At 51.8% G+C, this 68,522-nt stretch overlaps 7 protein-coding genes across 7 annotated transcripts in view; 4 read left to right on the top strand and 3 right to left on the bottom strand.

Annotated features, from left to right (window-relative positions):
• Positions 1-29,693: 29,693 nt before the first annotated feature.
• On the bottom strand, positions 29,694-30,695 carry LOC100906220 (enoyl-CoA hydratase domain-containing protein 3, mitochondrial). The gene has a single exon (XM_003744804.2). The coding sequence runs from the start codon at positions 30,611-30,613 to the stop codon at positions 29,849-29,851; it is 765 nt and encodes a 254-aa protein (XP_003744852.1). The 5' UTR covers positions 30,614-30,695; the 3' UTR covers positions 29,694-29,848.
• A 1,192-nt stretch (positions 30,696-31,887) lies between these two features.
• On the top strand, positions 31,888-36,466 carry LOC100905926 (nuclear transcription factor Y subunit gamma). The gene is made up of 9 exons (XM_003744802.2): positions 31,888-31,965; positions 33,982-34,167; positions 34,288-34,359; positions 34,476-34,697; positions 34,800-34,883; positions 34,992-35,168; positions 35,370-35,435; positions 35,550-35,813; positions 35,907-36,466. The coding sequence occupies exons 2-9, from the start codon at positions 34,018-34,020 to the stop codon at positions 35,982-35,984; spliced, it is 1,113 nt and encodes a 370-aa protein (XP_003744850.1). The 5' UTR covers positions 31,888-31,965; positions 33,982-34,017; the 3' UTR covers positions 35,985-36,466.
• Positions 32,183-33,727, top strand: LOC100906656 (lanC-like protein 2). Its single transcript, XM_018640157.1, has 2 exons — positions 32,183-32,818; positions 32,920-33,727. Exons 1-2 carry the CDS (start codon positions 32,392-32,394, stop codon positions 33,693-33,695), a joined length of 1,203 nt encoding a protein of 400 aa, XP_018495673.1. The 5' UTR covers positions 32,183-32,391; the 3' UTR covers positions 33,696-33,727.
• A 1,151-nt stretch (positions 36,467-37,617) lies between the features above and the next one.
• On the bottom strand, positions 37,618-43,735 carry LOC100906803 (uncharacterized). The gene is made up of 14 exons (XM_029111908.1): positions 43,649-43,735; positions 43,292-43,473; positions 41,211-41,366; positions 40,938-41,123; positions 40,709-40,829; positions 39,970-40,095; positions 39,693-39,813; positions 39,437-39,578; positions 39,192-39,317; positions 38,903-39,062; positions 38,671-38,761; positions 38,424-38,580; positions 38,130-38,329; positions 37,618-38,033 (listed from the first exon to the last, which is right to left on the bottom strand). The coding sequence occupies exons 2-14, from the start codon at positions 43,323-43,325 to the stop codon at positions 37,890-37,892; spliced, it is 1,764 nt and encodes a 587-aa protein (XP_028967741.1). The 5' UTR covers positions 43,326-43,473; positions 43,649-43,735; the 3' UTR covers positions 37,618-37,889.
• An 8,542-nt stretch (positions 43,736-52,277) lies between these two features.
• On the top strand, positions 52,278-53,936 carry LOC100906074 (probable N-acetyltransferase san). The gene is made up of 4 exons (XM_003744803.1): positions 52,278-52,608; positions 52,905-53,022; positions 53,102-53,310; positions 53,608-53,936. The coding sequence occupies exons 1-4, from the start codon at positions 52,586-52,588 to the stop codon at positions 53,777-53,779; spliced, it is 522 nt and encodes a 173-aa protein (XP_003744851.1). The 5' UTR covers positions 52,278-52,585; the 3' UTR covers positions 53,780-53,936.
• A 7,769-nt stretch (positions 53,937-61,705) lies between these two features.
• LOC100906363 (uncharacterized) lies at positions 61,706-62,910 on the top strand. The gene is made up of 6 exons (XM_003744805.1): positions 61,706-61,886; positions 61,976-62,041; positions 62,152-62,177; positions 62,319-62,367; positions 62,576-62,692; positions 62,811-62,910. Exons 1-6 carry the CDS (start codon positions 61,750-61,752, stop codon positions 62,857-62,859), a joined length of 444 nt encoding a protein of 147 aa, XP_003744853.1. The 5' UTR covers positions 61,706-61,749; the 3' UTR covers positions 62,860-62,910.
• Positions 62,911-67,222: 4,312 nt separating this feature from the next.
• The window catches only part of LOC100907097 (serpin B6), a 2,549-nt gene continuing 1,249 nt past the window's right edge, over positions 67,223-68,522 (bottom strand). The window contains exons 5-9 of the mRNA XM_003744892.1: positions 68,287-68,412; positions 68,037-68,213; positions 67,847-67,948; positions 67,508-67,744; positions 67,223-67,426 (exon numbers count right to left, since the gene is read on the bottom strand). Of these exons, the coding sequence (XP_003744940.1) occupies positions 67,223-67,426; positions 67,508-67,744; positions 67,847-67,948; positions 68,037-68,213; positions 68,287-68,412 (846 nt within the window). The remainder of the gene's footprint in view (positions 67,427-67,507; positions 67,745-67,846; positions 67,949-68,036; positions 68,214-68,286; positions 68,413-68,522) is intronic.

Raw genomic sequence — 68,522 nt, forward strand, 5'->3', positions numbered from 1 at the left:
GGAGCCCTGGTCCAGAGGATCTCCTGTCCGCGTCGGGACTTGGACAAGTGTATCTGAGCCGGCTAATGGAGATTGTCTGCGACGAAAATTGCACGAACGAGTTTCGTAGTGAATATTTATGCTCCGTGTGAAGTATGAATCAAGTTCCTGATGAATTAATTATCAGCCTCTGATCAATGAAGTGATGTGGTCTCACAATTTGTGGCGGGGCGAAAAATCACGATGCAGCCTAGTAGACATAGTGTGCGTTCTCGGATCCGCGGGAAGTTTCGTTGGACTCGGTCGAAGCTTTCGGCCGCCAAACGAGGAAAAGTGAGCTCGGTAGGCTCGCTTCGGTGATCTCTCGAAAGCGCTGAATATCTATCAAAAGTCGTTCTGACTGGAGTCGGAAGCCGACTCCTGGAGAAATTGGGATCCCGGGAAGCCGGCTTTGCAACTCATTAAAATGAAGGCAGGCATATCTGTGACGAATGAGACAGCCATATGTTTTGCTGTAGTAGACGTTCTCTCGGAACGAGGCGGCAAAGCGGGCAGCGACTCCAACCTCCAAAACGATCCTCTCCTCAACGGTGAGTTGGCCAATCTGAACTCACAGCAGTAGGGGAAAAACTGCTATGGAGCCGGATCGGCTGACATGGCGACCGAGTGACTGACTGAACTGTTGACAAGAGCTGAATCCAGCACGTCGACAGTGATCAGTGTGATCAGATATCAAGTCGCAGCGCCCCTTCCGAGCGGCTAGATCGTGAGTTCCCTCCGTCGTCTTCGCCCCTTTCTTCCTCGCGTTGCCACCGCTCGGATATTCGGGCTGATCCGTCGAAGCTGGGTCCTTCAGGGAGTTTCAGACGAATGGTTCCGAGCAGGCTGTCTGCACTCGCTGATGATCAGAGCCTACCGACTTTCGAATCTGTCGGTCGCGCAGCGTGAGGACGGTCGACGGAATGTGGCGCAGATATCAAAATCGGGGGCAGGGACACTGAAACCGCATGAGGAAGCTTCGGGATACGGTAGAGGAGCCGGAATAAAATAATTCTCTCAGTCAGACGGATGCACGGGGTGATCCCGGCGGGAATTGGCGAAGGTGCTCATCTTCGCAGCTTCGCCAAAGCTATCGATGATCGTGCTGATTCGACGACTTTTCCTGCCGTTCTATCCTCTCGAAGGTACTCCCGTGTCTGGAGCAAAGCCGGGTGATGGCTTTTCCACCTACCAGCCGAACGCTTACGCAGGCTCGTTCCTTTCGTATAGCCGAAGCATTCTCGGTCGACTTTATGATTTCTCTCTCGACGATGAGGGATGAGAGGAAGAGAGGAGCGAAACTTCGAGAACGATGAGGAATGGGGAAGGGGGAGCAAGGTGAAGGAGGAGATAAGGAGAAAAAGGATGGAAAAGATTGAGGAGAAAAAGGGGAGATCTTGCGGCTCATAAAGCTCTAGAAGCGTGACTACGTGAAGCATAGCCAGAGTACCAATGGTCGTTACTGCTACTAAAGTTGGACGTTGTTCTGTAGGTTCCCTCCGACTCCTCGCCGAGCCTCTTATTCTACTCCCGGTCTTTCCATGCCCCGGCGAATGATGGGGGAGCAATAGACCAGGAAGAAGTTATAGATACACGGGCAGCCGAGGAGAGTTTCCTCTCCGCTATTTCTTTCATCACCGACTCGAAGCCGAGTATTCGGAATTCCTTCTTTTTTTGGGATCGTAAAATTTGTCCGTGTTCCCGGTTGCTCTCTGAGAGCTCGGGCGTCAAAGCAGCGAAGCATCAAAGCATCATACTTCATGCCACGCTGACTCCATCCCAGCGAAGTAGTAACCGAACCGAAAGCATGAAGCCTTTCGCAACTCGAGCATACTGAGAAGGAGTATGAATATCACGATGAGCTCTTCAGACGGCCTTTTGGCTCTGATACTCGTTTCGCGCTACGGTTCGTGTTACCTGCGTCCGTCGTGTATATGCAGTTGCCGAAGCGGGCAACTCCATCTCATCACAGTGAGCGGCATCGATACGCAAGTAACTCTCCCTGCGGCTGAATGATGTCGCTCCGAGGTCAGGATGATTCTCCCGTCACGGAAGAATTAGGACGAGGCGAAGAACCCGATGCGGGATCCGGTACTTTGGTGAGCGTCTCGTGACCGCGGGCGAGGAGGGCACAGCTGAAGTGCGCTCCAACTTTCAGGGAAAGTTGAGGACTCACAACGGAACGTTTTTAGCTGAGTTCAAGTCTGGCTCTGCGAGCCGTCGCGGGTCGCAGAGGACCTGAAATCGCATGTGGGGGGCCACTACGTTCACTGGGGACTGGGCTCGGGCTTCGTAAGACAAAGTGAGTCCCGTCAAGAGAACACTACCTGAAGACAAATGATTCGATGGCTCTAAATGAGTGCTTTATGATAACAGACCCGCTCTCTCGACCGCGTCGACTGTGCGGCGCGTCGGCGACCGCCGAAGCTAACGACTCGAAATTTTCTAAGTCATCGATTCCGTCCACGGTTTAACGCAAAAATAAATTGCGCATATGCCGTTCAATTGGAAGGGTGCCCTTGGATGACGAATATCCGACGGAATCTGATAGGACGGGAGTATAACTCGAATCCCGCGAACCGAGGGCGTCAAAACACGACCTAAACGGATCGAGCAAGAGCGAGAGGTGGAACTCATGTAACTAAATATTTGGCAAACCCGCCAATAGAAAGCAAAACGTATCGTCAAACAGTCGGATGGGCGGCCAAAGACCGGAGAGCGAATGAGCGATCAAAGAAGCGAGCGAACCCCGGAGCAGACCGGCAAGCAAGCATGCTTGCCGACTTTTGATCAATGTTCCGTCATGATTTGATCAGGTGGAGGGGAACGGAGAGAGCAAGAGAACCAACACCGAGCGCTGCTTAACCCGCTTCAAGGCCTACAACGGTCTCGAGTCACGTTCTCAAAGCAATATACAAATAGGAATCGCGGTGTATGTGCTCACTCGCTTGTTCCTGTGCGTCCCCAGATACTCCTGGTGCCTGTCCGTTCCCGATGTACGCCATGATGGGACCGGCTTATTCCTCGGCGTATTACGAGTCCCCTGCCCATTCACTCACGCCTTAAATACTCGTATCGATATGAGACCATGTATCTATCACAATTGTTCTGCGTCGGAAGGAGCCAATCCATTAAGGGCTCGTCAATCCAATTGGCACGGACTATCTTGTTTGTGGCGAGCGGAATATTTGAACATAAGAGCCGACAAGGATTCACCGAGTTCCTTCCATCGGATATCCGCTTTCGATTAGACATTTCGTTCCCACGGGTCGGATAAATACGGGTCGGATTCGTCTCAGGAATCAGCCCGATGAGGAATGACTATTGACGTCTCTGTTAATAGTTAGTCAACAGTTAGTTAGTCTCTGTTAATATCTCGACGCTAAAAACTGCCCGACTGGATCGTGGATCGTGAGTAGCGCTGGAAATAATCGATCGCGGCCTCCATCGCTCCTCCATGTGAAACTGACTAGAAAAACGCGATGAGAATGCCGCTTGTGATTTTCCCGCAGTTCTGATCCAGACGTCCCTCTTCCCCCCCTTCTTCCCCCCCGAGGAGACTCGAGGTTTGATTGAACAGAATTTTCGTAACTCTAGTCTCATCGGAATCCAGTATGCCGCCCGGACATAAAGCGTCGCAGAGCGTCACAATCAAGAACGCGCGTCAATAAGCTGAACTTCCGCCTACCTGCGCTGCATCGGATGTTCTTCCGATGCAGTGCAGGTGCTCCGACTCCCTAAAACAAACTTCGTATGCATGCCAATAGTTTTATGATACCAAACATCGCAGCAGCGGAGCGCACCGTTCGGATGGTCGAGCGGCATGTGCGGATGAGTAGCCGACTGCTGGGCGAGCTGCCAGACCGACTGACAGACTGGTGAGGAGATTCCCCGTCGGCCGTGAGCAGGTTCCTTCGTTCGCTCGTTGTACTAATTGGTGGGCAGGTCGCTATTGGATTGCCTCCTGCTACACTGATCCTGTTCTGCATGCTAGTTTTATGACGATTCCGATGTGAATGATCTAAATTGAGAAGTTCCCTCGTCGGGCCTCGGCCGTAAGCTTTCGCTATTCTCTGTAAGAGCAGCCGCAGCTCACCGACCCAGGAGGTGACCGCCTGCTAGACCAATCTTAATGATGCCTCATGATGGCGGCTGGTAACGGTCAGAAGGACTCGATCAAACTGATGTCGGTTTTCAGCATTACGTAACACGGTGAGAACTCGATCGGGAGAACTAAACGTCACCCTTCACCGTAGACTCCTCCGCTTTCGACGCTGTCGAATGCGGCCCTTTGTCTTTATCGCGCGACGACTCCGAGAGCTTTTTGATCTCATCCGCGACTGATGCGACGATCGTCGGGTTCCTGTTCCAGTATTCCGTCTGGTTCTTCCTCCGGGTCCAGAACCCCTCATCGGGAATTTCCCTGGATTCCCTCTACCGGATGTCCTGAGGGAGTACTCTGCGGGAAAACTTTGGGGGTGGGGAGCCTGTGGGTTTCCCCTCATGAATCTGTCCCAAACCGGAAGAGCTAGTGCAGCAGTACTGCCATCAGCTTTGTTCCTTCTTGTTGCAGACCTCTTTACTGTGGCGCCGTGTCGCTCCACAGAGATGCACAACTTATTCCTGGTTGTTGACTGGAACGAAGAGCCTGGTCAACAATTCTCAGAAACAAATTTATGGCCTCCGAGAGTCGAAGACAACAGACTCTCGAGCAGTGTACCCGAACGAGACAGGGAGTCGTACGACAGATGCTGTTTCAACTTCTTGTGTTGTTTCCTCCCTTCTTCTCCTTTCGCCACGAAGGCTCCACCGGCCGATACGCTCCAGTCGCGGAGAAAAATGTCGACTTCTAACTCACTGCCTGAGGGGAATCGGTTGTCCCGTCTTCTCCGTGAGTGCATACGCATGAAGGATTCGATGAGCCTTCATTCACAAATCGGAGCTCATCGCATGAGAATAGTCCTGCTGCTCTACATTCTTGATCTCCTAACAAGCAATCGCCGCAGAGGGTCCAGAAGTCCATGAACTTCTTCACTGAGCTCGCGACTCACGAGCCTCCCAAGTCTGCTGGGAAAATGGGAGCGGCGCTAACGTTCCATTCCCTCCGTGATACTCAAGCCGCGCCACGGCTATGACTCCGCTGGACAAGCATTGCGGACACTCTGGACGCTTTTCAGTTAAGTGTGAGAGATTAGTCTCAGATGGAAGCTGCACATTGAACCTTATTCCGCTCATCCGGTCCTGCTCGGTCGCGTCTCCCCGGCGATGGCGCGAGAGTCCCGAATAGGAAGCCAGAGGGAAGTATCGTTTTCGGTCTCACTGACGGTGGACAATTTATCGGCGAATCCCTTCCTACGCGATCGAACCCTCCCCGAATTTCCATCAGGGGGTGGTTCCGAGGAAACATGCGATATACAGAGGATTCCATCCACCGCTGATCCCATCCTCCTTCCTACATGTCTCACTCTGAGCTTCTAAACGATTTCGCGCATAATTATTCTCTGTCCGAGGGGCCGCATTCTGAATCCTGAGCCGACTCGAGACGGAAGGCAAGGTCTCTTGTGCGTACTAATTCCCCCCGATTCACTGAACGCTCGACGAGGTCAATGCGTGGGAATGCAATATCCAGAGAACCTTCTTATCTCCCAATACTGATAGCAAGCTACAAGACATGTTCTCCTAACTCTGTCCACCGAAAACTATTTCGACATACATGCGTCGGTGTCTATCGAGGAGTTCTTCCCCTTACATGTGAACCTCCCGGAAGGAAAGTCCCGAAGGCTACGATGAGGGGAGCCTGGAAAAGCCCGTGAGCGATGTACGTTTGCTCACAATAGCCTTACCGCCTGCGAAGAGTGCAAGCATCCGGAAACCTGCCGAATACCGAGAACGCTCTGATGCCGCTCCAAAGCGGAGGTCGTTACTGCACTTCAAACTCTGACAACTCAACCCCAGGAATGTAAAAAGGAAAACGTTCCCCGCAACACGCATGATTGGTTCTTGATCTTTGTGTCCGCGCAACAATACGAACTCCCTCTCTTGTAGCTCGCTTCCTCAACTTTCAACTTCAGTTGGCGAGACGAACAAAAGCCAGGGAGGCAGAATGCGACATATTAAGACCAACTCGTCATTTACCCCTAACCTCTTGAGGTGTCTTATTTCGCAAGTGGTTCACTTTCACGTTTCTCGGACTCACCACCGTGAGCAGTGAGTGATTTGGGACAGAACCCTCAACCAGTGGGCGCTCAGGTGAAATCCGCAAATCGAACAACAGGAGGATCAGAAGGACGCATTTGTTAGGTATCCGGTGAGCGTATTCGGATGACCCGAGTTTCTCGAAAAAAGCTGCGCTATAAATTTGCACTCCAGGCGAAGGGTTCTCATTATTTTGAATTCTTCAATCGTCCGCCATTTTCGTGCGCATAGGACGGTTTCTCTAGCGCGATTACTCCTCCTATTTTTATAGGAAGAGTTTTTTTTTCCGGGTGACGGCGCGGCGGCCCCGTCGAATCGTTTTGTTTGTGAACACTGGGTAAACAAGTTTTGTCGGGCGGCGCAGTTTCCGTCTTCGGGGGTGTCACTGACGGCATCCAAAACGAGTGAGGAGTGACTGCTGCAGTGGAGTGAGAACCTCCTTATTGAAAGCTTCAGGGTTGAAATTTGCTGTGATCTAACTTGACTTAGCCTGGGAGATTTATCGATTCCCCGTGAAAAGGATTCATTATTCTTCTGGAAATATGTAATTGCGGGCATGGCGGATCTGTGATCGTGACTCTCCAATGATGGAATCTATTTGGCGAACGAGGGTGGAATCGTTGGAATTTGGAAAAACTTTTCATCGGCACTGCCGCCTGCGATAGAGGTTGATCTATGAGAGAATTAAGAGCGCTTTTCGTTTCATCGGTACGGCGGCGCTTCATGATGAGGTGCGGTGTCGATGCAGAGATCGTTCCTGGAAATCTTCGGTGAATCTTCCGCCGAGCGAGGTCAATGACAATCGATGGAATCGTTGTTGCAGACATTAGCGCATGCCATTCGTTTAATTGTTATGCAGAAGTGAAATCCACGTCGTCGTATCCTCCCCTCGATCCTTCGGGAGGCTTCTGCGACCTGACGCGGGGAATCGTCAGATAAAAAAGTTTTTGGGCATCGAGCATCGGCAGCGTTGGGGACCGTGCGGAATCTCGCGCTCGTATCCATAACCGGGCGCGAGCATACCGAGAAGTTGCAGAGGACACGGATTTCGAGTCCGCTCAGGAATCACATATTCAATCGTTCAAGTCCCACTTTAGGCGCAGTCCGGGCGTCGATGGTCCCCAACAACTCACTTGCAAAATCGAATTGCAGGGAGGCCGAGGGACCTGCCTCCATGGGGTGCGGGCTAATAGGGGATAGGGGGGAGACGGAGCCAGTACACGAAACACAACGTGAGTGGGAGTCTCGCTGTCAAGATAGAAGCCGAGTGTGACACATATTTCTGCCCTGGGTTTTGTCTGCCCTGGCTGAGTTGGATCTTCCTTTTTCCTGAGACGGCCAGCGAAAACGTTCAGGAGGTGACGCCCGTCACCGTTGATCCGCAGCTCATTCGTTTCGGGTCGACTGGCGTTCGTTACAGGTTCGATCTCCCTTATGCCTTGCGTGCGAATACGAAACGCGGCTCCCAGCATCTTCACGACAACCACGAATACCACTGTCAATGGCTTCACCGGCGACTGAATTAAGGTTTCTCCTAGAACCTTGGCCGCTCGAGCAGATACGAGAGCCGGGGGCGAGAGGATCTCGGGACATTCGTGGAGGTCTGAAGATACGATGCCGATCGTATCTTCCCCTCGACTCGGTGGCTTTTTTCATTACGACTCAGTCTGTGTCGGTAATGAGCGTAATAACGTCAGGCTTCTTGAGTAGGGGGAATTCTCGCCTATGTGGTGATGTCATAGCATCAGAGCGAAAATTCCGCCGGAATGGGCGATTCGTTCGGCTCTTGGTATCGCTTCTCACGAAGTGATGCGAAGATCATTCAAAATCACCAAGTTGATCGCTCGATCGATTCATCCGAGGACGTCGGCGCGGATCGACAATAATTTATGCCGTGAACTACTCCGCTGCGATCAGATATACATTGCTCGATAAGCAGATAGGAGATCGTCACGATTCCTCGCTGATTATACGTCGGCAAGCGCCACACCGACACCCCGCTCATTCCCTTCGCTGCTACCGTTCCGGAGCATTCTTCCATCGAGCAATCGCAGTCGCGAGACCTGCACCCGGCGGTGTACCAATAGCCTCAGTATATCCTCATATGCGGCTCGAGTAGCGAAAAAAAACAGAGAATGTGACTTCCTCGATTTTGCTGGATCTGGCCTCCTGTCGAACTCTCCACGAGTGTCAGGTCGCTGAGCCTCGTTGCCACGCCGAGGGGTCAACGATCCCCAAACTCGTATACTTGGTTTTTTCCCCGCTTCTTGTATTTTGGGTTATGTCCTTGAAGAGCAGCAACAGCTGAGACTGCTTCCCGAGTGGCTCGCGACAGAACAGACGGAACATATCCCCCCGGAGTCTCACCAGAATCTCAGACGCCTCGAGCGAAGAGAAGGAATGCACGGAAGGCGTCACTTCGGATGTGAGAGGTCGGCGGGCATCACTGGAAAGCCGAGACGGAATGTATAATTTACAACCGAAGAAAAACGAATGTACTCACGGATGTTTTCACTTCGAAGTTGACGTAATGGTATTCGGAACGCAGCTCTCTGCCTCGAGCGAAACCGGACCGAGATGGCGTGCGCCGTTTCACGTCGAAATCAGCTCCACAGGCCCCTATCAGTTCTCCGTCCAGTGCTTCAAGACTCACGACGGGACAAAAGAGTGATAGGGAATCGAGGAACAATTCTAAACGACGCACCAGGAACCCCTGAAAAAAAACTCCTCATTCAAATATCGTCAGCCGAAAGTTGTTCCCCCTCCCACTCCTGGTCGGCTCCCTCTGGCTTCCCCTCTATCTTTCCCCGACCGTTAGGAACTATGAGGGAACAAGCAGAGGGACGAAAGTTCAAAGCGAGCTCGCATCTGCTCCGAGCGAATGAGCGACATGGACCGGAGGGACACGAATCGAAGGAACATGAACGAAGGGACACGTAAAACGCTGGACGGAGCAAACATTCAGGGGGACGAGGCTATCGAGGCAATCATTCACTTTGGTAGGGGGCGAGGGAAGTTTGAGTGGCCCGGGGGAAGAGGGCTGGCTGAGGGTGGGAGCAATAAGCTTGGGTTCCGATTCGAGACGTGGTGCTAAAGTAGCGGTCGTCGAGAACGCAGGGCTCGCTTCAGAGCGGTGCAACTCGAGTTCCTTCTCTCCGGATCGGCGAGCACGCGAGCGGGTTTCCTTCCTATAGCACTCTGCTAATCAGCTCGTTGCGTCGTAAAAGCTGCGGAGACTTTTATGTTCGATCTACAGATTAGTGCGCTGTGCCGCCGCGTAGGCTCCGACGGAATTCCCCTTCTTCCGTTCCTTGCCACCTACTCACCGACCCAGCAAGGAACCCACCGACCGGCCGGTCGACCAAATAAACGAGAAGACACACGGACAGACGAACGAAGAAACGCAGAGGAAAACCGGTACGTCGGGAAGACCAGCCGTTACTCATGTGGGGGAGCAGTTCAGCTAAGCAACTTCCTGAGCGTCGTCAATTACGGGTCTCCTGAGGACAACAAACTCTCACTTAAACAAACGCAGCGACATGCGAGCGTGTCTTTGCCGTTTTCCTCATTTGCCCAGGTTTTCCGGTTCTCCAATCCCGACCCCATCTGAACTCAACAAGTATGGGCTCTCTTGCGCAAATGTTCCTTCTGTGGGCTGGGCAGGGATACCCGGCAGGTGGGTTGGAGTCCGCTTGGGTGGGTCGAGTAGGTCGGTCGAATAGTCTGGTGGTAGGTGTGAGTATAAATGTGACTTCGGTTTGGGCATAAAGAAAGAAAGGAAGAACTGCTTCTCGGAGCAGCGTGCCGACTCAGCGGGATCTCAATGGCTTTCGCCGCTGGTGCCGCTGTCACTCCGACGGGAAAAACGGCCGACCTCGTACCCGCTTAGGAGGATTTTAAATAAAAAAAAAACAAAAAAAGACAGCGGCTGCGAGCAGGAACTGTGGGAATGAAGTGACATGAAGCAAAAGTGAAATAGCTGCCATTGCGGCTGCTGGTAGCGCGGACTTAATATCATCAGCTAGTCCCCGGATCCCAAATAAGAAATAAGGAGGGTGACTCTCTGCAGGTTCCTGGGAGAAAGAGGGCGGCACAAGACATTGAGCTTCGCCGGAGCTTCCGTCGAACCTCTTTCCTGGAGAAACTGTTGACACCGTATTCCGAGCAGGACTCAATGCAGATTAGGTGGGCTCACCGAACTTGAAATGCAGGGAGCACCTGACATTTGACGGGGCCTTTGGCAAATCTGAGAAAAATAGAGACGGGAGAAGTTCAGGGGCGGATGAGCGCTCTCGAGCTATCGATGCGTTCAGCCGGAGATGCCCGAGAAAGGAACTCGTCCCAAAAGGGGCACGAAGAAATGTAAAAGGAAGACGGACGTGCCAACGCAATCCATTAGGCTAACAGGAGCTCGGCATCGACTTGAGAGACTCGATTGAGAGTCTCTCTCTTCCTGTTCCCTTTTTCTTCTAACTGGGGAAGCCGATTGAGACACCGTCAAGGGATTTGACACTCTGAGAGTTTTCGGTGTTGGTCGGTAGACGCTGAGTAAACAGGCGGTCGGTCCACCTTCCACCGCTCGGGCAGGAATGACCAGCACGTGAACCATTCGGTTTCATGCTCATCGATTCTCGACGCGTAGACAAGAGAGTATTTAGAAAGGGGGTGGAGAAAGGAGCTTGAACGATCACGCAATCCTTCCGCTTGCGAGCCTGGATGCCGCGATATTCGGACGGAATCACCGGGAGAGCGGGAGGGTGCTGCCGCCGCCGTGTTGCCGATGCGAACGATTCTTGAACATTCTCTCGGGCGCGATTGCGCGTCGCAAACGAGAAAAGAACGCATCTCGATTAACGAGCCGCCAATTGTCGAGAATCGCGTCACCAAACGAGCAATCGGTTCCGGCTGCTTTCCATTTCCTCGCTCCATCGCGACAGATTCCGAGGGGCGATCCTCCCAACTCGCGCGAACGAAGCTCGAACGAGTCGCAGCGATTGCAAATCACAAGGGAGAACGCAAAAATTATTCCTCCGATTGTTTGACCAAGCTTACTGGTTCGGGATCAGGGGCTGAGAAGGGGGAAACCCGGCAGAAGATTGTTGAGTCATCAGGAGCTTTCGAATGACAAAACCCGCAGCTTTTGCCGGATAGCTTGACGTCGTTCAACATTCACCATTCTTGTTCATCCCATGCATACAGTCTACGACTGACTATGAACTGGGCGAAGGGAGTCAATGAGCTGAGCTTGCCGGGGAGAGCCTAACGGCATCGATCCCATCGACTCGATCGCCAGCAGAAGGAAACGCGTATTAAAACTCGTCAGGAGGGGGGCTCTTTGCGACTAGACACTTTCAGCACTGGAAAGACTCACTCCGACATTAGGCGGCCCGCGGTTCTTTCAGAGAGGCCGTCATCGCGCCCACGGACGCCATTGTGTTCCGAGCTTCTTTTGTGAAAGGTGAGGAGGAGCACAGAAGAAATAACTGAGCTACAAACCTCCTGCCCATCTGGGCACACGCTTCAACTCTCTCAAATACTCCTCTCCTCCCTGAATATTGAAAAAAAAAATGAGGGTGGCCGCAGAGTATGAGTTTGAGCAAGAAAACACCGCGGGAAAAACATGGAGAGCTCCGAGATCAAGGCGCTCATTCGGGACCATGTAGATGGAGGGACGCACGGCCGGTCGCTCGGTCGGCCGCTGAGCCCGATTTTGCGGTTCACCACTGTAGAGCCATTCCGGAACGGACCAACCGAGGAACGGATGGAGATGTGAATGAATTCATTCGTCGCAATGATAAATAGCGGATCCAAAGAGTTGCGAAGGGAGCAGATGGTGGACTCACAGGCAAAACTGCCCATGGTCACTCTACAGAACCTCACTGGCTGTCAGTACGTTTTTAACGTTGCCTGCTCGCTGTTTGATCCGACCCATGGGAACCAACTCCCTAAGCACAATCAAATGGCATGGGTCAGTCGAGGGAAGGGTCCGTTGGTCGCAAGAATTGCGGGATCGAACGCTCCGGAAGAGGGTCCACCACCCCTCAAGACGGGGCTCTCGCTCAACCGCCTATTCGTTATTTCGGACAGGAGGGCACGATATTCTCCTTGCAAAGATCAGTCCGATTTTCTCACGGTATACAGCGCTTCGACTCGAATCATGGAGAACCGAGCAAACCGAAGTCTTCGAGCGTCCCTGGCGCCGACTTACCAGCTGTTTTCTGTAGGGTAGATCATTGTGTGCAAGCTCGCTGTCTCCGACAGATGTCGACATCTTCCGAAAAGCCGTCCGATCGCGGTCGTATTTAAAAAAAAATGGGGAGCAGGAAGAGGTATTGCTCATTTCTCTCGACTGAATAGAACTGGTTCCAGGGGAACCGGCAGGTGAAGTCGGAGTAAATTCAGTGTCGAGAAAAGACGGTGAGTTTCGGGGAAACGTGCCCGAATACCGGGGAGGCTCGCCAACTCAAGGTCTCCGAAAGCACACCAGCCCCACCTCGATCGCTTACAGCGGAATCATCGGGAAAGTCTCATGGGCGTCGACGAATCCCTTCCCTGGAGAAGTCTTGATGACGAGAAGGAAGCAAAGTTCAAGTTAAGCACGCAGATTCCCCTCAAGACCGCGACGAAGGAATCGTAAAGTCTGTTAGAAAGCGATAGCAAAATCGACCGGGAAGAGGAGCCGGACGCGTTTTTACACAGAGTTTTGAGATGGCCCATGTGGGCAAGCGAGCGACTTTTCCCGAGAGCGGCTGGCCCGCAAGCAGGCGGTCGGTCTTTCGGACGAGCAGACAAGTCATGCCGTCGTCGCTGCTGGTCTTGTCAGGCACAGAAGGAACGCTTTGATCATCGTTCAAAAAGCACGCACGCACGCACAGTTTGTGAACAGCGGCGATGGGGGAACTGCAGGTAATAAAAAGCAAATGGTAGTCGAAAACGCGCCACCGCTCAAACCAGTTTCCACAAGAACGAGCACCCTTCCGACAATGGGAAGGTATCATGAGGGAGTGAGCGGTCGGTCGGTCGAGCGCCGTCGTTGCGCGCGGGCTGACGAACGAGGGACCAAGAGAGAAAGAGGGAGCTCGATGCATTGGAGCCTCATTACTGCAAACTAGACTGTTCGTCTTTTTGTCCTCCGTCGGAAATTTGTCAGTTCATCCAATCATCTGCCGTTGCACTCATTGTACTCTCTCGAGCTCGTGGGCTTTCGTCAATTCATAATTCAGAAGAGAACTTCCGACCTTCCCCGATCGGGTCTGCGGACGTATGAGCGGGAGCAAGGTAGGTTTTCAGCTGTTCGGCCAGTAAAGAAAGCCTCGTTGCGCGACGGGCGAGCTGGCCGACCGGTGTACGCGCACGTTCCGAGCGTCGGGGGTGGCGCAATATCCCGAGCTGAACGTCTCGCAGAACGCGAGAGTCCCGAGAACGATTGGACGGAGCTTTTCGGTGTAACAGCGGGAGATTTCGCTTCCACTAACCTTTCCGAAAACCACTCGATGGCCTTCCCGCTGAAGTTTTTCCGTTTTCTTCCGGATCCTTTGCAGAGCGAGACTCGTTAATACCGGCTTCCGACAATCCCGGCCGTGCGGAATATAGCGGGAGCGAAGTTTCCACGGCTGAGAATCACACGTCGAACTGCACGGTCGCCCATGAAGGAACGCTCCGAGTAGTCGGGCGAATCGAACAAAGGAGGGTCGGAGCAAGAACAATTTGTCAACTCGCTCATTCGTGGGGGGTCCGGCGAGGGGTCCGGAGATCAGTAAAGTAATCGAACCTCATCGAAGGTGCACGAGTTCTCAGGAGGCGAAGGGACTTCATCGCCCCAACGGGTTGAACTTCGGCAACTCGACGAATCTTCGCGCACGCCGGAAGGAGTCGAGCGCTGTCAAGAGACACCGCTCGGAGCCCTCGACCGGAGCAGCCCGAGGAGCGCGCTGCTCTGGCCGGGAGTTGTACTCGAGGCCCGAAGTCACATTCGACTCGTCCATGAGAGAGGGAGCGTTGTCCTGGAAACTCCCTCACCCGAGTTCTCTCCATTTCGGTAGGTACCTCCCATTTGCACTAAGCTCTTAAGCATGTCATACGCACGTATCGAGGGGGAGGGTACTCACGCGAATCACATTCAATGTTCGATAGCCCCCGGCGTGAGAAAAGGAAACAAAAGTGAAAAAATTAAGGCAGCGACGATGTCTGCCTGCCAGCCTGCCCGCCCGCTTCCTCCCACACCGAGCCGCGTCCTCGCTCCCCATCGTTTAACTCTTGTCAAACATGGAGTTCGATCTCAATGGAATCTTCGAGCAACTACCTCCGCGCCCCCTCTTCATCCCCCTCTCCCGCGTAGGGCGCCGTCCAGAGTCGGGGAACGACAGACAAAGCAGCTAATGCGAGTGAACAAATGTCGAGAAAGGAGAAGGCAGAGGGGGTCAATGGAGGGTAGACGATCCGAAGAGGATAGCGGTCGGAGGGTCTGGCGTCGAGAGACTCGAGGTACGGGGGCGGGGGGCGGAACAAGGAGGACAAACCAACATCGGAACGGGATAACACGATTGCTATTCAATGGTGTTCCCCTATCTCGATGTGCCCCTGTTCGCTCTTCTACATCTCGTTTTCTCTCAACAACGGCCTCCTCATTGTCCGACTTGCCTTGACTTTCTTCTCTTACAAGGCTTGGATGTCTGGTAGAGTGGGTAACGGGCTAAGCGGCTTTCTTACTCCCGCCATAAAGCAGCGAGTCACGGATACGTCGTGGAGCACGGAGGCTCAAGTTACGAATTTTCGACAAGATAACTTCCTCCTTCTCCTCCATCCGTCCGTCTGGTCGCTCCCTCGCCCGCCCGCCCGCCCGCCGGTTCGTTCGTTCCTTCGACCGTCCCGTCGTCCATATAAGTCGGTGTGCCCCACCGCCGGTCGCGGCCCCTCCTCAGCATCGGTACCAGCCGACGAACGTACAGATGAAGTGTTCCTGGAGTGTTCCCGCCTTCCTGTTTTCTGCCGCTTTTGCTTATTATTCGTTCAAGTTTTCTTCCTTCCGTGCTCCCTAAAAGTCCATTGCACGCCTGCGACTCCTCTCCTCGTTGCTTCGGAACGCTTCCGTTCCGTGACTTGGAGCATCCTTGATTGACCTGCTCGTGCTTCGGGAGGAGGGAAATAAGCAGGGAAGGAACGACGCACTCCTTCCGATGGCACGGTCTAACTTTGTTTGATGATTTCATGATCGGAGACTTTCCTCTGAGTGACTTGTTATTGCTGAGACCAAGAAACGAGCTGAGCGCACCAAAGACAGCTGCCGACGAGCTAATCTCCTTGAGTGGAATTCCAGGGCTATTCCGGAACGCAGTATCAGTGTGCCGGACCCGTGAGATTTCGGATCACGAATCCCGAGAGCGATGTCACCCCGAGCAAACGGAATCCGGAGCTATAGATGCGGGCGGCCTATCGTAATATCACTGATCCTGATTTGTATTATAACTACGCTCCGGTGCTCGGGCTCGTCGTCAGGGATAGACGGTCTCGATTTCAAGCGCCATTCGCAGTGGGACGAGGCTGTCGCTCATTTCCATGCGAAGCGCTCGTTCTCGATGCGGACTTGGAAAACTTGGACAGCCATTCCGTTCCCGGGAACTATTGTCGGAACGATGTACCTTACATTCAGGTGTACCGTGCAGAGCGTCACCGATCCCATTGTCAACCAGTTGACACATCGAACAAAGGAATCTTTTGAACACGAATACCAACCGAAGATAACGCTGCCGACACGTGCTCCCGAAGTCTGCCTGTTCCGAGAGCTAGCTATGAAGTCTCATTTTTCTCGTGCTCGTCGGGCTCGAGAGTCGCAATCAAGAGATGTTCATACAGAGCCGCTTCACCGCGCATATGCATGACCGGACTGACTGTGCGGTGTTCCCAGTTGACGGAGCCCGGAACGCATGAAAGGACGAACGGACACTTGTGGGACGTAGCGCAGGGGAGGAGCACACCAGACACAAGAACACAGAAGCCAGGACAAACGGGGACTTTGGCTTGCTCACCCGCGGCAATTCTACCGCAGGTGGTTTGATGTCTGTGCTGGTCGCTATCAAGCACATCCGGCGACGTATTGGCTGACGCTGCGGCGTTCTGCGACAAGGCTATAGCCTGAGGCATGCAGCACGCCGTTATCTTGGTGGTCGCACGCGACGCCCGGCTGGACAACGCAGCAGAGTTTTTAGATTAGTGTTGTGGTGAGCGGCTTCATGGGCACAACGGCCCTTCGCGTTCTCTCTCTCCCTGTTTCCATGTAGTCGCCGCTGTCCACTTTCCCGCGATTCCTCGAACACGCCTTGCCAGTCGGTCCGCGAGCCCCCTCTGATTCCCCCGCAGTGGAGCACCGTTTCCTTTCTGACAACGATCCTCATCTTCAAATACGAGATCCCTTCCTCCCGTTCGACTTCTGCTGCCTTATCGTCCAGGGCTGATTTTTTCGGCTCCGGCGTCGAGGAGAAAACGGGCACTCGGAACTACCTACCATGTACAACGTATACATACACTACGCTCGCCAGAATGAGAAATAATTATTAGATCGAGGTCGTGCGACATTAATTCCATCCGTGAGTTTCCTCCAACGTGAAAAAAAACTTATGCTCTGCCCAAAGGATCGACATCACTTGTGTTCTTGTTCCGGCGGAGTCGGGAGCAAACGGTCCGTTTGAATCATCTGCACGGCCAACCTACGCATTCATTCAACATATGAGCGGTTTCCGGCGTTACGCTCCGCGGAAATCCTGTTCCGAAGGCAGACCATAAGCGGCACGGACCCAGAACTTTGTCCTTGATCCTCTTCCTGGTTCGTACCGGCGGTCCCCATCGTTTCCTTGGGCTTCCTTCAAGGAGAAAGACTTCTCCGACATCATATTATCCTCTCCGACTAGTGTAAGATCGGCGTGGACCGGCCATCAAAGTCAACTTGCAACAGATATACTCCATCCAGAACAACGGGAGAATGGATTGAGTTGCAGGGGTCGGTGTCGTGAAGAAAGCGTCGGGAGTCCCGCTTCGATGTGATCATGCACTGTTCTAGACCTGACGACCGGGAATCGTGCCGAGATAGCGGGGAGAAAGTTTTGATTCAAAAAGAACGCAGAAGCGAATGCCGGGCACGCGAGACTCGTTTGATCTCAAACTACGTTTCCTATGTCTCTCACCGCTGCTGGAGGAGGAAAGACTCCTAACCAGACTTTTGTGCCGAGATAAGATCGCCCCGGGCACTGGGTTGCCAGATAACAGATAAAGAGGAGGATCCCAGTGAGAAGAAACGCCGCACCGGAAATAAAGGAAAAACTTGCAAAAATTTGAACAGCCGCCTCCGCCTTCCGGTTGGCCGACGAGCATTTTCCCGGCCCCGATGTCATTCGTATTCTCCGCTTTCGCTCCCGACTCGGCTTAATCTCCGACTTCCGACCCCGTTGATAGAATTTAAGGAACTCGTTGCTCATATCTTCCTTATCTTCGGAGGACTAGTCCTTCTCGACTGCTTCTCCTTTCGCACTCCACATCTTGAACCCTGGACCGGAGAATTCCGGTGCTCCATATTGGATGCTGTTCCGAACTTTCGGAGTTTCAGATTCAACGTTGAGAACAATGAAGGCGCCTCGTCGAGTAAGACCGCGAGCTCGCTGTCCGGAAATCGCAAGGTTTGGGATCGGGAGAAAATGGATTTCACCCTCACGAAACGGAGGCTGCGAAATTCGCCCGGGGGCCTTGACCGGAGTTCGGTCGCGTTCCTCCTCCCACGGTGTCAACGATCGCGGATGCTGTCATCTGTTGCTGTTGTCACGCATTCACTCTCGACGGAGCTAGAGGCGATGATGCGATAAACGGAGCCAGGATACTTTGCGCGTTCGACATCGCTTCGTCATCGTTCCCCATCACATGGAGCAGCTGATCGGAGACGGTTGAATAATTGACACCAATTCTTTCATTCTCTCAATCGATCAGACCGACACTGGAGATCCGATGGCTTCCAAGTTAAGGAATAAACTGCAGAGAATGAATGTGCTCGATTTGAGGCTTGCTCCATCGATGAGCTTCTTGCCAGCAAGTTTCTCTATCTGAGACGGTCACGTCTCCGCAACTATCATTAGGAAGAATTTTCGCACTGGCCATCGCAGAAGTTTGCGCGGGAGGCAAGCACGCTGCAAGGTTCCTTGTTTCCGCATCCGCATTGAATTAAAATGAGGGGACGAGGAGGGCTGGCGGCGGTAAGAAACTGCTGCGGCGCCCACAACCTCATGGTGAATAAATGATCGTAGGCCATCGATGTGCATTGTGTCTCACAGAGCAATCGCTTGAGCTCCCCACCGAAGACAGAGTGAAGTTTTGGCTACCAATAATTGCTGTTTGTCTTGACGCTCTGCCGTCGTAACCCCAGTTCCCAACATGGAGAGAACAGTCCCAAGGCAAAAAACTTTTTCTTCCTCGATGCTCCGAGTGCATGAAGAAAAAATTCCGATTTCTTGAGTCTTGCTGCAAGTCGTGAGGAAATTCAAACGAATGGTAGCACCACAGGATACTCCATAGCAACGAAAGAGTTAGCGCTACCGAATCCCCCGATGGTATGTATCGAGGAGACATCGTTGGTTTTCTGGCGCAAAGATATTGCGAATTCGAGGAAGTGCCCAGAATCTTCGGATTTCTCGTTACAGATCAAGAATTCTGTGAATTGATTATTCCTCGAAATCGGACGTCGGCTCGGAAATGGTGTTCAGGGAAGCGCTACTGGGAGCCCAAACTTGGGAAGGAGCTGAAAACCGGGAAACGGAGCTTCTCATCTCACCTCCCGTGATGACTGGAGTTCGCAGCACAATGAAAAATCGGAGTTCGCAGAAACGAGAGTCCAAGGAGAGCGGGAATCTTACTTTCTATGCTTTCCTCCGAGCCTGTTCCTCCAAAATCCATCCGTGTTTAATGAGTGCGAACTAGAGTAGGTGGATGGCGCAGGAAGCCAAGCGGGTTCGCCTGCTTGCCTGCAAGCCGGGGAATTCCTTAATCAGTCGCACGGGAGTCATAGTTTCTCAGCTTTAATACCAAGAACATTTACATCTAGAATTGCGTTTTAATCCTCACTGAGCGCATGGAAAGCCGCTGCGTTGAACATTTTTAAGACCGCGGCTGAGCTAACGATCTCGCCCGACCAAGACTTTTTCTGTCTTTACGGAGCCGTCCACTGGCTCAACTCTTTTCGTTCGAGCTCCTCTCCCCCCTCCCTCCTGTCCCCTCTCGAAATAAATCCCGTTCCGCCTCTATCAACGTTCTCAGCTATGCCATCGTCGCTGAATTTGCGCTTCAGTTTCGCTGTTCCCTGATTCCTTTCACCCAGGTCGTTGTGGAGGCAGTCGTTCCCGACCTCGCTCACCTAAAATATCCCTCAGGGATCGTCAGAGTCAAAACTCAGCGAAAGTTACCGCTTGGCCACCCCTGGTCCGATACAGCGGGAGAAAGATTCCTGTTTAAACGAAATGTCAGTGACTCAAAGTGCGGTCGACTCGGATTTTGCTCCCCGCTCTCCACCACCACCCTCGGTGATCCGCCAGCTTGGAGCTGCGTTCCATCCTATTAGAGATCCCGAGTGACTAACAATTAGTGCAATTTTCAATCAGTTTCATACTTTGAGCTTACGGGCTGAGAATTCGACGGCCGCATAGATTCGTGGGAGGCCGCTCTTCTATACGGAAAGGCGACAAGGAACTTGTGTTTTCGCGGATCGGGAAATCATCGGGGAAATTCACGTCCCACGGTACACATCTTCCCTCGAAGACATTCTGTAGCTGATACGCGCCGGAATGCTCCGAAGTCGAACGGATGCTGAAGCTCTCCATTTTGTTTCGAGAGGTAATCACGGGCGGCTCTTCTTCAGAAACGACGGAGCATTCGGATTACATTTGTCGAGCGCACACGATGCTCAGCTGCGTTCGGGAGAATCTCAACCATCATGTCTTCGCTGCCGAACGACTTAGGACGTACAGAGAGCTGCTGTTCAATGCTATTTTCGGGAAGACATCTAGAGGGAGCAGCAATTGCCGATGGCGGAGCAGTTGGTAAGAAGACAAAGCCGATGGGTCTCAGCAACTTTGTAATCGTGATTCGCTGTATGTGATTGGATGCGAGCCTTGTCGGAAAACTGTCCGACCACGTTCTCGGAGCCAGCCATCAGTGGTGCAGCGGGGTCGGAGACCGGGCTGAGTCGCGTTCTTCCGCCTAGCAAACGAAAATTCCTCGATGGCCGCTCGCCAATGGACTACGGCTGCCGCACATTGCAACTTTGAAATGAAATCCCGCTAACAAGAGATGAAAATTCGGAAGAGGTCGTCTGCGGAGGAAGTAACATTAGAACTCATCGTACGGAAATCTTGTGGTATCCTCAGTGAAGATCGCCATGGGGAAAAATTCTCCGGTGACTCGGATCCTAGAATCCATCCCCTAGCTTGTGTCCGTCGCCTGAGAGACGCATCGTCGGACGAAAGATGAAAAACACAACTGGTTTTTCTGCAGAGCCCCGGCTTAACTTCCTTCAAGAATCGGAGAACGTCCGGCTAAGTCTCTCAGCTCGACCGCACCGACTTAATGATTATTTTCTTTATACTTTTCCAATTTTCCTTGAATCGCGCGCGAACGATCATCCAGTAATTTACTTTGGTTTCGTGAAATCATCTGGACGGAGAATTTCGCTCTGGGGGGGCAGCAGGGTGCAGCGCACATTCGGAAGACAATAAGTGGATCGGTAACCCATGCTCTATGCCGGTTAGAGGCTGACGGAATGTTCAACTTGTTCATTCGACTCCCTCTCCGCTAAGCGACCGCCACTGTGTCGTTCCCATCACACACGAGCACACTTCCGTTCTGTGTTGGCCGCTTCGAAAAAAGTGCCAACTGAGCGCTAAAGTTGCGCATTGCTCTCTGTTTGGTGGAGACCAACGAGCGCTTGGGTGTGCTCGTTGGCGACGGTCGCCAAGCCGGAAAAGGCCCAGGCGGGCGGCTGAAGAAACGAAGCCAGGAGCTCGCTGCGTGCTGCCTAACTGGCTGACTGGCAGGTGGGCACTAATATTCTCCAACTTTATTAAGCCACACGCGGCCGCACTCTCAGGACCGCAAGGTCCTGCGGAGCGAACTCGGAGGGGAAGCGGGTCGGGAATCGCAAGGGATCCGGTGTGGTTCTCCGTTCAAAATAAGCATGTTTTCCACATCGCTGAACGTTCTCCCTCCTCTTATGTTGTCGATATTTAAATTCGTCGCCAGAGAGCGCGGCTCCTTTATTCGGAGAGCCAGTTACCATTGGTGCGAAGTCTGCCGCTTCAGAACTCTTACTGGGAATACATACTGCTATGCTCGAACATCGGACCTGAGGCTGACCTCCGGTCTTCCGTCGCTCCGAACATTCAATGTTGGCCACTGAACTCTCCGGCGTCTTCTGAGTGAGAAGGATACGCCCCGAAAGTTTTCTCCATCGGTTCGAGCATGATTGAGAGAATGCCCACCGCCTGGCTTTTTTCTATAACGAAATAATACAACTTTCATCAGCAGACTCCTCAATCGATGCCTCCGAGCTGTTGAATTTCGCTCTCACTATCAGCCTGAGACATTGGCCCGAGAATCGTCAGCGTCGGTTTTTCCGAATCGATCGGCTTTCTGCATGCGACTCACACCTGGATGTTTGTCGGTTCATATGTTTAGCACGCAACCTTTGCGATTCCTTGACTTATGATGCCCCCCATCGACGGGAACAGGTTTCCATTGAGGGTCGTCTGATTGTGAGTGTTCTGAGAACGGAGAATCAGGCGACAGCGTGTTTCAAAACCAAGCAACCCCTAGCAAATCAAATAGGCCGTCAGAAAGTTTCGGAATGGCGTCCACGTACCTGATCCGGTGTCAGTCGCACGGAATCCTCAATGATCGCACGAAAGTCCATCGAAGAACATTCTCCTCAATTCAGAGCACTGGTATATATCTTCATCCATGGAATGAGAAAGGCTATGGAGCTAGTTTTTCCGATGTCCTTTCGGGATATCCCCCCCCTTTCCGCGAAGGGACGCGACAGCGAAATCCCTCTCTGGATTGAGACTCTATCTACTTTATCCTACTCGAGATTCTCTCGTCTCGCGCTCGAAGCTCCTCAGTTTCCCGCCAATAAGTTTCTTCGCTATACCCTCATATCGGAACGTGGAGAAGCTGGGCCATGCATAACGAGTGAGACTTCCAGTGAAATTGAAGGTGATGGAGGAGACCATATGACACTCCTCGAAATCCCTCCGTCATTCCTCCCTGTCCTCGATTCCCACCTCTTTTTCCTTCCCTTGGTCTGTAGTCGGTGTGGTTGTAGGACGATGATTTATGTCCTGCCTATAGCAACGTCCTCTGGGAACTTGCGGAGGGCTCAGCCAGTAATCTCTACCTGCTCCTCTCCAGCCCCTTAATCCAGGTTGTATATTTCAGCTAATGTTAAGCCGGTTTAATGTACCGACATATTTTATGTCGCCGGAGGAGCTCGTACGCTGACGTTGTCGCCCTGGTCGTTCTGCACGGAGAGTCACATCACGATGGAGAGCGACAGAGAAAGAGAGCTAGCGAGCGAGTGAGTGCGGGGAACATCAACTCCGCCGTCAGTCATTCCGTCTCGGCCCCTCGCGGAATTCCCCCGCAAACCCCCCGTACCCTCTGCGGCGGAATTCCCTTCAGCGTATGATTTTCCGTGAGTCCGCCCAAGGTCCTCGAAAGCCATATTCAGGCTTGAAGATGATCCCCGCAACTTCTTCGAAGCTCGTTCGGATTTCTCGAAATATCTTCGGCTTCTCGGTACAGCTCCCTTAACATTCCCTCGACATGTATGGGTTCCGACCTGGGCCCGCCAGAGGCTCACCGGGTCGAGAGGTGACATTAGCTATGCGCGGAGAGCTCAAATCCAAATTCCAGTCATCTTGCCAAAAACTCTCCGCCGACACTCGACATCTGGATTTAGGAAAAGTTCTCGGGTACCCACGTTATTATAACGGTCCGGCAGGGATAATCCAGGAAATTTTCTCTCTTCTGCCGGCAGTTCGCGGCGCCGCGCCGGCGACGACACTCCCAACTTCTACGGCAAGGGGGTCCTGTTGGCTGAGTAGTAACCTACTATTTCGGCTTACACGTGGACGAATTACTTTCCTTCCTTGTAGATCCGGACTCGAGAGCAGTTTCCGGGAGATGCTGCTCGGGCCGCCGACAAAACCAGACTTCTCGAGGTGTTATTGTGACGTGAGCGTGATGACGATTCCGTGGAGGACGGCAGATTTCTTGTCCTCCATGTCGCTTGATGAATGTGAGTACACCCACCGGCGGATCTCCGCGATAGCGCCGCCACATTACTCAGAGGAACGCATAAAATCGCAGCTGTCATCCGCACCGATACTCGCTTCTTTTGCGTCGCGCTCTCCACTTACAGTAATTCGACCTACTTACGACAAGCTCTAGTCGGGTGGAGAGTGGGGGGGGTACTCTGATCCTCCGCGAATCCCTCCGAGGCAGGCAGTAGGGGTTGCATCGATCCTTCGATGGAAAAACCGCAGGCAGGGTTTCTATAATATTCGATCGGTTCAAGGCGGAGTAGAGATGTGACGACGATTCATCGATTCGGCGCAAGGCGCTGAACGCCGTGAAAGCAGCGGAGACAGGACGATGTTGCAGAGACGAGTTAACGATTCTTCGGGAGAGTCTATCGCTCGAGCAATGCAGTAGGTTTCGGACCAATTGGCTGCCCGGAAGACTTCGGCCTTTCCGGAACGACTGCGTCGGTGACGGTGCTGTGATGCACCGCTTTACGCACCGATTTATTAATTCGTCACAGCCACCTAATCGCAGCGCTGCTAACAGGCGCTCGTCTATGATGAATGATGTCTAATCCCTCTATGCATCGGAGGAAACCATTAGCGAGAAGGAAATTCCGCCGAAGATGCCAATGTCGGGAGCAGTACCGGAGACGCTGAAGCATTCCAGCTCTGCGGTTCCGGTCAATGCGGCTCTCCGGACGAAAGACTTCACCAGACACGGCGTCTTTCGATGGGAACGACAATTCCTCGTACGCCGGAGGGGGAGCCTCGTGTATCCGAAAAACTGATGGTGAGCAGCACATCGAGAGAGCTACTAAGATACATCCGCTATAACCGCCAGCTTGTGCTCGGAATCAGACGGAAGCGCCTGGAGAAACGCGTTTGAGAAAAATGTTTTAAATTATTCCATTCGCTACAGACGTTCCCGTATCGGGTACCGGTGCGACTTCAGACGAAGTTTAGCCCGTGAGCCGGCGCGCCCCGTGTACAGTTCCTTTCCCGCGCCCCCGCCCTTGTTGTCATGCCACTCTGCTTCAAGTTATTCCGCTCTCAATTCTTTCTACGGCTGCCACGTCTGTCTAATTGGCCCATCGGCATCGTAGTACCATCTGCTTCCCACCGGCGTCGAAGAACGAGCGGCGCTTGCGGCTACGGCTACCCGAGCAAAGGCAGCCTCCGACCCGACGAGTTTTCATCAGTCTCGATCCACCGAGTAACTTATTCCATTGACTCTCATTGCTGCTTCCGCGCGTCTACCGGGGAGTCGAGCTCCCGTCACTCAGTCAGCGCCATTCAGTCGGCCTCATCCGACACAAACGCCGGCTACGGGTCCGTATACGGGACCAGCCGTCGAAGGCTAAAACGCGCGCTAACGCAAGATACGCTTTGGACGGGAGCGCGGATCCGGCTGCGCAACCGCGGTGATTTCAAAGAAGGGAATTTCAGGGGACTCTGGAGCGTTTGCGTCGGAGCGCTCGCATGCCATTGATGCGGTGACTTCCACGGCTACCTGGCCGAGAATGCACGGAATGCAAGGAATACACGGATTGAGTGTCATTCCGTCTGTCGATCCGACTGGATCCCACCGCTCCGGTCGTCCGTCGCACGACGCGGATCGGCGGCGGCGGACGAATATTACGCGGGGAACGAACGGATGAGTTGATCGGAGGGCTTTACGAGTGGCTATATATGTGTGTTCGCTTCGGGATGGAGCGTTGCTCGAGGCTATGCGACGACGACTACTACCGGAACCGCCAGCAACTTCTTCGGAATTACCGAATTAGCCAATGAAACTAGAGGCGGACGAAACCATATGTTGAGGGAGCCGGGCGAGAGATATGGCTGTCTTCAGGTGTGCGGCTATCAAATTTCGAGAAATTCAAATTATGCGCTCCACACAGTGCAAACGGACTTTCAAATTCAGCTTTGAGACAGGAGATTCCCTCGGAGGCGAGCGCTGCTCCGTCGCTGGTTGCTGTGCCGGGCTTCTTACTCTACACACACGCACACATACATACACAGATGTGTTCCTCTTACGCAGCGCATCTTGCCTGGATTCTCTGCTAGTGGAAGCCACATATCTTCCTAAGGGAGACTCGACTTTTCAGAGACCCGCCACGGGTCTGCTCTCGTTCTCAGACGCGTAAGTTTCTTACACCCTACACGTTTGAGGAAATTTCTATTTCGGCCGACTGCTCGCACGGCCAGCTGGTCAGCAAACTGATTTGCGTGCCGACTGAGGTGATGGGAATTAGGCGGCTCTCACGTTCTTCGCTCCGAGCGCCGGAATCACTAGCAGAAAAAAAGTCGAGGCGACATCTCCGTCGAGGAGACTTTGCATCCAGAGCACCGTCCACGGCAAGCATCGGGCAAGAGAGCGAGAGGTACAGCCGAAGCAAAAAAGCAGAGTCTCTTCGAGTTCACCTCAGGTATCCTGCGGGCTCAAGTCGGAGTGGGTAGTCTTCCGATGGATGAATTCCGGTGGAATATCTTCCGAACAGCTGAGCTCTCTGAACTCGTCTTGCGAGTCATCGCTGATCAATCGGATTATTATCATTGCTCACTGTGAGGGTCTGAATGAGAATTTTCACTTTGGGTGAATTCAACGTGTGTAGTGGGAGCCGAGTACATACCCAAAAAGGGGGGTACGAGCTCGAACGAAAAGTCGACGACGTGCGGTCTTGCAGCGACGGCAGCCGCAGCTCGTGAGAGCTGGCTTCTCAGCTATTTTTGAGAGTCTGCATCGGACAGCATCGTGCATTAATAAATGTCGTGCTCTTAAATTACTCGACTGCTGCTGATGGCTTCACTGGGGGAGTCGACAGGGGCTGAGGGGACCGGTAGCCGGGACGGGACAGCGGGAGAGAAAAGTCGGAGGGATGGGGTAGCAAGCTACGACGATTAAGCAAAGCGACGAACACCCAGAACCACGCGCTCGGCTCCTGCCTGCCTGCTTGCCGGGAGTGTTCTCTGACAGAAAGCTACTTTTAGCCACGGAGTTCCCTGTGGGGGCGAGGCTCGTTCAGGTAAATCTATCGAGCTCCTCTTTCCTCTAAATTATGACAGTGCGAACGGCTTTCACGCTGCACCCCGGTGCTCATTCCAATACGAAACTCCATACGAATTCGCGACAAACGAATGTCCGCCTGGAGTCACACATGTCTGTTAGCGGCTTGTTTCGCGGGTGGCTGCTCGGGTGAGTGGGAGTGCCGATAATGTTCTTCCAAAAAACTATTCCGATCCGTTACTTGCTCGGAGCTTGCCTGCGCAGTTAACGAACTCTAAATGAAGGAACTCCCGATTCCCCAAACTCCCAGTTGAGAACTCAAGCGGAAATCAGCCGCTCTCGAAGGCTGAACACACTCCTCGACTCGCGACCGATTTTTTACTCCGTACACCATCATTCGCATCGGGAGCGCCCTGTTAGGAGGCCGTGAGCTGCTCGCGGGGTCTGACGCGCAGTCCCATCAGCGACATCGGCGGTCGGGATCGAAAGTATTTTCTCTGCAATTCTCCATAAATGGTTTCATTTATACACACGTGTAAACATGCATATGTATCTCTCCGTCAGAAGGATCTCTCCTTCCTCTCCGACTCCAGAAGCTGTCGAATCTCGTGCTACTGAACACGATGATTTGGTCACATAATATAATCAGGAATTGGGTGGAGAGGTTATATCGCCTAAGCGAACGGATATAATCTCCGAATCGGACGTTTTCGCAACGATTTCACGGGGCGGAATCGGCGTAATGGATCGCTCCGGCATTCCGCCGCGATTTTGCGGCTGTTCTGTTGCAGCTGAAAGAGCTCGCCGACGCAAAAATCCGCTCCGGAAACATCTGGTCGCTAGATCCACCAGGGGAACAGCACCGTTTTGAAGCTTCGCCTTCCGGCGTGACCTCGGCCGGTGGTGTATTCCCTCCAGGGAGAAGAACTCTGCGCGGAGACGATTCTGTCTCGCACGACCCTCGAGGGGCGTCTCCGAAAGGATCGCCAAGCTAGAGGCTGACCGTACGGACGGTGTGCTCGCGAGGCTTCCAGAAAAGAAGCGTGGAATAGTCTTCCGCGCATCCTGGCTAATTGTTTTTTTTCCGCGCAGGTTTGAAATCTGCTCGCGAGCATCTTACGGAACATTTATTCTCGTCCGCGTCACAGAATGGCACAGCGCAAGGTGTGTCTCTTTGCACGATGTGTGTTCGGCAAACGATAAGCGCCCCCTCCCTGTCTGTTGTTCTCGTTGTTGCTCCCTCCCGCCCGGCTCCGTAGCGCCGTCGGGGCCACCTCTCTTGAGACCATCTTTGTTGTTTTGTAATTGCCCCCTCCTTGGCTGGCATTACATGCTCCTCTATGAGTAAGTCTGCTGTAAGTGTTGATGTGAAGGCGCTAGCGTGGTGGGTGTATTGTATTCGCCCTTGTGCTTTCCTCTTTGTCGGCTCTGCCAGACGGCGCGCCGAGTGAGAGAAGACGATGAGAGATTGGCCTGAGGGCCCGACTACCATTGTTGAGAACCAAAAACGGCGTCGAGAACGACAACCCCACCGGAAAAACGGAGGAAGTACGGCGAGTTCTACTGCATCTGTCCGCCGCCGTAGCCCCCTCCGAACCCTCCCATGAAGTTTGGGTGATCGTCGTCGGACATCTGCTTTATTTTTGAGGAGGCCGACCAAAAGCAAAAACTGCGACAATGAGTCCTCTTGAGCGAAGTCGTGTCTGGAGCAATAGAGAAACGGGGAAATTAGATGAGTGATGCCGCGGGGTACGGCAAAAGAATCGTCTGAATGCCTGCATTCAACCCGTTGTCTGCTCGAAGACGGTCCGAAGTGCAACATTCCTAATTGACTGGATGAAATAGCGCTTTCCGTTTCCTTCCTGAGGGACTGACTCCGGCCGTTCGCTCGCTCGTCTTCGCTTCTTGGGAAAACGACCGAATGCTTCTTTTCGATTCGGTACCCTCGTTCTGATTCAATAACAATTGGTCATATATGGCGGTCGATCCGGAGTCTCCTTGGAAGTACCTTAATCCGTTGGATTCGCTCGGGCTCGGACGTCACCACGGAGCTCGCGTCGTCGGCCGGGTAGATGCACGGCGCGAGAGATGCGTGATGATGACAGATGACTGATGCCAGGGGCATCAGCGGGAGCTGTATTGGCCGTAGCTCGGAACGTTGTTGCTCTGAGCCAGGAGGAGATAGAAAGAAGACGCTGCAGCAGTACGGGGAGAGTAATTCTCTGAGGACGACGAAATTCACTCCATGCGTGACGGACCCATTGAAACTTGTGGATGAATCTCCGTGACGATGCGGGATGAAATATACGGCAAGTTACGCACACATCTATTGGCTAGCTCGCGCGAAATATTTACCGCCCTCACACACGAACTCCGCTGGGATTTGACACGAGTTCCGTCGCTTCGACCTCCGACACAGCGAATCGGTCGAGTGTTTAAACGAGGGACAGGATGCTATGGTTCTTCGGGAAAGTTCAACGGAGAGGGATGGAGGACCCCGAGCGGCCTCACCTCGAGACGACGCTCGCCCTGGGTCTGCGCTTCTCGTCGGGAGGTGTTCTCCACGGTCGAAAAAAAACTGAAAGACAAATCCCTCCCCAACCTACGATTCCACCTAATATACGACGTTCCGCTCCGAAATCTCCAGCCTACAGTCTCTATTGTCGGTACGATCGCTAGAATACCCTAGAGCCGAGCGCGGGTGCTACCAGCGGAGGTGTCAGAGATGTATGGTACTTTTTTTGAATCATGTATATGTGAGAGTCATACAGAAAGGAGGATGGATCAAGGGGGGACGATATCTTTTCCCACAGAATCCACCGTGGCCGGAAACATCGGTGGCGACGGGATGTCTCCCGTCGGAATATGAAGGGAGAACCAGTACGGATTCAGCCTGACTCTCACGTGAAGGCTGAGTCTCTGAGGTCTCTCTGGCGACTTCGCAAGGTCGACCGAAGCATTTCGGGGCGAGATCTTTACATTCAAGCCACGAGCATCTTCGATGGAGATCCCGCGTAGCTTCACCTGCTCATTCCATCAATGAATCAAAGACCAATCATGTTAAAATTTTATTCTCAAACTCTTCATTCCTCCCCGTTTGTGAGGTTCCAGCAGCCGTTTGATATGCATGATGGGGAAAAAAGGCACACCGCAACGTGTACAAGGTCCACACGACCGAGCCCTCGAAACGACATCATCGACAAAGGAATTCGGTCGCTCTTCGTGAGCCTGGAAATGTTTCCCACGGAGGCCACGCCTGACGTCGGAAGATCGAGAGCGAGGCCAACCCACGACCGTATCACTGCCAATGGGGATGCCTCTTTTCCACGAACGATTCCAGGCCTTCCTTGCCATTTTTCAACTGGAGATTGTCCGCCATGACTCGAGCCGCATCTTCGTATGAACGCACTTCTTGCACTTTGGCCTCACGTTGCAGGAAGCGTTTGCCGAGCGAGATCACATCCTTAGGCTTCCTGGCGATGTCTTGCACTATGTCTTCAACCAGGGCCCCGAGCGCTTCGTTCGATTCTGCTCGATGAGAAATCAAGCCGAACCGCAGAGCTTGAATCGCATCGATGTTCGTCCCTGTGTATAGCATGAAGGCAGCGGCCTTCTGACCAACACAACGCACCACGGGGACTGAGGGCGCTGAACAGAATAAACCTACAGATGCACCCGGTAAAGAAAATCGAGCTTCGGGTCCTGCCACGGCCATGTCGCATGCAGCCACAAGTTGACATCCTGCGGCTGCAGCCAAGCCCTCGACTGCGGCCAGGACGGGTACCTCGAGATGTCTCAGAGAGTTCATCAGGCTCCCGCACCTCGCGAAGAGTTCATATTGCTTTTGAGGATCCAGGGATTTCAGTTCTCGTAGATCATGACCAGCACTGAAAACAGGGCCCTCCGCTGTGATCACTACTGCTCGACAGCTCTTATCAGAAGCCGTTCTAAATGCGCATTCGAGCTGGTTCAGAGCTTCACTAGATAGAGGATTCCGTTTCCTGGCATTGCACAGAACCACTCGGAGGATTCCGTTGGTAAGCGTGGACGTTACCAGAGCCATGACGTTCGAAATCGAATCCGAACCGCTCGCCGGCAAGGAGCCCTGCACCACGGTTGCTTGCCGTCCTCCCGAGGCAGAGCACTGCTCGTCGTCCAGCTGATTATAATGCTGGAGAGTCTGGGAGAGGAGGGATCATCGCTGGCTGTTATTCGGCATGCCAACGAAACTCCCAAGGAGGGACAGAGGGTTTGAACTTTGCCCGGTGGAAAGCTCGGATGAGTTTAGAGTTCTCCTTCCGGCGTATATTCCAATTGGACTGGGAGTTCTCGAGCGTCGGGGATCCCTATCCTGTCCGGATCGGATTGCAGGCTAGACTCAAGCTTCGCATTCCGAGCCTCGAGTTTTCCAAGCCGGTTTAGGAATCGCCGGCCATCTACCATCTACGGCTTGGCATCGGACATCGCTCGGTAGTTTGCGACCTAGGAGAGTCTCCATCAGACTGTGCCAAGCTCCGCTCCCGGGAAGAGCCACGGTGGAGCGATACCGAGGTATCACTCCCTCGCGGCTCGAATTCAAGCGCTTTGTCGGGTGTTAAGCGTCTGCGGGGGGCCCCCTCAGTGATTGTTCCATCTTCTTATTCTTCCCATGGCGAGGGAGGACGCGGATACCGATTTCAAGCTACAGTCGGTGAATGGTATCGATCAGTGGGAGCATTCGACCAATCGGTATGGGCAATAATTAATGGTTTAATTATTCATGGTCGAAATTATTTTTGGTCGAAATTCCGAGCGGCGTCTATAGGGAATTTCCACAAAGCGACCCGCGACGGTTCTCTCGATCGGAGCTATTCGCTGGGTCGTGAGTACCAGATGGGCGCGGTCAAAGGGTCCCTGTGAGGCGTCATGGATTCGGGATCCAGAGATCCGGGCCGTCATCCCGCTCAAGATCATGGAATCGCTGACAGCAATGCGGAGCGCCGGTCGCTCCAGGATCCATGGAGGGAGCAAAGATCATCGCCGTCGTTGTTCTCTTCGAATACAACTTGACGGGATCCATTCGGGTAGAAAAAGTTACATCGCCGTCATTTATATAGGGAGTCTCCATGTACATCCACCCGTTGCAGGAATCGCATGTCGATCGTACAAGGCTTCGACCCCATGCATCACCTAGCCCGCACATATAATCCGAATGATATTGAATTATAATTGTCCGCGACGACGGCTCATCCACCTACACGCATCGGAGCCGCTTTTTCGAAAAATGGCGGGCTCGAATCGGCGCTTCACAGCAATGGCCGCTTAGGTTCCAGCCAGGTTGTGAGAGCTGACTGGCGTGTAGTGGTGGTGCGGCCCGCAATACCGTTGCGAGTACAGCGATTTCCTTACGTGGAAACCTCCAAATTGTGTCCGTCGGTGAGTTTGTCAACTATTTAGGCGAACTAGAATCTTGACAGCCAGGAACACGGGCTATGAGCGCCTGTTGTTGTGCTCTCCTGTGATTCGCCCGATGCGGCCAATGGCTGGCCGCCAGCCACTGATTGGCTTGCGAACGTCCACTGGGGAGTCGGCAGCCACCGACTTGTACGACGATGATGACAACAAGCTTCATCAACGGGCATTACCAACGAGCTCGCGATCCCGCTTGTCCTGCCGATCATGAGAAGACACGATTCATGCACTATTTCTGTCTAGCTTTCGGAAGAAATTCCCCGTCTGTCACCAGCTCCGGCTCGACCGATTAGGCTTAGCGGCTGCGAGTTGAATTCGGCGCCGATCACTGTGACCACCGGTCCCGCATTCGTCCTGTCCGGGAAGAGGAAGCCGACAGAGGAGAACACAATGAGCGGGGATCGCTATATCGAAAACGAGTTCGACGATTATGCGCGATATTGTGAGACTTCGGCTTTCGCCTACGAGAAGTTCTTGCCCAAGATCGAGTGTACAGTGTACAAGCTGTTGAAAGTTCTCGAGCTAGAGGCGCCGATCAAGACAGACGCACGCGACTGTTCCGTCTACACAGGCTCTACCGGCATAGCCCTACTTTACATGAATCTAGCTCTGATACAGACAGCTGATAAGAACGTAGAATTCAATGAGAAAGCGCGAGAGATCCTTGTCACCCAACGGCTTGCGAAAAGAAGACACGATTTCACATTCCTCTGCGGTGATGTTGGTCCCATCGCGGTTCGCGCGGTTCTCCACCATCGGCTAGGATTGCAAAAAGAAGTGAAAACAGACATAGACTTGCTGCATAAGTTCGCTTCAGGTGAGCCAATCGGGAACGCAGTCAGTTCTCGATCATCGATTCCTCTCTGCCGAAGAGAAAATGAGGAGCGATAAATACATGAAACGGGATCTGTTTTCCAGGCTGCGTTTCTCTGGAGACGGGAGAACCTGACGAACTTCTCTATGGTCGCGTTGGATATCTTTACGCTCTACTCTACATAAACGCTAATATCTCGACGAAACCTATCGATGTGAAACTCATGAAAAATGTTGTTCAGTCTGTTCTCGAATCAGGGCAACTACTCGCCGCCAAGATGAACTGCGATAGCCCGTTGATGTACGAATGGCATGATAGTCTGTACTTGGGAGCCGCTCACGGTATTTCCGGCATACTGACCATGCTGCTGGAAGCAAAAGAACTTCTAGACGCCCCCGAGATGGCTCGAATCAAAGGGACCATCGAGTTCTTGATCTCCCAGAAATACCGCTCGGGGAATTACCCATCCTCGCTGGGATCGACTTCGGATCGTCTGGTACACTGGTGTCATGGAGCTCCGGGATTCCTCTTCCTGTTCGCGAAAGCGTACGAGGTGTTCGGAGATGCTCCGTACCTGCAAGAGGCGCGACAATGCGCCGATGTCGTTTGGAAACGTGGATTGCTCAAGAAAGGCTACGGCCTCTGTCATGGCGTTGCTGGCAATGCGTATTGCTTCCTAAGATTATATAAACTGACGATGGAGGACTGCTATCTGTATAGAGCAGCCCGTTTCGCGGAGTTCTGCTGTGCCTACGGCACACATGGCTGCCGAGTGGCCGATAGGCCGTACTCCTTGTTCGAAGGCATGGCTGGCACCATACACTTCCTAGTGGATATGCTCCGACCTCTGGAGAGCAAATTCCCCGGCTTCGAAGTTTGATTGCAATAAAATGAGGGAAACTTCATCTCGGAGTGTGCCAACTGCTATGATTCAGGGTGAGATGAACGGGCTGTTCGTATGCCCGGGTGGGGAGCCGGGCAGCTATGTGCTGCTTCGAGGCGTCTATTTCGATTTCACGTTCTTGTAGGTCATTGAGAATGTTCTCGAATGACTGATGAACGTGGAGAACGCGCAGAATTCGTTGTGAATGACATCTCTGCTTCATTTCGCTCCATACCGATTCGGGATTCCACTCCGACGCGGCTCTCAGCAGTCAATTTTGCAGGTTCCCCGCCAATGAGCCATCTGTAGCTTCGGAGAAATGTCATCTGAACAGAACTTCAACCAACCCTCGAATGCGTCATCAAATGTATTGCATCCCGTGATGCCTTACGAGAACCCGAATCACGCCAAGGACCACCTCGAAACATTTTGGGTTCGAACCGTCAACGAATTATTGAATCTCAACTTCGTAAGTGCTCCCATCGTGGTGACTCTGAGGATCATCTAGAAGTGGTGTCGATTGGAAGGAACTCGTATTGAAAGGGTTGTTTCCGCACGTCAAACGACCTCCTGATTCCCAAATCCACAGAGCGATGCGAAACCACCTGAGCTGCCTCTGGCGCGAATCAAGAAGATAATGAAACTCGACGAAGACGTGAAGGTTCGTTCCATTGATTGAAACTGAAATCTGCCACACATGCCTTAAAATTCGAATAGCGGATCCATGGAGTTGGAATTGATCGATTTCCATTCATGATATCTATTTACTATGTACAGATGATCAGCGCAGAAGCCCCGATTTTGTTCGCGAAAGCAGCGGAGCTCTTCATCATGGAACTCACTCTCAGAGCCTGGATCCATACTGAGGACAATAAGAGGCGGACGTTGCAGAGAAATGACATCGCGATGGCAATATCTAAATTCGATATGTTCGACTTCCTCATAGACATTGTTCCCAGAGAGGAACAGAAGCCACCCCCACCGACCTCGACGAGTCAGGTGAGACTGCCGGATTGGCGTCCTGCAGCTGCTCCTTGCGCTAGCGTATCGAGCAAGTGCATCCTCTGCCTCATTCGAAGTCTAAGCGCCTAAACTCCTCAGGGTACCGTCGCTAAAACTGTGGCGCAACCGGCAGCAAAGGAGGAGGTCATTAAGTCAGCGGCAACTGTGAATACCAATGATCAGGTGCGTATTAACCATGTTCTATGAGAGCACCTTCGGAAAGTCCGAAATCTGGAGGTCGAGTCTTCCGTTCGGCTTCATTTGTATTCAGAATTTCCTCCATGTCCGCAGGTTCAATATCTTCTCCAACTTGCGGCTCAGCAAGGTGCCATCAATCAGCTTCAAACTCAACAGTCAACTCTGACAACGGCGGGCGGCCAACAAATTCAGATCATACCCGCAGGGGGCGGCGCTCCGCAAACGATTCAACTCGCCACAACTGCTCATCAAAATTTCCTCGCACCCCAGGTTTGTGGGAGCTCACACCAACATGACTTCCTTCGACTTGTCATGTGAATCTGATTCCGGAATCCGGCTTCTCCTACCTTGGGCTCCGATGAGCTCCTCGAAGACGATGACGAAAGTGTCAGCTCCGGAGCTTCATTGCGAGACTTCCGAATCACGATTCCCTCCACTACCCGAATTCATCGCTTTTGCATTCTTTCCCAGGTGGTTCAAGTGCAGTCTCTAGACGGGACCCAGACATTGGTCCAATCGGGGGTGGCCGGTGGTCAGGTACGTAGAATCGGTCGGATGTAATTTTCGAGATATGGGCCCTCATTTCACTCCGCGGGAGAGAGATTCGTTCAACAGAGGCCTTGCTGTTCTCACGCTCGCCCATATTTGCAGGTCATGCAGATACCTCAGGTCATACAGCAGCAAGCATCGGCCACTGGTCAGCAGCAGCATATTCAGCTCGTCCCCCAGGTTATCGGTGATCAACTTCAACAGTTGCCCTTGCAAGCGCAAATCGGGGCGAATGGGCAGTTCCAACTCGTGAGGGTTGCGAACCAGACAGCGAACGGTCACGGACAACCGATCATTATCCAAGCGGCTCAACAGGCCTCAGCGCACTCCCAACAGCAAGCCATCTACCTACCGAACGGTCAACAAGTAAGTCGTCGTCGTCGTCCTTTTTTCTGAACTTTTGGCTCTGGAATCCACCAAGCGCAGCCCTCCGTCCCTAACGACGAGAGTTTCCCACAGGTCCTTCTTCAACCAGGCACCACCATCCAACAAGCGCTGCATGGCGAGGAAGAATCGACCGTGACTGTAGGTCACTAGCGGCTCAATGCGGCAACCCTATACCGGATCCACCACGGACACACAGAATGGTGCTCCTCGAAGTAGACTCCGGACGGTGGTCCTGTTGCTTTCCGTATCGATCGATCGACGTATTGCCGGAGGACTTCAGAAGTTCATCCGTGAGCAAGGTTCTGTGAATCGAACCTCCTCACTGTGAATCGCGAATTACGCGACCCAAGAGCGAGAGTATTGATCGACTACGGAAAGGAGCTCGGGAAGCGCTGTTCTTCTCCTGGTATTCTGCGGTACTTCTGACGGTCCGAATTCGGATCGATGATCCTACGTAAAGGATTGCGTTCTACTTCGCGAGGGAACTTTTCATATATCGATCGGTCACGAGACCCCGGTTCCGAAGAATTTGCTGGGAGAACACTCGCTGTATGCGAGATATAAGTTTCTGAAATTTGACGTTGGGACTCCCACTTCCCGCTTGGGAAAACAGCAGGTTCAAATGCAACAAGGAATCAGGAGAAAATCAGGGTAATCTGCTGGATGCTTTTGTATAGAAGTAGCTAATTAAACATTTTGTGATCTGTATTTACTCATTGACTGTCCATTGAGTGTTGTAAACTTGTATATGGTTCGGGAATCCGAAGCGACTCCATGAATAAATCGAAATACCGTCTGAGATCATGAACGCTGGCATTTCTAGGTGGGGACCTGAGTTCGGCATTCCATAGTATTCTAGGATTCTTCGGGAAGGCCCTGGTCCCGTACGGTCATTGTGTATTGCGTGTAGTGCGAGCTCAACCACCCCTGATTTCTCGAATATTTGAGCTCTTCCATTCTGCTCCTATCAGCGGGCGAACGGACAGGCATAGCCGGACAACCGCCGCTCGCGCGCGCGCCTGATTTCCTTCCGCGAGTTCATTCTCCACATCATACATACTTTAAGTGAGGTGCTCGGTCGGAATCTACCGTGGAGAGTCGACAGCGTCAAGGCGTTGTCGGTATCCTCCTGGCGCGCAAGGGAAGAATCCGTCGATAACTTACAATGAACTTCATTTTATTATCATCCAAACTTATATTATTGCGATGACTCATATCAGTTGCTCGCTTCCCGGTGGCTGGAATCCCGAGGCGTGGCGGCGCGTCGAGTCCTCGCACACTAGGTTTCTTCGAAGCCCCACCTTCCCATCTCAGAAGGCTCCTCTCTCACTCAAGGTCGGAACAGGCTTGGTGCTGCTGAATACTGTTCTCTCCCCAGTCAGGGAATAGGCATTCGGGACCTTTCTCGTGAAGCTTGGATTCACGTGGGGAAGACAAGCCTAATTGACTTGTTCTGGTTTCATGTGGACACTTTAAACTTACGGGGTCAATGACTAGACTCAAATGAATATACTCAATATTTGTCAAGTCCCGCTTCCCTGAAGTGGCAACTTCTCAATGACACAAGGCACACCATGAGCAAGTGGCCAGCTCTGACAACTTTATGAACTGCAGAGGACTTAACGCTAGTCGTCATCTCCAACCACCAGGAACGTGCCAGAATGCTTGACTATCTGCATCCTTTTGTGACTGAAGATCATGACGGTATTCCTGGACTTTCGAAATGCTCGCAAACTTCTCCCCCCCTGGGAGATCGCTGCCAACGTGTATGGTTTTGTTCGTTGATCGGCTCCGGAGAATGCGGGAGGTCCGGACACTGCAAACTTCTGAGCTAAGTTCACCGCTCCGAGACGTCGAAATTGTAGCGACCCTCGCATGTGGTAGAAATCATCCATTCGATCAGTCGCCAGGCACGGAGCAACCCGCTCTTCTGCGACTGCCGCATCCGACGCTGATCAGGAAAGAGTGCAATCGAAGGTGCCGGTGAGTTTGAGAATGGCGGTTCGAATTGAAAATATGTGTGATGAGGAGCTCAGAATCGCCTGTCAAGATCCCTCAATAAAGGTTCTCGACAACTGCTCTCATGTAGGCGGCGGCTACAAGAGCGGAGTAGGCTTGCCAATCCTTCCGTTTCGTTCCATCTCTGTAGTCGGCTACGCCGCGCAGGACGAGATAATTGTCTTTCCGATTACCGTAAACCTGTAAATGGAATTCAAATTATGAACGAACAAGCAGAAGCGTTCCCTCCCCCATAATTTCATCATTGAAGTCACAGAGGGAACCGAATGTACTCACGGACTCAACAACGCTATTGAATTCGCTATCGAAAGCGAGAATTCCATGCTGCGACGCGAACTCTTGTCGCTGTGCATCGTCGAGAGCCACCATCCCACCCGATGCCACCGCTCCGAAATGAACAGATGGATGTCCCGGTACCCGGGAGTTCGCTGCTCCCGGTGGGGCGCAAGGGTGACCCACCTCGATCACGTCGTTGCCTACCATGGGATGAAGAAGTCGAATATCGTTCACATTCCGAGGTCTAAAAATTTGCCCATTCACTCTCGCTCCGCATCCAGTTTAGAGACCAACCTCCGATGCCCATGAATAGTTTGTCGCTCTCGTCTGGAGGGCGCATGAAATCATTCTCCTCGTCTGAATGAGCGGCAGTTTTCTGCAGCTGCTTGAAGCCTTCGGCTATATAGTCCTCCCATGCGACATTCTCTTCGATGACACGGTGAGCGGCTCGCTGGGGGAATCGAAGGGGAGTGTTAAGCTTTTGCCATACAGGGTTCCGGGATGACGACCGCGGAAACTTTCCACATCGTTCTGCTCCCACCTGAAGCTTATCTTCGGGAGGTAGCCATGTTTTCAAGTTGAACGAGCCGGGTGGTGAGGGAGATCTGTCTTCGTTCGGCGAAGTTTTTATCCTGTAGGAAGGTGGGCAGCACTGTTTATTTATTTATTATTCTTCTTCAGGCGCTCTTAAGGCAATTCGGGAACAGAGCCCGTGATCTAGGATTCGCCACCAGGAGCCCAGGTTCCTAGAAATCGAATGGATTCCGACGTACTTTTCAGCGAACATGTAGATATAATTATTCCGGTCTATTCCAGCTGGTTTATCAGAGACGACCACGTCTCCTAAGCGAACATGCTTCGTGTGATCGGTGAAATGGGGTACACCCCCTCCGCATCCGACGAGGATTACGTGATCAACGTTCTGGAATGTACCTGGAAAAAATTTTGGGCTCGTATTCAAGAAGATTTCCTCGTTTTCCTTAAGCCACAAGCTTCTGAAAAGCACTGAGCCCATCGGAAGTTCCCCGTCTCCCATGTATTAGAATTTAATGAGGAACCAACCCAGAAGTCTCGTGGTAGTATTTCCCGCAGCGATCATCGCCCCTCGTTGATGTCCAACAGCCGGTAGTTTCGTAGCAACGACCCGATGGCAACCAATATTCCCGAGGGTATAGACGTTCGATTCCCCTGAAATTCGAGGAGAATCGCTATCAGGAATCTCGAAGGTCTGTCTCTCGCACGCGTACTGCTCTCTCCGAATTCTGCGGAGAGTGAGCTCCAGGGAATCCGGAACAGAAACCACAAACCTTCGGTTTTGAACCTGACGAAAGTGTTCTTGTCGGATATCATTGCATCAACGGCAACTTTTTCGCAGAACTGTGCTGTTATGATAGCGATCGTCGGTTGTTGCTGGCGAGTGACTGCGGGCATTTGGCGGACCCGTTTCACCTGAATGGGGAGAAGTTTCAGCCGTGAATCTTGCAGTAGCGTATCCGTTCAGCGGAGCTCGGAAAAACAGCGACGCGGTTGAGCGAAGGTTTTCAGGCTCTCTCTTCGACTGACCTTATGCTCGTCCCTGGTGACCCGAGTAAACAGAGAACCATCTTCGGTCGGTCTGATAACTCCGCGAGAGGTGAGTTCCGATATGAAAGCTCTCACCGTCTCCTCTTGCGTGACAGAATCCCTGGCGAAAATATTCGAGTTAGGCAAGCGGAGGGTACTTCGGCGTCTTCCGAGAGCCACCATGCCACGAGATCGACTATTCTGACGAGAGGACCAAGATTGCACTATCCGACCTCCTGATCGTTCCGGAGACCGATCGCAATCCGAGAAGACTCACTTTGCGATGTCCTCGATGCTCACGGCGTTCGGATAGGCGCGCTCAATGATTTCGAGAACGCGCTCGATGGTGATGGTCGTCGATTCCACCCTGGATTCTTCCAGTAAGCCAACTAGAGAAGAAGAGCTCCATTAAAATCAAGTCCTCACAGAAGCGCGTAAAACAACGCCATACGATGCGGGTTAAATATCTTTGCATGCTCCACGATCAAAATGTCCTTAGGCACTCAGGAATCGGGAGCAAGGAGGCCATCTATTATTCTTATTATTGTTCTTGGACGCTCTGATTACGTGACGGGGAACGCCGAAGTAGTCCTAATTTACGGTTCGCGATAATGTGTGAACCTACAGCTATTAACTTTCGGGGTCTAGAGTTTAGCCGTGTCAATTAGTCGGAAGTGGAAACCCAGATTATTATCGATGTTGGTTATGGCCATTCAAATCACGCGTTCCCTGAACCTGATTCGGATTGTTGAGAGGAATCGTCCCATGTGTCTTCCAAAGTCTTCACGGCGGGCATGAATGTTCGCCACGAGTCATCGATGGCTTCTCCATCGTTTATCAAAGATAATTGTAATGCTGACGATTCTTTGCCATCAACTATATGGGAAAATGATTAAGGGATCAGCAGAACTATCCCTCCGAGGTTCCCGGGCATCGAGAATGATCCCAGATTCGGAATTCCCCGAGGAATTCTGGACCCACAAGAATACTCAGAATGAATCTGCCCGCTCGTCTACTCACTTATGGAGTTTTGATCGGTCTGGGTCTCCAGTTGCTTCAGCTCCACCTCCACCTTCCTCATGTCTGGATACCGATTCTGCAGAAGTTTCATAATTTTCTTTATGAAGCCCACATAGTCTGCGGAGAGAAATCTTACGTCAGGGCAGTTCTCCAGATAGGGAAGCTGAGCCTCCGGACATATTTAGAAATCATGAGCGTATCGATGGAGTGCGTATTGTCTCTCACCACGTGGGAACTCGCAAGGGGATACGAGTTCCTTGAAGAAATCCTGAGCAAGATGCATTTGTGTTTTCTCTGTCGTACCCTCTTTGAACCAGAACTTCAACAATCGACTCTCTTGCGAATGAGTGTTGTCAGAAGCGTTTTTCAGGAATACTTTGAATTCCAACCACAGTTGCGGAACTTCATCAGCTGGAATTGGGTCGCAAAGATTAATTCAAATCCTCAATTTCGCTCGGACGTTCTCTCCTCACAATCGAGAGACATTTGTGAACGTACCTCCGTTTGCAATCTGGTTTTCCTTATTGATGATAATGCCCTGATGTTGGCCTCCAGCGACATGAACCGCTTTCGAGGTGTCTACCTGCTTCAACCTCTCGACAGCGATACACGTGTGACCAACACCCTTCTTTCTGGGGGTCATTACGATCCGCTCTGTAAGAGAGACATTGGGCCTCATTGTAGAGGATCAGTCGTTCGTAGAGTATTATTATTAGATCGCGGCGACAATCGATGCTCGAATTGGCTCCAATTCTGGGTCCGAAGGCCACAATAGAACGCATTGTTTTCGTCTCGTACTGAGCGGTATTCATGGATTACGACTCCCAGTATTATGGATCAGTACTGCCCGGGGAGTCATTATCCTTCGGTTTCTGCGCTCGGCCAGGCTGCGGACGAGAAAGCTTCCCTGGTTCCCCGACGCTTAGGATAGTCAAGAGAATCATAAGAACCCGAAATCGACCATACCGTCCTCAGAGACGAGCTTCCGCTTGAGAGTCCGGACTTTCTGCCTCATTGAATAGCTCGATGGATGGGCTCCCTTACACGCTCACTCACTGGACGACGTAGGAATTCTGAACTAGTTGTCTCTAGGATTCAACGTCTGCGTGACCGATCGGCAACTCGAAGAATTTCAAGAGATGAGGAGCACCCAGAACTGTGAGCTCGCTATCGGCATCTCCAAAAAATTAGCTCCGAGATACTGAAGCGCTCGCGCTTTCCAAGATGGTGCTCACGGCGCGCGACGTTCAGTGCACTGAACACCATGTGTCCCTCAGAAATTTTTCAGCCGGACCGTTGGAGTAGATCCGCGTTCCGGTGTCGAAGTAAAGGTGCGTACATGAACTGTCAGTTGGTTCTTCGCCAGCGTCGTGCTTGCAGAAAACAGTCCGGTGAAGCCAACGGTCTCTTCCCCTCCGTCTGACGGGAGGTTCATTCGGCTCTGTGCTTTCAAAGGCTCCTACGACATTATCGAACACTCGCGACAATCTTCTGTTTTTTTTCTTGAGAATCGCTGGCAGTGACTATCACTTCCGTCTCTCCTTCGATTCCGATTCTTCATTTTGTCAGTGCAAAGAGTCATTCCACAAATACTCGGGCGGACTGGGATTTATTCACCGACGAAATCGGCGACCTTCGTTCCAGTGAATCCTGATACTCCTCGGATACTGCATCCAAGCCTCGCGATTTGAATGCTGGGCGGTGGGAAGGTCTGATGAAACACTCGTCAGAAAATGAATTGATTCATCGTCACGAACGGTGCCACTGAGCTACCACTCAAACCTCTTCGCCGCTGATGATGGCTCCATGGTAGCTCAGAGCAGAACGCGTTCGAGAGCTGCCCGGACGGATTTGGAGGATCGAAGCTTGGCGCTAGATTGACTTTCCGGCACTTCCACAAAAATGAGAGGGCGGAACCATCAGGTAGACTCTCAAGCGATCGACGCGGCGTTTCGGAAAATCAAGCCGGGAGAAAATCGACGATCTAGACGAGGATGTGGGCGAGTTTTTCCTCGCGTGCCCCCACGTCAAGTTCTGTATCGATTCTCGGGCGACTTGCCCGGTATACACACTCACTATTTTCTCTATTCCTTTTCCTTCTCAAGAATCCAAAATTAAGCTCCCATCAATATTCGCGGGGTCATCCGCACACCTGGCATCTAAATCGGCTCGAACCAAAAGTGGTGAAGCGCTGTCAGACGCCCGGCCCAGTCGGTGCTTGAAGGGGAGAATCATGATGTACATATGCGCCTTTTAAGGAGAACTCCCTCCTGACGACGGTTAAGACCGGGCGAGGATAAAGCCTTCGGATATTCCGCCCCCGAAGCCGGAAAATGAAAAGCTAGCGGCCCTCCGGCTATCGCATGAAATACAAGGAAGAGTCGACATCTATCAGTCATTGTCATTACTGTCAGAGACCAATTCTCTTTAATCGGCGAACTGGGGGAACCACAATGTTCGAATTTGAGACAAACCACTCCCTCTTCGAAACTTCCACAGATCGTGATGAGACTGAACATGTAAAAAGCAAGATTTCTCTGTCAGGGACGAGAGTATAGAATATTTATCTAAGAACAAACCTTCTTGGTCGACCGACTCTTCGGCCATAGCCATTTTTCAAGGCTCCACGGGGAGACGGGGAACGCCCTTGACCGCTTCTCCACCTGTTCGCGCTTAATCCGTTTCGGCCAACGCGCAGTGTTGGTCCACTCCTTTATTCCGCATGGATCTCACAAAACCGCATGATTTTCAGATCAGTCACCTGGAATCGCCAGACTATGAGAATCGAGCAGAAGAGCTCCTCCCGTCAATTGGCGTGTGGGTTCTCAGTCACTCTGCGCGAATGTACGGAACGTATGGCAATCCGGGAGTTTCTGATCCGTCACCGCTTCAAGCTCGGGACGTTCCCGGGCTCGATCCACTCTGAATGCGCTCACCGGTATCCCGATCATTCACCATTCATCCACGATAGGAACACGGAGTCAGAATCACCAGAAAGAAGCGGCAGAACGTGACAGGGATGACTGCGTGAAAAGTGACAAGCTGTGGTGAAGTCCGTTCACTGCACACTTTTCCCTCACCGTGGCTCCGCTTACTGAGGCTTATTGTTCTAGTAGTTGTAACACGGGCGTCGCTTGCTGGCTTTGAACACTCCCATGCTCAGTAGATTCTCAATTGGGAGAGTGCTGATGACTCACTCGCACACAGTCTCCTAAGGGGAAGGGAGGGTGCCGGTTTGCTAACTCGGCTTGCTCTCTCAGCTCGCTCACTCGGTCGTCGAGGATGCACCAAACTCTCCACTCGTGCCGTGTGCACGAGCCGCCGGAGAGGCCGCTGGCAGATACCTCTGGAGAAAGTACTGCTGGCGCGGACTCGTAGGCTGCTGTGGAGCGCGACGTAACAATCCAATGTGATCGTGATTGATCCGAGCTAGTCGAGTCCACGGATGTACCAGTCATCCAAAAACACGTTGAATAGGATGGGAACAGTCAGAATTGACGTAGCTGTTCGCGGTCGATCGAAACGAAAAAGTTCCGAGATCAACTTCTCGGAAGATTGTGCTTGTTACTCTCGATCCATTCACATAACTGCGTCGCGAAGACGCTCAGTGCTCTCCCTGCATTCGCGATGAATTATGAGGGGACCAGTACCGAATTTTCCGAAAGAGCGGAATCAGCCCCAGTTTTAAACACATAATCCTCATACAGTGCTCGGTTTTCACTCCCCGTATATTCGGACACGAAAGACTTAATAACTCGAGACCCCAGGTCTTTCAGAGGTCGACTCCAAGGCAGCACTTCTCTCAGACGCATCACTTACGGGCGGGGGGCCCCTATTCATCCACGGGGACTCAAAAAGAGCGAAGGCTCCTCCTGGACGCAGACCTTCCTGCGAAACTTCTGCTTCCGTTCGCCCGAACCCCGCCTCGTCACCAGCTTCAAAATCGATTGGAAATACCCTAGTTGAGACTCGAAAGTCACCGGTAGGATCATCGCTCTTCAGCCTGACCAAATGTATTCTGGCTGCGGCACTGAGATTATTATCCCCCGTAAATCCCTTGCGAGATCCCGCGCCGCGCCCCCCCCCCTACCGCTTCATTCGAACTTGGGATTAACCTCGGGGGCTTTCAATTTGCTTCAGATATGATAGTTTCTCTCTCTCCATTGAGCGGGTTTTTCTCCAGAATCGGAGGAGCTCGCCTCCATCCCGTGCCTTAATGTCCGTCTAGCGGAGCTTTACCGATGTGCCACTTATATACTTCGGGATTGATTCTTTCCGTCCCCTGCCAACCGAGCTCCCTCTTTGACTTCGCTCTCCCATGAATCAATCGACTCCTGGGGAGGAAACTTCTCCTGCCGGAGAGTCTACAATGAACTCATCGGTGATTTCATCGGAGAGCTCCGATTTCAGATTTCCGTGAGTTTCATGTAGAACAGCGCAACTGTACGCGGAGGAGCAACGATTCCCAGTATCGACGCCTTCGCCACACTCCCATTCCTCGACCTGGATCCGGAGTTGACGTGAATCACGCAGATCGAATTAAAATTTCTCCAGTCTCTGCTTCTGCCATCGCATCGTATTCGGTTTCGCAGGCCGTAGACCCTATGCCGCGGTCACGAAGGCTGATATCATCCCGTGTATGGGGCGATCCGTCAGGGCACATTCGATCGTTTGCGTTTTAAGTCTGTAAGCTTCGTAGGCATAAAATTCTTCATCGACGACTTCGCCATTTATCATTGAGCAAAGCTCTGAGGGCAAGATTCGAGGGTCTCCAAACCTCGCCTCCGACTGGTCATTCCAGATTTCTCCACCGAAGAAGAGCCTCGTGTGGCTCGACCCCCATTTCCGGGAAATTTCCACCGAATTTTTCCGGCGCTTCTTTTTTCCGTCAATGGCGGTACCGCATCCCGTTCAATGTTTCCTCATTGACTGACTGAGCCTCTTGCGAGAACTGGTATTTCGCCTGTAGATACCGACGTCGGAAATGGAGCAGGATTGGTCTCGAAGTTCTTTGGATGTAGGCACTCTCTCTGAGCGCCTCACCAAGAAAGATTTTTCACATATGTAGACAGGAAGATAGGAATGAGGCGTAGATGAGCGCCTAGAGTACTGACAAGGAAATCTACCAAGGTCGGTGTGCCTCCCGGTTCCAGAGCTTTATTGCGACGCAACTCCAGCAGCTGTTCGCCCCCAACTCTCGCAAATATTCCCTCTTCGGCTAAAAGCAGAGTATCATCCATGCGCCGATACCGAGACAGCACCGCAATGTATTCACAGTCTTCCACTTGAGCCAATCGTGTTCAGTCAGTCCGCGCTGGAAAGAGAGGGCATGATCTCGCTTGGTTTATTCCTCCGATTGGTGTACTTAAAGGAGAGCGAGGTAGGGGCAGGATACACACCTCAAGTGCGATACTGTTGTCGAGCTTCATCACGGTCAATCCCAATATGAGCATGGCGGGATATATGACCGACGTGATACAAAATCGATTCAGCCTCCTCTCCGCGATGATTTGTTGATAATTCATTCTGGGAACGAAATTGGCGTGTCCCTGAGACTCGCGATCCATCCAGAATCTCTTTCTAACCTCCGGGCAAATCGACAGGGAGCCTTACCCTTCAAAAGATGTGATGACGCTGACTATGACCAGGAGGTAGATTAGCATTTGAAGCAGCTGACCTTGTCCCCCACTGTTCACGAAGAGATTTTTCACTCCGGCACCGTCAGCCGCGAGGAGTAGGATGAGGAAGAATAGACACAAACCTCCGAGCAAGCCCTGGCAGGTTCTACCCAGCTTACCCAGACAAGAGTTGTAAATTTCGCCGGTAGCCCCGGGCTTAGGTGCTAGAGATCTGTGTACAAAAGCCGGTGACGATGAAGGGGGTCTCGCAGGAGGAGGGGCGTTTTTTCTCTCTGTGGAAATTAGAGGGAGTTTTGCGGTAGTTAATGTTTTGTGAGCCTTGTCATACTTTCTGCAGTTGTTCGATTCTGACTCTCACGGGCGAAATGTCTGTCGATGAACAGTCTCGAAACGAAGACGTCTTCGTCCTTGGCAAATTTTTCGACGATCGCGGCTTCGACTCTGTCTTCGGGTTCAACCTCCAGCGTCAAGCATTTCTGCGCCTCCTGACTCCGGTCAATCGGGAGTTTCTCGGTCGGCATCGGATCCGCCGGCGGCGCGGTCGCAAGCTGAAATATGTATAGCATCGTTCAGATCGCGCGCGGGAGCTGGAGTGACACGCAAGGGTATCAAAATGTCATCCCCAATAGACCTCGGTTTGTTCGGTAGTCTTCGTTCGACTTTCGGTAAGTCTCTGGAATCTCTGAGAGAACTGGAATCTACGCGAGGGATTCCCGCCGAGTTTCGTCGACGGTGGGGCCGTTTCCGGCTCGGTTTCGAGTGCTTCCTGAACGGTTGGAGTGATATCGCTTGTCTCCTCATCTGAAGGGAGAGCAAAGGGAAAACGAATGAGGACGACTGCGTTGACGAAATTCTTGACTTCGCTGATAGGTTGTGGATCAGGGAGTGAGACCCACTAGTAATAGTCGCGACGGGTTCCGGTGCGGATTTTTCTGTTGTTTTCTCTCGTTTGTTTGAGTTCCGAGACCTCCACCAGCTGGCGCTCGGCGGCTGCTTTTCTCGCTCGGTCGTCACCGCCTCTATTTCAGTGTCTTCTGCATGCGTCACTTCATTCTTTCCCTGCAGAAACAGGAGCTCTGTTATCTAAGCCCTGGAATGAGAAGCTCGGACGAGGTCGCGTGGCTCAAACGCAATGTCAGAGGGAACTCACCTCATCAGCTTCCTCTGGAATTTTCTCTTGAGCCACTGGTCTGGGCTCTCTCAATCGTTTCAGAAACGTGAACTTGCGCGCTGTGTCTTTTTCCTGAGGAGAATAGAGTCTGGATTCAGTCCCGAATCTGCGGCAACTCTCGAATGCTCGGGCATGCGGACGGAACTTGATGCGATGAACCATTGGTCTGACCTCGACGACTCCAGCCTCTCCTGCTTCCACTTCCGACGCATCTTTGAGGTCTTCGGGAGCATCGGGAACTTTCTCCGCATGGGAATCTACACCAGGCTCCTCATTCGCACCCGGATTGTCGACAGCGGTCTTCTGATTCGAAGAGCGGTTGAAACCGATTTTCGGGAATGAGAAGCGCGTCTTCTTCGGGCTCGACTGCGGAGGTTCTGCTTTTGAGATCCGGCACCCCATGCTCCCGATACGTCCTACCAATTCCCCTTCTAATTGCCGATTTCATACCTTGTCCCCAGATGGTGTCGTTTGAGACTCGAGCTCTCTCTCGTCTTGGCCGTCTGAGGGCATATGAGCAGCTTCAACTTGCGGCTTGGAACGCTTCAATCCGAACCTCAGGCGGAATTCTCGACTCGATTTTTCGGCAATCCTGTCTCGAGCCCGCGACGGTTCCTCTTGCTCCGAACCATTGGTTGGCTCGGCTCCTTCCTCGCTGTCAACCTTCTGAGGATCTTCGAAGCGGATCTTTCTCCGATCTAGGTTTTCATCTTCCTTCTCTCCGATGGATGCAGTGTTCGTCTCAGGATCTTCCGAAGTGATGCCGAACGTCTTCGAATTAGGAAGTCAATCTTCAATTAGGAACTCGTCTCGATTATACTGAACAGTGGCCGCTTCATGGAGGTATTTCTAGGGTAATGTGGATTGCGAGTACTGGAACAATTTCGTACTCCCTTCCGAGGCAGAGGCTTGTCTCCGATGCTGGCGATCACGGTCTGTTCTCGATGTCCCGGATGTCGGTCCTCAGCCTGGAAAGGGAAAATATGACTTGCTGCGTGAGTTGTCCGTCTGAGGTCCTGCCGAAATATTGCCTCAGATCGTACTCCGCGATTCACTTGCCGGAACAAGTTCCGTCGTTTGTAAATCCATCCCTTGCTGTCTCGTGGTTGTTGAACGCTCCCGCTCCACACGTGAAGGGCGGTCCAACGTCTCCACTGCATCAGCATCCATGATTGACTAATTCCTTTCGATGGAGGGCTTTCACGCGTAAAACTCAGGACAGAATCGCTTCGTCTGTGTCCAGTCGATGTGTGGGCCGGACGAAGGGGCGAAACTTGCGTCGCTTAGCAACTACCCATACAAACAGCCGGCCTGTATCCCCAGAGCATGATTTTGTCTTCTATCCCGGATTCGAGGATGGAAAACACTCATTCCGATCCCGTGTTCCTTTGGACTTTATTGGACCTTTAAAATCGAAAGCCTCTGCTGGTTGCGGATTTGGGAAGGGTTTTCGACAGCGCGTCGCGGGAATGAGAAACTTCGCTGGTATACCTGGAATGTCCCGTCCAGATTCCATCTCACGGCGCTGCTCCTTCCCGCTATGCGGGAATGGCAGCAGAAAAGGATGAGCATGGACTGACGAGTTCCTTGCCGACGATAGATACTATATATGGTAATGCTCACACGACATAGTCATACCTAGAAGAACGATGAAACTGGACTTTCGACACATTTATTCTACGAATGGCTATTCACCAGAATCCTGCGGGGATATCCTGTTTTCCAGGCTCGATCAATTCAGCATCTATTCCAGATCTCTCGATATTTGGCAATCGGCTCAAAATCGCGACCCCTCGTGTGGGCGTCTATCTCCAGAGGGCTTGGCTGATTTATAAATCAGCGAATCTCTTCAGGGCGAACGGTTCCGTCCTTTCCCACATGCTCACACACGTATCGCAAGCGATATGAGACCATTACACCACGATTGCTACTCACTTTAATGCTTAGAACAATGTAAGCGAATCCCGAACCACGATGAGCGTCATCTTCCCGTCGGAAGGTCGCATGTAGTTGCCTTATATTATGGGTGAAATTAGCGAGAGTACGACTGATATTCTGACCGAGTCGACCCAGAGAAGGATTAACCCCGGGCGGGAGGTGATCCTTCACCAGCTCCAATCGATCTTACCATATTCTCTGATTAGCGATTCGGCAAATGCTCGCGGAGAGGATCGAGGGATCGATTGGAAACGAAACCGATAGTCGGGAAATCAGGGAATCGCCATGTACTCCAAAAACGGTCATATGTTTCGCATCACATTCATCGGAATGGTAGATCGGGATCACTCTGCTGTAGAGGTATCTTGAGTTACGAATCCGCGCTCGATGAAACTCAGCACCAAGATGCCCGGAGAACGTCGGCAGTGGCGTGGCAGGGTGGCGGCCGGGGCAGGACTCGAGAACTTCTCCAAGAATTTCGTCGCCGAATTTCAGCCGTTTTCGGTTGCGATATTCTCATGGAAAATCACTTTTTTCTAGTTGCCACCGACGAGAATTACGCCTTCAGAAACAAACGAGGAACTGTCACCCCTCGCTCGGCCACTGGAGCTCGGGTGCCTATCTTTGCGCAGAATAACGCACCATTGGTGAGGAAATGCGCGTTAAGATGGAGTTCCTCGATCACATCTTATCACTTCACAAATCTCACAACTCGTCTTTGACTTTCATTTTTCGCTCGATATGTGTGTAGATTAGAAATTGATTCTCTCGCGAATATTCCTCGGCAAATTAATTGAGAAGCACCGCGATAAATACAAGATTATCTGAACATAAAAGTACGAAGGTTCCGAGAGCGAGGGTCAAGCTTATCTCCCTTACTTATTCTCCGTATAGCTTTGTGGGAGCATTATCTAGTTAGGCGGCTTCAGTGGAACCCCGATTTGTATCCCTCCTTTTGTTGACGCCGTTATGTCGGAGGAATGATGCCCATCGATCTTGAGGGTGAGTATTGCTTCAGTCTGATTTTTTCTCGCTCGAATCCGCGGCTTCTGGGGGGACTCTGTTTTTTGGCCCATCCGGTTCACTGGAGTCGGCGTCGCTTTTCCTGCAAGCAATCGGCAAGTGAAAGGAGGCGAGAAGGAGACTTCCGTTCACCTCCGCGGATGAATTCTACTCACAATCCATCATTCGGGTCGTTGAGAGGTACAATTCCTTTCAATCCCTTCCTGGCAGATCCGGGACTTCTGTGTCCGGCGAGCCAGTCGCGTAATTGTGTGCAGGACTTGTGAATGATTCCTTGGGGACGCAGGATGGGTCTGAAGATTCGGTAATTAGAGCAACTCTTTCTCCCTGGGGGTCACGATTCTCTTTCACCGCTCCATACACGCTAGGTCGTCGTGACGCAGATCTAATATAGACAGAGGCTACATACGAAGGGGGCTTCCTCAACGCTCCGTAAGAGCCATCTGAATATTAACTCAATTCCAATGATTCGAACTCTTCGGGAGACACATAATCGGAAAACATTAAGCGATTCCAAGTCCATGGCAGTTTATTGAGTCTCGTGCTGGGGGAAGAAATGGGTGGAAAATGATGGTTGGGGAGGATTCCATTGGCATCTGACTGAAACCAAATCAATTTCGACCGCGATAGCTCTTTCAGTCTGTTCACTGACTTCGGTTCCGAGCCATGCGCATGCGATCGGTGCAATTCTGCTAGGCTTCGTGTCAGCGGCACATTGACCAGCCTCAGATTCCCATGCACGCCACCGAATTCTCCTCGCATACAACAAATCACCTGAACTCATTAGGTTTGTCGCCCGGCAGGGGCAGACGCTTGACAAGGCAGTGTTTCTCGGCCCACGCGGCGTTATCAAGAGAGCCTTCGTCCAGTTGCTGCTCCTCGTCGACGCTGCGAAGAGATGGAACATTCATGTCTCCCTCGCATATTCAGAGACTAAAGTGGTCGTAAGATGGACAATCATTCCGCATAGCTTGATATGAAGGTACTCATCGCGCGTAAGCATGGAATCATCCGTCGCTGAGCTCACCCGAAATCCTTGGCATCCGCCAGCATCGCCTCCAGTCCAGCTACGATTTCGTTCCATGCGAAGAGAATATCAGACGTTTCAGTGAGGCGACCGCAGACCGCCAGACGGAGAATGTATCTGGAACCGACCGTCAGTGGAAATCAGGATCTTGCAGTACAGATCGCAGCTCAACTCCTACCGGGAAAAAACTGACCTGTCGGCAACTCTGCATGGCGACATGAACACCTTTTTATTCTCGTGTATCTTAGCCAGAAGAAGCTCGTTTTGCTTGTTCGTACCCTGGAATCACGGAAAATATGCTGAGTACGCTCGCAATTTTTAGCGCTGCCCCCTTCGTAGCGGCGGGGGACGGTCCGAGCGAGAGCGCTATTGCTTGCTCGTGCAATCTCGACCTCAACCTGAAGCTCACTTCTTGATTGTGGAGTTCAATGAGACAACTCCCCCGATCCCCTTTCCATATCGAGAGATATCGGCCGGTTTCGGGAACCGAACGACCTCCCTTAAGATGACAAGGCGGCGCGGCGTGACCATAGCGCACGGCTGCATGTGTCGGACGCGCACGAACCTCTCGGCGACCACGCAGGTATGCTGGCTGCTCAAAGGGGTTCTGACTTGAGGCTTATGCCATAGAGGAGAGCTCGGAAACATCCGGATAGGTGCACGATCGCGAAAGCGAATACCCAGGTAGACGCGCGCCATGATTCCGTGCAGACCGTGTTCACCCAGTGGTTTCGATACAGAAGTCGTCTGCTGAGTTTCGAAACATCACAGATCGCACGAATTCCGGCTCCGTCTTCCGCAACAAGCAACCACAGAGAGCGGCGTGTCCGAGAAACGACAAATTTTCCAGGACAACTTCGGAACTTTCTTAACGAATCAGCGGCCTAAGGAATCGATACCTGTATATCCAGGGGAACTCCCGCGGATATATGGAACATGCACTGCCGTGTGTTCTAAGTGAATCCAGTAAAGTTCGTAGTCCCCACTGGTGAAATTCATATACTTCGTCCCGTATATGAACTTAGGGTCGGTCAGGATAGTCTCCGCCTGATGATCTACTTAGAAGGAGAGTACAATGCCTGAACAATCGAAACCCCCGTGAGTATTCAGATCGATAGAAGGCGCTTCCTCGGTTCGTTATTTCCAAGTCCTGAGTGCTGGCTTGTTTGACGAGCAGTTCGATGGCCGGTATCGTTTCCGCGCACTATGATTGCCTCCATAGGGTCTACCTCGAGGGCGTTCGATCTCTGTGCCTATCTAGCTCGAGAACGGTTTGAAAAAACCCAACGGCTAGAAATGTCGCGCCTCCAGCGACTTGCTTCCCAACCTGAGATCACCCGCATTTTACTCCCCACAATTGGAACCGTTTCCAATATACTGATTGACTCTTCCAGCCTCCACCGAATCGAGCTCGGTGCTGTGACTCCACACAACTTCCGGCAGTTGAAATGCGTGAACTCCGTTGTTTTCCCCGTCATCTACAATGACAAGTTCTACCAAAACGTTCTAGAGGTGAGAGGCGACGGGGACTCCTGCTCGGCGACATGCTTCAGTTTTTTCCCGAATTCTACTGAATGAGGAGTCTTTTCAGAAGGGAGAATTAACGAAATTGGCGTATTGCAATGACATCGTGGTTGGAGCGGTTTGCTGTCGGATTGACACTGTCGGTAACCAAAGGAAACTCTATATCATGACTCTGGGCTGTTTGGCTCCCTATAGGAGACTCGGCATCGGTTCGGTCATGTTGAAACATGTCTTGCAATATGTTGAGAATGACGGGAACTTCGATTCGATTTATCTGTGAGTATTATTCACCTGGGGTCCTGTTCAAAAAATTATCGCTCCCCTAGATTTCTTCCTCTGACATCGATTCACGTCGCATCAGCTCCACAGCCTCCACTCCTTATGGTTAGGGATGTAAATTTTGCGCGGACCGCCATTTTCCCGCGAAATTTCGCGGAAATTTCCGGCTACTCCTCATAGAGTTCCGATGGAGGCCGCGAATTCGGCGGAAATTTTCCGCGAAAAATCTTCGTCCCTGCTTATGGTATATCTCGGCAGAGCCAAGTTTCGATACGTTTCCCTCAATCGTTACAGGCATGTCCAAGTGAACAATGATAGTGCCATTGAATTCTACAAAAAGTTCGGTTTCCAAATCGTGGACACTAGGGAAAAGTACTACAAGAGGATCGAACCGGCGGACGCCCACGAGCTACAGAAAACCATCCGGCCTTTGAAAAGTGAAAACACGAATGGTAGTCATGAGTGATTAGGCCGATGGATGCGTGGTTGAACGAGTGCTTGGACTGAGCTCGAAGCGATCGTTGCGCTCGAACAAGTCAGAGAGATAACAAAGAATGCCGAAGCATATGTATTGAAGCGGAACATGAGAGCATAAAATAAAAATCGAATTATTGAATCGAGAAGTCAACGCGTATCCAAAACTAGCAGCCTCAAATCGTTAGGAATTGAAACTCCCTCAGTTTCCTATTGTCCAGAGGATAACTCCCGAGTCAGGAATCTTGCAATCTGAAACGTGCCGCTAAACGAAACAAACCTTGTAGCGGAAGCAAACTAGACCGAGAGTTGTAGGAGCAACGATTTCGAACCTATCGTCTTGTAGTAAGATGTCCTCAAACTCCTTCGCTAGGGCTACACATTTGCGCACGTACTCTTGGATGCCCTGGTAGGAGGGAAATGATTAAGCATAGTCTGCTGCGAAGAGATTCTCAGACTCTACGCTTAAGACGTCATCCTTCTCACCTTGACGCCATACATTCGGAGAACGAACCATAGTTTAAGCGATCGGAATCGACGTCCAAGCGGGACGTGCCAGTGCTGGAAGCATTCGATTACCTCGTGAAGGAATCCATTCAACTCCAGATCACCTTTTCCCCAACGGATATTGTAAAGAAATCAAGGCGCGTTCCCTCCTTCTGAAAATTATTCAACCGGACAAACCCTGTAGTCAGGCATTTCGCCTCCCTGGAACTCGTGTTTGAGGTAGAGAGGGTCGACTTTGAAGGCGTTCTCCAAATCTACTCGGTTTTGTATCCTGGAAGCAACCAAATTTCACCTTTTGATTGAACCTGCCCACGTTCCACGTTCTTGAGAAATGTTATCTATGAAGCCTTATCCGGTGGGATCTCCTTGGTTCCTCCCACATTCCCATTTTTCCAATGTGTTCGAGAGTCTGTTTCGGTTCGTTTCTCCTCGTTCGGTTGCACTCCTTTGTTATCACGATATGGAAACAGTCAGCTCAACCACTCTACCCTTACCACAGTGTAGAACAATCGAAATTGACGAGCATCCACTTATGAGGATTGAAATTGAAAGAGCTCGCATACTCGACACCATCAAGTCTCGGCCGAAACTCAGGGCAGATGAACGCTGACCCAGCATAGGCGGCGTCGATGTGCAACCATAGGTTCTCCTTCTCACCTGCAATGTGGGATATCCTCAGAATAATCAAGCTTGATCCCGTTCCCTCATCCAGGGGACGAGGGGACCAAGTCGGAGGCACTCAAAATTTTATGGTACTAGCTAGAACTTACAGAGCGGCCCAATACGGTCCAACTCATCGAAGGCACATGTGTTCGTTGTGCCCAGTGTCACAACCACGGCCATCGGGATGAAACCCAGTTGTCGATCTTCGGCAATCACCTTGGACGAGACACAGATAAGCATCCGTAGTCTGATAATGGGTAGGCTTTGCACCGCCATTCACACCGTCGATCCGATTTCAGTTCTTCGGGCTAAAACTCACTTTGGCCAACGTAGATTCTTCCATTCCCAATGTGGTCTTGTTCACAGATACCAAATGACATCGTACGCAGGCCAGGAGGGCCGCCCTCTCGACAGAGGAATGGGCCTGCATTCAAGTGTTTTCAATTTTGACATTCTCCGCAGATGGGAGTAACCCTTTTAGACTGGTGTTCCTCCACGACTCGAATGCACACCTGTTCAGAAGCGTAGACGACGAGTCGATCCCTCAGATCACCGGCTTTCCAGTGAGGGTTCCTCGATAGCAGAAGTGCGGTACACTTCGCTTTGGCGGCGAGTAGGGCCATGTGGGTTGACTCTGAAGCGGTTCCTTGAATCACGCCACCTCCACCGCGACCGCCTGGGGATGAGAGGAAATAGCGATCAGGTTATAGTCTCCTCCGAGCCAAGCAGCGGACACTGACACTGGACCGACGAGTACGAAGACGATTCTTGCTTTCGGAGGCATCTATCATTCCCGGGTTTCCGAATGAATGGATGAGAAACTCACTGCTGAAGAGGAATTGGTCTGGCAAGTTCAGCATCTTCGCCAACCAATCCAGTGTGACCATCTCCAGCTCAGTGCACGCAGGACTCGCGATCTGAAAAGCGAAGGTGAGATCATTCGAAATAGGTTCTCAAGCGAGCCGCGCTCCCATTTCGTACACTGGCACGCTCTCGCCCTGCTCTCCCAAAGTTGAAGCTAATGACCTCCCGACGGGGAATGTCTCTCGCATTCGGAAAACTCCATGTTCGGGGGGGGCTCTTCCGAAGTTGCCTCCTTTCGATATCTAATAATCATACACGGAACCCCTGATTATTGTCACTTCATGACTGCGCGAAATCTCAATCGTCACGAGGCTCCCTGCCTTCATGCCGAAACTCACTGCAGGAAGCATCGGGAACAATTTTCGAGGAATTCGTCACTCACCCACGTGAAGCCGACACATGCGATCGAGGACGAGAGAATGTCGGCCAAGACTGATGGAGGACTCTGGCCGGAAGGGAAATAGGCGTAGAAATTCGGTGATTGCCTACGAGGAGAAAATAAAGAAGAAACAGAGAGGCGCCAGGAATGAGGCATCTTCACTTGGTCGACTGTTTCCTCGTTGCATACCAATGAGTGATGCCAGGCATGATGTGTTTCTCGATGTCTTCAAAAACAGTTTTCCAGTCTTCGGGATCCTCCGGGGCGGAATCCGGGAGCCTAATCATCCGTTGGATCGAAGCATTATTCCATGACCCATATGAGTTGAATACTATGCATGTCTCGATGTGGATATTATTTGGGCTGATCAGGAGCTAACCTTTCTCGGAGGTAGCCAGGCCTGACACTCGGGAGAACATCCCGGTTGCGGATACCATTCATGTAGTCCACGAAGAATTTCATCATCCAGTTGCCAGCTTCCAATACCTGCTCGTCATCCATGATTTCCCGGGAGCTGGGAAGAGAGAATTCATTTTGAACTTCACCGAAAGTGAGAAAATCGTTACCTCCCTCCGCCAAGTTTCAGCGCGGCTCAAACTTCGGTGGAGTTTTCTCCTCGAGCACCGAACGCGAACTTCATCTCCTTTGTGCTCCCTGCCTCATTCCAGAGACAATGTCGGAAACCTCGAATTCATGAGCAAAAACGGCACGGCAGTCTGAGCGAATCGGATCCGGTGATTTAACCAGGAGTTGTGGTGAAAAGGGCTGCATGATTGGAGTGTACTCGGGTGAGAATCGCGGCACTCGATGAGTCGCGACGACGATTCGAGGCCCCGAGCCCGCAGATTCGGTTTCGAATTCGTTGGGGGTGATCCTCAAGTCGATATTTCGCTTGCCACCGCATTCTATCCTCGTCCGATTCACTGAAGTGCCTAATCGAATTGCGGCTATCCCTCCGTGATTTACGTGCGAGTCTCACTATATCGTGGGCTTCGGTAGGGACAATTCGGATCCGCGGTCTCCAGGGGGCATCTTACGCGCGCCGGGTGTTCGTTCGCTTGACACCCTCACACATGGACCTCTCTGAACGATTTTGCCTGGTAGAGCAAGGCTTGCTCACACCTTCAAGTTTTGGGCAGCGCAGCGCATCAAAAGTTTCTACCATACATCACCAGTCATCGTGATCAGTAGCAAAAAGCATACCGAGGGCGAAAAAGTTGGAATCCCAGTTCAATGACACGGAACCTTCAGGAGTTCCCCCGGAAAGTTTGCTTAGGCCTTACGGATATATCGTTTCATAGCAGAGAGTTTTCGAAGATGATGCAAAACTCCTCGAAACCGCGGCGGGTTCTGTTCGACCTGGAGTTCTGGCTGCACACGCGTGAGGAACTCAATTTGAGTTGGCAAGACACACATTTTCGGCTGGCGAGTAGTAGTCTCGGCTCCGCATCGGTTCTCAGCGAGCGAAAACGCTCTTGCTCGATGCTCATAAAGACAGGAAGGCTCAACAGGGAGAACGCCCTTACGACGCGTTCACCGTCTCTATTCTTGCTCAAGTTTTGGGAGGCCTCAAATCGACAGGCAAAGGTTCCGCATGCAGCGACAGGCCTCAACCCGGAGAACGAAACTGAGGGCAGTTCATGCATCGGATGACTCCCGAGAGACTGGGATGCGCTGCGGAAGGGGAATACTGGAGGAAAATTCATTCTTTTCTCGAGTCCAAAGCTATGACTCAATCGGTACTACACGCTCGTTCACCGGATCAAGAACGCATGGCTTGTGGAAGGAGCGCTAGCTCAGGGAAGGAGCTATTGCTCCCGTTAACAGGAGCGGACGAGCCGGAGCGATTAGTGTGGGGACCTACCACCGGCCATTGAGATCGAGGCCCGACTAGCTCTGCCCGAGCGGTAACGTAGCGTGGATGCAAGTAGTCTGCACCCGGTCGAAGACACAAGGAAGCCGAGCGCTCGACAATCTCGCTTGTCTTCGCTCGAATGATGCATCGATGGCCTTTCGTATAGGGAAGCTCGTCGCTTGATGGCGGTAAGTGAGAATGTCGTACGCAGGGAGTACGAGAATTTCTCGCGAGATCAATAGCAGAATAATTCTACGCTGATCATATGACACTGTCACCACAGGGAAGCAGCCGTGGAGATTCATGAGCGTCTGAAATGATTTTCCCGCCTCGTTCGGGCGGTCAGCTTTTGTGGTGGTCTCCAGCTGCTAGTGAATGAAACAGCTTAATTATGCGTCTCGCATGGCTCTTTCCGAACTCCTTGGAGCTACCGAACGATGCGAGACGCGTGATGTGATCTGGAGTTCGCGAGATCTGAGCCGATGCCCCGTTCCTCCTCAATCAGACCTCCTAGAGTTCGTTGGATTCGTTCGCTCCGAAATATCCAAATCGGATCAAGGAATTTCAATCACGATTATCCTCAAAGCCGGAAGCCACGCGAACTAGCCGGGGAAGCATAAAAACTGAATTTGTATAGCGTCAGACTTGAACATGGAACTACGGAGATGTGTCCGAGGCCGGGAATAGGCGGAGTAAGCAGCGAGGAGAGGCTCTGAGATTCGCAGTAGGGAACGGGAACTACGTCGAAAGAAGGGTCAATCATCACTGATCTGGATGATGAGAAACCTCCTCAAGGCGAACAAATCAAGAATCAGCGAATGCAGCGGCCTCCCATGGGCGGATTCCACCATTCGGTGTGATGTTTTGCAAGAGATACTAACGTATGTAGAACGATATCTGAACGTCCCGGGGTAAAAGGGTTCCCGGAATTCCCCGAAATTCCTCTCCGATTATTATTATCGCTTTCATGAATATAGCGATCGTGAGGGTAAGAACAACATGGCAGCTCGACGTGAATCCGAGCAGCTAATCACGGAAAGGATTTCACAAGGAAAGCGAGAGAGAGTTTCCTGAATCATTCGTGATGAAAATCGTCCTCAAGTAAAACAGCCACTACATTCGGACTCATTTGGAGAACGATTATCAGGAAGTAATTCATGAAGTCGGGCGGCTTGGCTCGGAGGGAGCCTATATTCTGAGCTAGGAGCGATCGAGATGACGCCAGATAACTCGCCCCAGCGCGCCCTGAGATTCTAAGAAGTCTGAGCGGAAGCCTCCCGCAGAGGAATCAAATACGATGAACTGATTCCTCGGATTTTCGGCTTCCAATGAGGGACTTGACTACTTTACCTTCGGAGAAGTGAGGTACTTTCAAAAATTCACGCGAGCTCGAACGAAGCACACCTCGCGAAGAGAGTTTCTCCCCTTCTCTGACCTGGCGTTCACTGATTTTTGACAAAGGAAGACCGTGCTGGGTTGCCAAGGAGGTTAGTGGATCTGGGTCTTGCAGCTGCACTTGCCACGTTCCTGACCGAAGTTTTGCCCTTTCTCAATGAAGCGGTAGAGAAAGGTCTAGAGGTCTTCGAGAAGAGCCGAGGCTTCGAGTGATCCGACGTCTTGAGGGAGATACATCGAAATCACTTGTCGACAGGCACAGCGATTCAATTCGAAACCTACCACTTCGTCTCAATCCATTCACTAGTGATCGGGAGTCGGCTCTCGCCGCCTGAGAAGACGAGGAGGCGAACGATTTCTGATGACTACCTACGTTAAAACTTCGTCAATGCAGGGATTATGAGGTCGATTCGTCCCAATATTTTCCTTCCCATCATAGGGAAAGATCCGAGTATGTGCACGGGGGAAGCGTGCTCCGATCCGCGGTCGGAGTGATTATCTATGAAATCTCCGTTCGGGAGGGGCCCGTTCTATGGGACCGATGAAACGTGAAGCCTTCGGTCTGCAGAATCGAGAACTTACTCCGTTGATGGGCAAACAAAATCGGGGATCTCGAACAATCGCAACTCACGAGGATACTCTCGACAATGGATGTTTAATGCTATCAATTTGTCTAAGCGTAGAAGAGCCTTTCCGACTTCTTTCACACTGTCGGCGCTAGTGCCACTTTTTTTGATATCAGGCGCTTGACTCTAGAAGATTACTCCCATTCGTCGCGTGGAATTTTCGAAACAATCCATGAGATGTGAGTGTCGCTCCATCAGCGCCCTCCAATGGTTCGGCCCACGACAGACTCGAAGATTTCGCCTCAATCGGAAAGTTCCCGAAATCCGTCCTGGCGCGCTTGGACGTAATTCTCCGGGAAATCTGATTTCAAATCTCCGTTTCGGATCGACGACCATCTTTCCTTCAACGAAGTTCAGTCTAAGCTGGAGGCCTCTCCGGACAGAGCATCGATTGACCAGCAGAATGCGAGCTCTCGAAAGATTTAAAGGAGCAGGAGTACCGGGCCCGGAGGGAAAGAGGTCGAGAACGAGCAGGCAGGCAGCTAGCTATGCTCTCATGATAGAAAGTCGACAGGGAAGCAGCAAGTGAGCCAGCCATCCAGCCAGGAAGACCGGCGACCGAGCTAAGAGGAGAAACAGGGGACATCCGGGCCAGGAGCCAAGAAGTTGCAAATGATACCGTTGCCATGGAAGCCTCGAAGGTTCTTGGAGAAGAGTCGATCGCCCAAGCGGTATGGATCCGTCAGTCGTTGCCGGGATATCGGGACTATCGCGTCGAGACTCGAGACTGACGCAGACGGCGTGATCGTCGAATCTTGGTAATTTCAATGACTCGAAGCATTACGCTTGAATACGTTGGGTATTCAGTTTCCAATGCTTGCGCATCATTCATCCCGCATATATAAAATATCCCCCTGCCTCGAGTTGGTAAGGCGATGCATAAATCCATAAGGTTCTCCTGACAGACTCCGTTGAACACGGAGCGCTGCTCTTCGCGATATGGAATGATGGGGGTCCTCTCCAAGAGCCATAAAAACGAAGTTCTCCTGCTGGTGGCCTACCTCTTCCTAGCTTCTTCGCTGAAAGGAGCGTCGTTCTCTTGGATTCTCCCTTCCATGAACGTGCGAGCAAAACTCGTTTCGAGGATGGCATCATGCTTCTCCTCGAGGCTTCGGGCGCTGGGGTCGTCACACTGGATGCTCCAAGGTTTCGACAGAATACGAAGTTCGACCATGAGCATTTCTTCGTGGAGGCGCTTGAAGAGTTCATCATAAATCTGCGATATATGCATTATCTGTTCGAGATGATGCGGGAATTCCTTCTTCGTTCTTTCGTCCATGTGAAGCGCATGGTTTTCGCGAGGAATTTGTCTCGGCTAGAGCCCTTCCCGGAGGTTTCGTGATTTTTCCGGATTCTTATAGCATTCACAGCCATGGTAGAATGACGGATGCTTGTTATTGACCTTTATAGAGCTCTCATGGAGCGCCTCTTACGAATTCCCGAACAGGGAGCGCAACCTGTGTATGCTTCTTCCCTCGCGATCGGGAGAAATCAAACGATTCAGACGTCTGCGGACTCTCATCATCGGTAGAGCATTCTCCAATCGCTAATTCGGAGCTCGAGCCGATGCCACGATGAGCGCGCTTCTCTCCAGAACATTTGCGTCACCTGTTAACGATACGTGATGATGTGCGCCATGAGGACGTGCGGGCAAGCATTCATCTGACCGCTCGATGAGCTTTCGGCGACCCCCCGAGATAATTTCTCCACTGGAGTGCCGAGCGCTATCAATCGAGACGGAAAGAAGAATGCCTCCGGCAGAAGAAGTTCACGAGCAACCGAGTCAAACCTTCGTTGGTCTCAAGGAAAAGTGAGTCAATCGTGCATTCTGCCTGGGCTTCCAATCGATCTCCGCGGAGTCGTCCGCGAAATAACGCTCATTCTGTTTCATGAGAGAAGAATCGAGCTCGCCACTGAATTCCTGAGGAACGCACTTCTGATGGTTGACATCGCGCGCAAAGAGAGGTCAGCTTCCCGTCGGCCTTGAGGCCTCCTTCTCTTGAGGTTCAAATTCGTTCGGCCTCAATGGAATTCTGTAAGAGTTTTGAGCTCATCACCGATTCCGCTTCTTGCAGAATATCGGCGAGAAATCGAGAGGCCGGTGAGTGGGAGGTGGCGACGAAACTCTTACCATGCAATCGTTGCCGTAGGAAGTTAGCCCGATGGGCTCCGGAGTCATGGTTGGGAATGATCCTCCTGAATAACGAATTTGTTCTCAGACATATGTTTACTCTCTTGGCAGCATTCAATCGGCTTACGCGGCAGAAACTCATGTGGCAGCAACGGAATGTGTGAGTCAATAATAATTTTTCGCTTGGATGTTAATGGGATGAATAAACTGAAAATGAAGGTCAAAGAGCCTTCGATAACCAGACCGCACGGAATTAGAAGATCAGTGATGCCTCCCATCTTCTGAGAGGCTGGAAAGGCACTCTTCCCCGTATACTTCACGGTCTCCTTCAGATTTTGATTCTTCTCCCTTCTGATCCGGATTAACAGAGTGATCCAGGACGAGATGGGCGCGAGACTGGAGGAGATCTCCAGGCTCCAGAGAATTTCCCGAGCTATTGAAGCGTCCGAGAAGAGTACCGCCGAGACTCTTATCGAGGAAAATAGGTGAGAATCACATCTTCCACGAGCCAAGTCGATGGAGCTCGACATTTGACGTACGAAAATCGGAACTCTGAAGAGCCTGTTCAGCATCTAATTCTGTTCGATTTTTCTTCATTCCAAGAGCGTTGCTGGAAGACCTCCTCAGCGTACTGAAAAGCCAGAATGAATGAATCAGTGAATTTTTTTGTGGTCATACCTTAAAATTAAAGCTTATACATATATTTTATTCTTATGAGTTGATTATCGATTCTCCTCCAAACCCGAGAATGATATTTTATTCGACGACATCGACTGATGAGCTGATAGACCGCGCGAGACCTTTTCCAAGGTCCGCCTCAGATAGTATGTATATCTTGACCTTTTCGGGATGCCCAGAATCGAGAGAGCCCGTGAATCGCGAGAAGCCGCTCGGAGCGATGCTCCCGACGGCTCCCGAATATGCAGGCGTATAGGAATCACACGCCGTGAAGTATCACAACCAGTCCCGTCAAGGAAATTCCGCGGATCCTCAGGTCCTAATACCCTTGGAACTTGAGTATAGACTGTCGAGGGATCGGAGCGAGTCGTAGAGGAACCCCTCCCCTGTATCGCCCATTCCGGAGGAAATTGATACTGCGGTGAGGAGAAACAACAGAGATGAAGAGCTATCCGCTTTCAGCAGAAATTAGCGAGTCTCCAAGTATAGAGACGGCATACGTACCTCTGGAGCACCGAGAACACCTCTGAGCGTGGAATTCACCGACATGGGTCGGTTTAATACCGAGCCGACGAATCGGAGCTAGTCGGGGTGAGCTCCATCATATCTGAAAATTTGGAGTCTGATCGCGTTCCTGATGTCTGGAGAGCGAGCGGTAGCAGCGGAACTCACACAGCGTTAAGGATCACGGATCCGATCGCGACCGTCGCGGCAAGGTCGACGACAGTGATGTCTCCCCCGCCTGGTCTCCCTCCGGCTGATCTCGAGGACGTGATTGATACCATCCCTTCCGCGACGAATCCACGTCGTCTTCCACCTGGGGCGAACGGAAACTTCGAAAGCCAGCGTCGGTGTTCATCAGACTCGAATTCCGCCAACTAGACTCGAACAAGAGCCGTACCACGTCGTGAATCTATTAGGTATTCAGATTGATGAAGACTGATGAGGCTTAGCGATGAGATTTCTGCAAACACAATCAGTGGAGTTTTCGCGATATCTCGCGCAGTGAGGAAATCCCAAGCCCAGAGCCTGACGAACGATATACATATGGCAGTGCTCTCGTACCCGCTGATCACACTCAACCCAGTGTGTTTATAACTCGGAACGTTTTTAGAGCCTGATCCGAGAATCTCGGTGGATCGGACGGAGAGTCGAAGCCATGGCGGTTCCTGAGGAATCCCAGCAATGCATTTGAGCTTGCATTTCAGACCAGGCCGTTGTGATGGTGCGCAACGGCTCAAAGGACAGCTTTCATACGACAAACCCATCAGTGATCGGGGTGGAGAACGAAATCATCGGGATGACGGACGCTAGAAAATTTGCATTCCTCATATTTGTGCATACAAGTGGTCATTGAAGTCTACTGCACAGGCTTGAATTGCCCTGACTCAGAAATTTATCCGCTGCAGCTCGGCGTTAACATCCAAGAGGCTGTTCCAAAGAAACTTGTTCCAACAAATTCTTGCCGCTTCCGCGATGAAGTCATAGGATCAGACAGGCTCAGAGCATTTTTTCCGAAGGATTGAGAAAGCGCGAGCGAGCTTTTATCTTTTAATCGCGTGCACCTTCGGAAACTTCAGACAGTTGTTTAGACACCTCTGGAGAATCGAAGCATGGAGCGTGTGCGTGAAGGCCGCGATGGATGGCAGGTTTCGCGCATTCCGGCGTCTCGGAGATCATTGCCAAACTCGTATTCGTCCACGCTTCGGCAGTGAGCAAGGATCCTACGCTCCTGTGCCCTTCTCAGGTATCATGGCAATGGCCATGCCCTTGCCGTATACAAGCTACTCTCCTCTGTTCGCCGGACCCGTGGTGCTATTTTGCTGACTTGTTTTTATCCTCGGGTCGCGTAAGCGGATCGAGTTGAATATTCTCCGACTAGAGGACTGACTTCTTCTCGGGCCGAAAGCATCGGGTACTCCACGAATGGACTTGAATGCACTGGAATCCGGATTCGAGCGTCCCGATTGGAGGTGAAGCGATTCGCACCACTGAGGAACGAGGGAGACGAGCTCAACTCGTTGACAAACTCGCTCGTCGCAACCGGCTCCCGCTCTCTGCCTGATAGGTTCTTTGTAAAATCCGTTGCGCAACTCTCAGAGAGAGAAGCCGGTGAGGGCTCTGGAGCAGGCTGGGGATTCGTCCGAGAGAAGTTCGGCCGACATTCATAAGGGGAGGCCTTTCGACATTGAAGTTACTCTGTTCGGAGGTACCCTACGCGCTGGTCCTCGCTCAGCACCAAGCCTCTTTGGATACCCCAGTGGTAAGTTTCATTTCATATCTTCTTGACAAATGGATACCACTCCATGATGGAGGCCGATTCGACAGGCCGTGAATGAAGACCTAGCGTTTATAGATCATCGAGTAAAACCTATACTCAACGAAATAATCAATACAACAGTGCGCACAGTCTATAAAACCGTACGCAGATCCTGTCCGATATATCGATCGCTAGCCCGACAGAAAAGACTTCGAACTGATTCCCGCGGTAAAATGTGACTCCTGAAGTCGAAGTGAATGGGATTCAAACTTGAATAGTTTTCGGAACATGGAATAGTTCTGGTGGATTGCGGCTATCGGTGTCACCAAACCACGGAGCGAAAATGAGGAAGTCTTTCTCCGGCGTTGCTGGAATCTCTGCTGCGGGAATCTCAAACCTTACTCATCACGACGGGCTCGATTGAGAGGAGACACTTCAATTTCGCCAGACTTGCTCTCGATGTTGCGGCTGCCATTCTGCATTCTTCAGCAAGCTCTGGCGAGGTCTCGAAGTTTATCCTTCAGCCAAGCCCTTGATTTCTATGCTGAGAAACGCGCCGTCATTACCTAGTTCTTCTTCGTCTAGGAACTTCTCGATGCCTTCCCTCCATATGACAATGACAGCCTTGAAAACACCGTTAGAAAAAAGATAATGCATTGAGGTTTCAACTCCGAAGGCCGAGCGATCGAGCGAGCTAGTGAGCGGCCGCTTTGCCGCTCAAGCCAACACAGCAGCTCGGCTCGGTCTATCCAACCAGCCCTGGGAGGGTGGGCCTCTCCATCTGTCGACCGTTTCGAGCCGAGGCTCTGGGAATGTGATTTCTTTCGTGAACATTGCTTCAAAAACAGATTACCCCAGGTGGGAACCCGTCGGGATCGGGAATCGACGTTTCTTCGAGGGACGATACATGACGAGCCCCGAGATAGTTTCTTCGACCCAGAAGCGCGTTGCTCTTAGCCCTTCCCTCAGCATGAGTTTACAATGACGATTCCTTGAAGGGTTGTGTGCGTGAACTAGATCGCTAATCGAACTCCGTGTGCTCGAATACTGAATCATCGTCTTTCAGCGATCGCTCTTCTCCGCAGACCAAGTGGAATGCAAATCTCGGATCGGCGCGACGCTTTACCATCCTGGGAACATGGGGCGAACAAATGCGATTTTTTGATTGTTGCTCAGAAGGCGGTAAATGTGAGAACTCCTTCGAGCTCCAATCGAATCATGACATTTGATCTATCGTCCATCGGAAGCAGCGGTGGTAGTTCATCGATGCATTTTATCATTCTGAAATAAGCAGAGCTCTGAATGCCATCCAAACATTTCACTTCGGATAACCCTGCGGTATTCGACTCCTCTCCCAAAGCATCCCGGCGAAAGTAGGGCTCAGCACGACACTCGGCACCAAAAATGTATTTCCGATGAGTTAGTCGGCTTCTTCCTCACACAGCCTCAGAGAGAAGTTTATCAGACGCTGCGATTTGGACAAGATTCGAGAAGTCCACAGTACTTCCCGCGCTGAATAGGAATATCCCTCATTTTCTATATTCTCTAGCACGTTCGCATGAGTGTCCTCTTCTCTCAACGCAGGAATGAGTCTGATAGTCTAGCTGTCATCTGTCGTCAGCCGCCGGTCGGATTCCGGTTTCGGACACTCGTGAGCTCCCTCTCCAGATTTCGCGGGGAGATTCGAGATGCGCTGCGCAAAATTCTTTTCAGGGGGATCAGCGGGTGCTGCCTCTCGCCCTGCGGTCCAGGCACTTATTCGCGACCAAGACCGAAAATTGAGACCACGTCTGTATGGGTTTCTCGGAATAGAAATAGCCCGGTAGAGCGGAATTGATTCTTTCGCGGCTGCAGAGCATGCTTTGTGGGCTCCTACAGGCTCCCGCATCGACATCTTATCCCTTCATAAGATTCCCAATCCTTGGAGAGCGTCCACCAGGTCATAGTCCCGCTTCGGATCGGGCCATTGAGGAGCGCTTTTCCCTGTAGAAGCAGTCAGAGGTCGAATCCTCCGACCAATTAGAGTTAATGATTACATATCCCGAGTTGACCGTACTTTATTTTTGTCTCCTCTCGCTCAGAACTTGACCATCCTGCCCGAAAATAGAATAACGTTTGTTGGATTGTGAAAAACATAGAACAGGAATGGGTGTTCCGCTCGAAAAACTTTCTGATCCGGGATATCGTCTTGCGACTTGTAGAGCATGTCCTTCGCGATGCCTCCGAGTGAAGTCACTGATAATCCATCTTCCTCGATCCGGAACTTGACCTTGTGGAGAACCTAGAAGGGAGGTTCGTATCCGAATGATGAGCGAGTCATCTGATTGTATTGAGCGTCTCTTCGTGAAAGAAAGAGCCGAACCTTCGAAATGCTCAGTTGGTGCCCGTCAGTTTCTGAGATATTCGAGAAATCCGAATCTAGCTCGGAGAAAGCTTCGACCATTCCAGATTTCAGCAGGGCGTCTTGCAAGTTGTAGGATGCCTCGATTTCGAACTTCGGTAGATGCACGTCCACACTTGTCGGTGTCAGTCCTCGTTTCGCCATCTGAATATCCACGGGGGAAATCTGCGACTCAACGTAGCTGAAGTTCGTCGGATTCTGGAACCGAGATAGAGATCGATCTACTCATCGGGCGACTCAAGCCGAATGTAGAGCCAGACAATCCTTCTTTGGGAGAAATTTCAAGCGATTCCTACTCACATCTGGCAGTATGAGAACCATTGATATGTTATCGCCGTAAGCGAGATCTAACAGCGTCGAGTTCAATCTGGCAAGTTTTGCAAAACCGGCTCTCTCAATTTGCTGTCGAGGGTCAGGTACATGTCTTATAAGCGAAACAGAAAATGATCGCCGATAGAATTATTGCCGTTTACTCGGGAGTGACACTCACACCTCGCATCATCGAAATTTTCTTCAGTTGGGTCCCGCCATTGAGGAATTCGCCTTCATATGTGTCGTTCGGGTTGAAAGCCTGATCCCAAAAGCCTCTAAAGTACACGACCGAGAGCGAGACCAATTTCGTGTTGTTCTGCACGATCGGCCTCCGAAGGAATGACGAAACGAGTCCCTGATGGAGAGGAGCAGCACTTTCTGAGAATCATGACGTCTAAATTGTAGTACGAAGAAAGCGTTGATCTTACCTTGGTAGAGTTCCTAACCCATATATTGATGGCATCTTTCGCTTCTGTGGGTTCAGCGGTGAAATTCACGGACTCAGCGTGACCTTTGAATCGAGATTCGATGGCCGATCTGAACTCCGGCCTGACCTGTGCGCACGAATTTTTCTCAGCTATAGATCTCCATTGAGAACACTGATCCGGAGAAACAACTTCATTTGGAAAGGCTCAATAGGGAACAGTCTTCCCTGAAAAATGAA

Source organism: Galendromus occidentalis, unplaced genomic scaffold (genome assembly GCF_000255335.2).
Source record: "Galendromus occidentalis unplaced genomic scaffold, Mocc_1.1 scf7180000077475, whole genome shotgun sequence".
NCBI classification, from domain to species: domain Eukaryota; kingdom Metazoa; phylum Arthropoda; class Arachnida; order Mesostigmata; family Phytoseiidae; genus Galendromus; species Galendromus occidentalis.

Coding starts and splice junctions, on each gene's coding strand:
- LOC100906220 (XM_003744804.2), bottom strand. CDS start 30,613: ATGGCTCTGGTAACGTCCACGCTTACCAACGGAATCCTCCGAGTGGTT.
- LOC100906656 (XM_018640157.1), top strand. CDS start 32,392: ATGAGCGGGGATCGCTATATCGAAAACGAGTTCGACGATTATGCGCGA. Junction 32,819..32,919: donor GCTGCATAAGTTCGCTTCAG/GTGAGCCAATCG, acceptor TCTGTTTTCCAG/GCTGCGTTTCTCTGGAGACG.
- LOC100905926 (XM_003744802.2), top strand. CDS start 34,018: ATGTCATCTGAACAGAACTTCAACCAACCCTCGAATGCGTCATCAAAT. Junction 34,360..34,475: donor AACTCGACGAAGACGTGAAG/GTTCGTTCCATT, acceptor TACTATGTACAG/ATGATCAGCGCAGAAGCCCC. Junction 35,169..35,369: donor AAAATTTCCTCGCACCCCAG/GTTTGTGGGAGC, acceptor ATTCTTTCCCAG/GTGGTTCAAGTGCAGTCTCT.
- LOC100906803 (XM_029111908.1), bottom strand. CDS start 43,325: ATGGCTATGGCCGAAGAGTCGGTCGACCAAGAAG. Junction 41,124..41,210: donor AAACCAGATTGCAAACGGAG/GTACGTTCACAA, acceptor ACCCAATTCCAG/CTGATGAAGTTCCGCAACTG. Junction 40,830..40,937: donor CCCTTGCGAGTTCCCACGTG/GTGAGAGACAAT, acceptor TTCTCTCCGCAG/ACTATGTGGGCTTCATAAAG.
- LOC100906074 (XM_003744803.1), top strand. CDS start 52,586: ATGCCTGAACAATCGAAACCCCC. Junction 53,023..53,101: donor TCTACCAAAACGTTCTAGAG/GTGAGAGGCGAC, acceptor GAGTCTTTTCAG/AAGGGAGAATTAACGAAATT. Junction 53,311..53,607: donor AACTTCGATTCGATTTATCT/GTGAGTATTATT, acceptor CAATCGTTACAG/GCATGTCCAAGTGAACAATG.
- LOC100906363 (XM_003744805.1), top strand. CDS start 61,750: ATGAGCTTTCGGCGACCCCCCGAGATAATTTCTCCACTGGAGTGCCGA. Junction 62,042..62,151: donor GACATCGCGCGCAAAGAGAG/GTCAGCTTCCCG, acceptor CGCTTCTTGCAG/AATATCGGCGAGAAATCGAG. Junction 62,178..62,318: donor GGCGAGAAATCGAGAGGCCG/GTGAGTGGGAGG, acceptor CTCTCTTGGCAG/CATTCAATCGGCTTACGCGG.